General features: G+C 49.5%; 1 long non-coding RNA gene across 4 annotated transcripts; it reads left to right on the top strand.

Annotated features, from left to right (window-relative positions):
- Nucleotides 1-17,286: 17,286 nt before the first annotated feature.
- On the top strand, nucleotides 17,287-30,197 carry LOC147360523 (uncharacterized). 4 transcript variants are annotated; one of them, XR_015138663.1, is made up of 4 exons: nucleotides 17,287-17,563; nucleotides 28,970-29,106; nucleotides 29,632-29,773; nucleotides 29,898-30,197. It is a non-coding gene; the product is annotated as an uncharacterized LOC147360523 (long non-coding RNA). The 4 variants fall into 4 exon arrangements; XR_015138665.1 differs by having other exon boundaries at nucleotides 17,322-17,563; nucleotides 29,977-30,197; XR_015138664.1 differs by lacking the exon at nucleotides 17,287-17,563 and adding an exon at nucleotides 26,608-27,845.
- Nucleotides 30,198-71,598: the final 41,401 nt, after the last annotated feature.

Genomic DNA, 71,598 nt, shown 5'->3' with positions numbered 1-71,598 from the left:
CCTTCTTCCCGCAGGAACAATTCTGTGGTGGACATATTTGGTGATAAGAGCATAGGGTATACATCTCCCCCTAGCCTGGTGTGGCTACTCTCATGGAAGGAGCACTGGACTGGGGGTCCGCAGGTGTGGCTCCAGTTCTGGCTCCCCTGACCCCAGTCCCTGCCAGCAGCATGACCCCAGTCTCACCTTCATCTTGGAAGAGGGGAGCTTGCTCATTCATCATCACCGTTTACAAAGAGGTGTGAACATCCTGACCTGCTGTGGAGGTGAGAGCTCTGTGCAGGTGTAAGGTAGGAGGAGGACCGTAGGAGGAGGACCATAACAACATGTCTGAGGTCTGCCCAGCTCATCCTGCACTCACTTAGCCGGGAGGCAGCGAGCAGTTACGACATGAACAAAGACTCTCTGCTGTCCTGAAATCATTTCTGTTCCACTGAGAGCCCAGAGCATCCGTCTTACCCTGTACCCCATGGATTTGAATGCTCCAAATTCAAAACCAAGTCAGATGTGTCAGTTCCCGAGAAGGGCCCAGAAGATAGAACCTGTGTCTGTGATGACTTAGGTAGTGTCCTAGGGTCTTTAGGACACACATGCGCACACACACATGCCAGAAACATGGGCAACATTTATATTCACTTAATGTTCACGACTGATGCTGAAGCTCCAATACTTTGGCCACCTGATGCGAAGATCTGACTCACTGGAAGAGACCCTGATGCTGGGAAAGATTGAAGGCGGGAGGAGAAGGGGATGGCAGAGGATGAGATGGTTGGATGGCATCACTGACTTGATGGACATGAGTTTGAGCAAGCTCCGGGAGTTGGTGATAGACAGGGAAGCCTGATGTGCTGCAGTCCATTAGATCCTAAAGAGTCAGACATAATTGAGCGACTGAACTGAACTGAAGGCTCATGATAAGCCTACTGTTCTCCCATTTCTCAAATGAGAAAGCTGAGACCATTACAATTATGTAGACAGACAGACAGATTGGATAGACAAAAATGATAAAACAAAGACTTGTGGACTTCTACAGATGTGGATGTGGAAAAACAGATCAGATAGACAGGAAGGGAGGGAGGAAGAAGGAAAAATGGGAAGCAGGAAGAGGGGTAGCTGCGTGGAAGGCAGAAACTATTTCTTCCGTTCAATGAATTGGAGTTTGCTCTTGTGTTTGTTCTCAAGTGTGTGTTTGTTTTTGTTTGTTTGATTATTACTACTGCTCTCCTCCTTGTAGGAAATCACAAAAATAAATATTTTCTGGTGATAAAATAAAGCCAGAACCCAGCCACCTCTCTTTCCTGCTGCTGCAGGCAACTGTGCAGGATGGTGGATCCTGCGTCAGAAAGATGGGGGACGTGTGGCCTCCCACAGTCAATTAATGGCAATAATTACACCCTGTAAACAGTCTCGGATATAATTAAGGCTGGAGGCCCAGGACTGGGTTTGCTCCTGTTGAGCCTGGCATCATCAGACGTGGGGGCTGGAGGCTCGGCTCCCTCCAGGAGACATCAAAGTGTCCGTCTGGACCTTGGTGAGGGGTGTGGGGGGAGGCTGAAGCTTCCTCCCCACCTCCTCCCTATTCCTCCTCCTAGGACAGAGCCCACCTTCCAAGGGGAGCCACCATCCAGCCAGGTGCCTGGCTCAGCAGAAGGGATCTGCTCTGTTCCAGAGCTGATGCCCGGAAACAAAGCACCCAGTGACCCCAGGCCCATGAGGGAGCCTCATCCTGCGGCGGGGAGGTGGCCACTTCTTGGATCCCAGAAACCTACTGGGTCTGAAATTGAGCTCATTTTTCCCCTCATCTTCCTCCCACTGAGCCGCTGTACCGAGAGCTCTAAGACCCACTTCGGGGCTCAAACTCCAAACCTGGGGGTCTACCCTGAAGTCTCCCTCTTGTATTTGACTCCAATCCTTTCATTCATCTGTTCACTTCGTCCATAAATATTCATGGGAGCCTCCTATGATCTCGCTCTTTGTCATCAACAAGAGCCATCAGTTTTACCTCCCAAATGTTCTCCGTTTTCACCCCACCTGCCTGGAGCAAGCCATTCCTCCCAGGTCTCCAGGATGACCTTAGAAAACTCAAGTCTGGCCAAGTCCTTCTCTGCTTAAAACCTTCCAAGAGCCCACCATTGTCCTTGTGACTGGATGAAGTCCTGACCAGGCTGTACCACCAGGCTCCAGACATGTCCAGTTTCTTCTCTTGTACTCTGAGCTCCAGTCAGTCTCCTCTTCTCTCACTCTTCCTGCTGCAGAGGCTGCACAAGCTGTTCCCTCTGCCAGGAATGCCTTCTCCACACCTTCTTGCCTCACCTAGAAAATCCCAATGTCTTTTATGTTCATTTCAAACAGCTTTTCTTCAAAGGAACTTCCTCTAACTTTCTGCTTGGGTCCAAACTCCTCCTTGCCAAGTACAAGGTTTTATGATTCCGTGACTTTGCCTTTTGATAGTTAAATATTTGAAATTACGTGTTTAATGTCTTTCCCTCTTGACAGTTGTTAAGTTTCATGACAGCAGCGCCTCATCTGGCTTGTTTGTTGCTGCATCTCTACCATCTGAAACAGTGCCTTGCACACAGAAAGTGAAGTGAAAGTCGCTCAGTCGTGTCCGACTCTTTGTGACCCCATGACTATACAATCCATGGAATTCTCCAGGCCAGAATACTGGAGTGGGTAGCCATTCCTTTCTCCAGGGGATCTTCCCAACCCAGAGATCGAACCCAAGTCTCCCTCATTGCAGGAGGATTCTTTACCAGCTGAGCTTCAAGGGAAACCCTGCACATATTGAATGAATGAATGAATCAGTAAATGAATATATGAACAAACAACTTTTAGTTTTTCCCTAGGATATATAGAGACAAACTGTTGCACTTTTTACTTTCTGTTTTTGACTTTTACTTTCTGTTTTGACTCACCTTGATCATCCTTTTTTTTTTTTTTGGTTCAATTCTTGTCACTGGTCATTTCTGTTCTTCAAGTTCTCAAGTACTGAGAGGTTCAGGGTTGTGGGGATTAAAATGTTAGTTGCTCAGTCATGCCCGACTCTTTGCAACCCCATGGACTCTAACCTGCTAGGATCCTCTGTCCATAGGATTTTCCAGGCAAGAGTACTGGAGTGGGTAGCCATATCTTTCTCCAGGGGATCTTCCCGACCCAGGGATCAAACCCAGATCTCCCACATTGCAGGCAGATTCTTTACTATCTGAGCCATCAGGGAAGCCCTGTGGGGGTTAAGATGGCTGCAAATCATTTTACATTCCTCCAATCGATATGTAAAAGCCATGTTGTCTCCTCCTGAAACTGGACTGGTGTGTGATGATTTGAACTCTTGGGTATGGTGAAAGAGATCACTATCTACTCCAGGCCTTCCCTTTAAGAGGACTGTCAGCTTCCACATCTTTCCTATTAGAACCCTGAGCCACTGTGTAAGGAGTCTGATTACCCTCAGGCCGCCATACTGTGAGGAAGCCCAAGCTATCTGCATGGAGAGACATGCAGAGAGAGCAAGGGAGAGATGCTTGGCCAACCCCAGCCATTGGAGTCAGCCCAGCTGACACCCCAGAGGTGAGCATCCCTGCTGAGCCTTGTCTGCCCAACCCACAGAACCCTGATATTTAATAATAAACTTCTATTTTAAGCCACAGTGTTTGGGATCACTCATTATGCAGCAAGAGACAGCTAGAACAGGGGTTCCTCAGCTTTGGGAGAGAAGACAGTACTTTCAGATATTTAAATAATTCCACACCTGCCCCTACTCACCACATTTGCAAATCTTCCCATGAGAGAGCTTGCTCATCTAAAGTGCTCCTCTGAGTAAAAGCAAACAGATAAACAGCACATCCATGGGTCTCTGACTTTGGGGGCAGGAACATTCTTTTGGTTTTGTGTTTTGGAGAGCCTCTCCTTGTGGCCTTTTATTTTTGCAAAACAGACTCTCAGCTGGTTTTTATTACCCATGTGACTGCTGGAAAATTCTAATCTCTAATGCAAGACCTATATTTTTAAGAACATCAGTCAAGAAAAGTAGGGAAAATACTATGTTCAAGAGGAATGAAGCATTCTAGAATGTGTGTGTTGGGGTAGGGGATGAGGGGGTCTTCTGGTTTCTTTTCAATGGTCCCAAACAATTGCTGTTTATTTTCAGTGCATGGTCCCAACCTTGAGCTCGCCTTCCCTGGAAGGATGCTGGATGTGAGACCAGAGGGCAATGGATGTAGAATTAGTTTAATGATTGAAAACTTGGTCTTCTCTGGCAAGTGGAGGACCCCTGTTCTGGTGGTCTGTTGCTGTGATATGTCTCTTGGCTGAACAGAAGTGGACCCTCCTCTGAAGCTAAGCTGCGAGGGTCTTGTCTGCAGGTGGAAAAGCCCTTGGGACCCTCAGCTCACACCTTCTTCTGCAGAGATGCACTTGGCATTGAGGGTGTGCCAGCCAGCTGCACGGGGTCTTGGCATCCAATACTCGCTGGCAACTTCCATGGGGCTCCCATTGATACCTTTCTCAGATGAATCCCTGGGAGACTTGTGTTTGGGCTGCTGCACGGATGGGCAGGAGCACATAAGGATCAAGGCAGACATCACCCGGAGGAGGAGAGATTCCATCTCTCTTGTTGTATTTCCTTCAGGGGAGGGGGCCCAGCTCCTGGGTAGGTGAAAATGCTGAAGAGTGGAAGCGGGGGCTGGGAGAGAGACTCAGTGGGAAGCTCTGAGTGACCCTAAAATACTGGGGAAAGGGTTGAACAGAGGGGAAAGCAGAGGATGGAGAGTGTGTTTGGAGCCCTGAACAGAACAGTCTGAACTGGTGTGGGATGAAGAAAGAGCAGAGACCCCTGGTCAGGGTGTCCCAAGGGAGGAGGAACCACTAGTGGGTCAAGCAGGACACTCAGAGATGACTCTGTCAGAGGAGCCGGGGAGGGGCTGGGCTAGTGTTCAAACATTCCAGACCCATCAGTTTTACAAACTGCACTCCACCCAGCACCCCAGCATCTTCTCTGAACCTAATGAAGCCACGTCTTGCTCACTCTGCTTCCAACGTGCCATGGCTTCCCCGTGTCTCAGGAAAGAAACTGCCTTCTCTTTCCCACTTCTCACTTGCCATAAACCAGCCTGTCTGTCCCAGCCCAGAGTGGGCTCTGGCTTGTCCCAGTCAGAGGTGCTTTCTCTGACCTCCTCTCTCACTCCAAATGCAAAGAGCAATGCTAAAAGTGTTTGTGAATCTAAATGTAAAACAATAAGTCTTCAAGAGGGGCTTCCCAGGTGGCGCTGGTGGGAAACAACCTGCCTGCCCATGCAGGAGATGCAAGAGATGCAGGTTCAATCCCTGGCTTGGGAAGATCCCCTGGAGTTCAGTTCAGTTCAGTTGCTCAGTCGTGTCCGACTCTTTGCGACCTCATGAATCGCAGCACTCCAGGCTTCCCTGTCCATCACCAACTCCTGGAGTTCACTCAGACTCACGTCCATCGAGTCAGTGATGCCATCCAGCCATCTCATCCTCTGTCGTCCCCTTCTCCTCCTGCCCCCAATCCCTCCTAGCATCAGAGTCTTTTCCAATGAGTCAACTCTTCACATGAGGTGGCCAAAGTACTGGAGTTTCAGCTTCAGCATCATTCCCTCCAAAGAAATACCAGGGCTGATCTTCAGAATGGACTGGTTGGATCTCCTTGCAGTCCAAGGGACTTGCAAGAGTCTTCTCCAACAACACAGTTCAAAAGTATCAATTCTTCGGTGCTCAGCCTTCTTCACAGTCCAACTCTCACATCCATACATGACCACAGGAAAAACCATAGCCTTGACTAGACGGACCTTGGTTGGCAAAGTAATGTCTCTGCTTTTTAATATGCTGTCTAGGTTGGTCATAACTTTCCTTCCAAGGAGTAAGCATCTTTTAATTTCATGGCTGCAGTCACCATCTGCAGTGATTTTGGAGCCCCCAAAAATAAAGTCTGACACTGTTTCCACTGTTTCCCCATCTATTTGCCAATAAGTGATGGGACCAGATGCCATGATCTTTGTTTTCTGAATGTTGAGCTTTAAGCCAACTTTTTTACTCTCCTCTTTCACCTTCATCAAGAGGCTTTTGAGTTCCTCTTCACTTTCTGCCATAAGGGTGGTGTCATCTGCATATCTGAGGTTACTGATATTTCTACCAGCAATCTTGATTCCAGTTTGTGCTTCTTCCAGTCCAGCGTTTCTCAAGATGTACTCTGCATATAAGTTAAATAAGCAGGGTGACAATATACAGCCTTGACGTACTCCTTTTCCTATTTGGAACCAGTCTGTTGTTCCATGTCCAGTTCTAACTGTTGCTTCCTCACCTGCATACAGATTTCTCAAGAGGCAGGTCATGTGGTCTGGGATTCCCATCTCTTTCAGAATTTCCCACAGTTTATTGTGATCCGCACAGTCAAAGGCTTTGGCGTAGTCAATAAAGCAGAAATAGATGTTTTTCTGGAACTCTCTTGCTTTTTCCATGATCCAGTGGATGTTGGCAATTTGATCTCTGGTTTCTCTGCCTTTTCTAAAACCAGCTTGAATATCAGGAAGTTCACGGTTCATGTATTACTGAAGCCTGACTTGGAGAATTTTGAGTATTACTTTACTAGCATGTGAGATGAGTGCAATTGTGCGGTAGTTTGAGCATTCTTTGGCATTGCCTTTCTTTGGGATTGGAATGAAAACTGACCTTTTCCAGTCCTGTGGCCACTGCTGAGCTTTCCCAAATTTGCTGGCATATTGAGTGCAGCACTTTCACAGCATCATCTTTCAGGATTTGAAATAGCTCAACTGGAATTCCATCACTTCCACTAGCTTTGTTCGTAGTGATGCTTTCTAAGGCCCACTTGACTTCACATTCCAGGATGTCTGGCTCTAGGTGAGTGATCACACCATTGTGATTATCTTGGTCATGAAGATCTTTTTTGTATAGTTCCCCTGGAGTAGGAAGTGGCAATTCCCTCCAGTATTCTTGCCTGGAAAATTCCATGGAGAGAGAAGCCTGGTGGACTAAAGTTCATGGGGTTGCAAAGAGTCAGACATGACTGAGAGACTGAGCAGGAGGCTGCAAGAGGAACATGTAAGAAAAGATCTTTATGCCTTGGGATAGGCAAAGAACTCTGAAGCAGAACATGAAAAGCATTGACCAAAAGGGAAAAAATTGCAAAACTGGACTACATTATAAGAAGTAGCCATCAAAGAAACCATTAAGAGAATAATAGGCAGGCACAGAGTGGGACAAAATATTCACATTATAGATATTCAACAAAATATTTGTATGTAGAGAATAAGTAAAAGAGCTCCTACAAATGAGTAAGAAAAAAATAGCCAATCTGCCAGAAAGAGGGAAAGACTTGCAGGGCCAGAGACAACATTCCAGCAGACAATCAACACATCGGAGGGGATTCACCTGTTCAGTCACCAGGAAATGCAACTTACAGCCAGAATAAGATGCTGCACACACCCGCTGGAATTACTCAGACTTAAACTGAGGAAGCACCAAGTGTGGGTTAAAATGTGGAGTGACTGCATGTTGGTGTGAGCCTAAAGGGGTTTGACTCTGGGAAATAGTCTGGCAGCATTTAGTTAAGTAGTACTCATAGCACAAGTCACTCACTTGTGTCAACTTTTTGCAACCCTATGGGCTGTAGCCCACTGGGCTCCTCTGCCCATGGAAGTCTCATAGCAAGAATACTGGAGTGGGTTACCATTCCCTCCTCCAGGGGATCTTCCTGACCCAGGGATCGAACCTGGATCATCTGTGTTGCAGACGGATTCTTTACAATTGAGCCACCAAGGAAGCCCAGCATTTAGTAAACCTACTACTATTTCTACCTTGGGACCTATCAGTTTCGTTCCTGGGTGTAGACCCAACAGACATAGGTATAGATGACCACAACATGTGTCCTAGGAGTGCCTAGGGGCACTATTCCAATAGTTCTCAGCTGGAGACCACCCAAATGTCCACCCCTCAAAAAAGGGAACATTATGGAGCACAGACAGACCTCTTTTTGTTGCCTTTCACTTTATTGAGCTTTGCAGATGCTTCATTTTGTGTGTGTGTATGTGTGTGTGTGTGTTTTACAAATTACAGGTTGGTTGCAACCCTACATTAAGTAAATCTAGCAGAACTGTTTTTCCAATGGCATTTGCTCACATCACATCTCTGCCTCCCTTTTGGTAATCCTCACAATATTTCAAACTTGATCATTATTTTTATATCTGTCATGGTGACATGTGATCAGTGATCATTAATGTTACTGTTGTTACTACAACTCATTAAGAGCTCCCATGATGATCAGCATTTTTTTTAGCAATGAAGTATGTTGGAGAAGACTCTTGAGAGTCTCTTAGACTGCAAGGAGATCCAACCAGTCCATTCTGAAGGAGATCAGCCCTGGGATTTCTTTGGAAGGAATGATGCTAAAGCTGAAACTCCAGTACTTTGGCCACCTCATGCCAAGAGTTGATTCATTGGAAAAGACTCTGATGCTGGGAGGGATTGGGGGCAGGAGGAGAAGGGGATGACAGAGGATGAGATGGCTGGATGGCATCACCAACTCGATGGACTTGAGTTTGAGTGAACTCCGGGAGATGGTGATGGACAGGGAGGCCTGGAGTGCTGCGATTCATGGGGTTGCAAAGAGTCAGACACAACTGAGCAACTGAACTGAACTGAACTGATTTTAAAATTAAGGTACGTGCCTTGTTTTATTAGACACTTAGTAGACTACGGTGCAGTGTAAACAGATCTTTGATGTGCACAGGGAAACCAAAATATCAGTGTGACTTGCTCTATTGCCGTCTTTGCTGTAGTGTGGTGGTCTGGGACTGAACCCAGAATATCTCAGAGGCCTGCCTGTACTTCATGCAACAGCTTGGGGTTGTGGACAGATCAGGAATAAACCACTGCTGACACCCTGCACTGTGGACAAACCTCATAGCCTTACGTTTGAGAGAAGCCAGGTGCAGCAGAGTGTGTGTACAAAGTGGTTCCATCTACACACAGTTCAAGAAGAGATAAAGCTAATCCGTGGGGACAGATAACAGCAGGGGCTGGGATGGGGCCCAGGGGTCTGCCTGGTTCTTTTCCTTCACGTGGAGGGTGATGACATGGTTCGGTTGCTTCGTGAAGACACACTAGATTGAATGCTTATGGTTTCTGCACTTTTCTGAATGTGAGTTATATTTCTGTTGTATGTGCTTAGTCGCTCAGTCGTATTCTACTCTTTGCGACCCCATGGACTATACAGTTCATGGAATTCTCTAGGCCAGGATACCGGAGTGGGTAGCCTTTCCCTTTTCCAGAGGATCTTTCCAACCCAGGGATTGAACCCAGGTCTCCTGCAATGCAGGTGAATTCTTTACCAGCTGAGCCACAAGGGAAGCCCAAGAATACCAGAGTGGGTAGCCCATCCCTTTTCCAGCGGATCTTCCTGACCCAGGAATCGAACCAGGGTCTCCTGCATTGCAGGCAGATTCTTTACCAACTGAGCTATCAGGTAAAGTTTATCTAAAAAATACACAAAAAGAAATAAAGCAGGCTGGTACCCCCAGATACTCATTCTCCAAAGAAACATTTTATTTTCCTTGCAGTGCCTATGAGAGGGAATCACCAAGGTACTCTACGGCCTCATATTGAGAGTGCCGCTGACATGCTGTGTGACTTCAGGTGAGTTACTGAACGTACCTGTGCCTCAGTTTCTCCATCTGTGAAATAGGAGTGACTGTAGTGGTGGATGGTACTTGCTGCACAGGACTTCTGCCATCATCACAGCTCTTCCTACTCTCTGAGATCATCTTTCAAATGGGATGTCCATCTCCCCACTGAAAAGCCAGCTTTGACGGAACAGAGGTTCTGCCAGGAACGCTGCTCAGCCACCGCAAGCATTCAATAAACATTCTATTAAAGTTTATCTAAAAAGTACATAAGTACATAAATCCAGTGACTGAGCAGAGAGTGGGGGACCTCTGAGTCAGAGTTGCCTGAGAATAAGATTTGAGAGAAGGAAATGGCAACCCACTCCAGTATTCTTGGCTGGAAAATCCCATGGACAGAGGAGCCTGGCAGGCTACAATCCATGGGGTCACAAAGCGTCGGACATGACTGAGAGACTTCACTTTCCTTTTCCTTTCCTGGTGCAAGAGAGGAGCTGGCAGGTCAGTGGGGCCGCCTCCATCCCTCCTACTTGTCCAGCACCTGGAAGTGGCTGCAACTCAGACTCACACCTTTCAGCCAACAGCAGTCTCGGGAAGAAAGAGAGACGAAAGAGGAAAGTGGAACAATCCAGCGTTTCTCTAGCCAAGCTGGAATGTGTTTCAAGTTATGCCAGGACCACCAAAGCCCAGGGGCAGTGTTCCCTGGAGCCGCTGGACCGGACGCTAAGTCTCCTGACACCTGCCTCGGCCCTGCCAAAAAAGCCTAGCTGGAGTTGCCCAGGACACGGTGGGGACAGGGCCACTGGGCTCCCGCCTCTTCCAGTGAGCTCTGTTTGACAGGACGTAATAAAAAGTCTTTTAATCTTTGTCACTGAGGGTAGGCAGAGAGGCCAAAAGTCTCCATGTTTTAAAGGGAAATTTTAATTAGTATGTAAATTCGACTGGCGGCATTAAAATGTCATTTGCTAAGTAAATGTTGCTACGCTCGGAGTTCAGGTATTTATTTGATCCTGTCCTGCCAAGGTGCCTTTGTGGGCTTCCTGAGTGTGTAATAACAGCATTTCAAAAACAAAATGAAATTCTCCCTCTGTTACAATGCACCCGGGTTATGGCTTCGCCGCCGGCGATGTGACTGGAATATTTTAAGGTAGTGGCCGCCGGCTCTGGCAGCCACGCACGTGTCCCCTCCTTCCTGTCTGTCTGAGACAGCCTCTGGGGGCTGCCAAAGAGACCCTCGCATCCTTGAATCAGGACCCCCAGCATTCAGCTGGCAGTGTCTGGAGTGACTGCCAGCTAACTGCCAAGGGTTGGGGGAAACGTGATGAATGTCCAGTCTCTCAGATGAGGGGCGGGCAGCTGAGAGGTCAGGTCACATCTCAGCCTTCAGAAAACCCACGAGGAGCCACCCGCAGAGGGAAGGGTAGAAGGAAGCCACCAGGGGCCACGTTCTCCTTAATTCCAAGGTAAATGATGGCTTAATGCTGGGAACCCAAAGAACAGGAGATGACCGCCGAGTCTTTGGATTCCTGTGCCCAGACTGCACAGGAATTCCCACCTGGAGTGATCAAAGCATCCTCTGAATGCTAATTAAGCATCACTGAACCTTCCCCGTATCATGTGTGTGGATTCATGCATGTGCATGTGTGTGCATTCATGTTCGCAGCTCCAAGCTGCCTGCCTCCTACAGTAGGAGTCCATTCAGCTCCCATCCTGTCTAAATAGCAAGAGTGCCAGCACTGCCAGGCCAAAGCTGGCTCTGTGTGTGCACATGTGTTTGCGTGTGTGTACATGTGCCCGTGTGCAAGTGTGTCGGGGGTAATCCTAAGGACTACTGCATTTACCATATGCACAAACAGCCCAGGGATGTGACCTCACGCCTCCCTCCTCCAGTTGCCCTTACACCCCTTCTTGGAGAAAGATGACTTGGGGGCATTGTCAGGAGCCTGGGAAGGGCTGGGACAGAAGTCCCCACAAGTGCATCAGTTCTCATGCTGGCCCTGCCACTCATCAGCTATGAAGCCTCTGTTCCCTGAATCCTCACCCCCAGTGTTTCTTCCAGATCCCCATCTTCTCCAAGTCAGAAAGTGGCACACAGGGGTCCAGGAGGCTGAGCCCCAAAGGCAGGGCATCCTTTGGGGCTTGCCTCAGGGCACCATCTGTCACGAGGAGCAGAGAGGAGGTGAGAAAGTAGTGGGGCATGGGCCAGGCAGAAATGGGTGGTTTCTGCTCAGTTTACAGGTGTTAGGTCCACACTCAGGAACTGCCCCCTCCCACCTTCTGATAAGTCATACCTGTCCAGCTCACCAGAGCACTAAAAAGTTAGAGCTTCCACACAGCTCTTTTCATCCTCTTATCTCTGCCATCACTAACAACACTGGCTGAGGGCCTACTATCCCATCATCTCAACTGCTCACCCTCTGAACAGAGCAGTGGTTTAAAGGGCAGGCTCTGGTGTCAGGAAAGCCGGGCTGGAATCTTGGTGCAGCCACTTCCTGGCTATGTGAGGTTAATTAACCTCTCTGAGCCTCAGTGGCCTTGTGGATTGGTTGGTGACGATTTCAGAGATGCTCTTGTGAGGTACAAGGCACAGCCTGGGGTGCATGTGGAGCCTGCAGGCAGGTTTGATTACTGCTAGGGCTTCCCAGCGGAGAGGGCAATGGCACCCCACTCCAGTACTCTTGCCTGGAAAATCCATGGACAGAGGAGCCTGGTAGGCTGCAGTCCATGGGGTCGCTAAGAGTTGGACACGACTGAACGACTTCACTTTCACTTTTTACTTTCATGCATTGGAGAAGGAAATGGCAACCCACTCCAGTGTTCTTGCCTGGAGTATCCCAGGGATGGGGGAGCCTGGTGGGCTGCCGTCTATGGGGTCGCACAGAGTCGGACACGACTGAAGCGACTTAGCAGCAGCAGCAGCAGCAGCAGGGCTTCCCAGGTGGCATTAGTGGTAAAGAACCACCTGCCAATGCAGGAGACATAAGAGATGCAGGTTCGATCCCTGGGTTGGGAAGGAGGGTATGGCAACACACTCCAGTATTCTTGCCTGGATCCTATGGACAGAGGAGCCAGGCAGGCTATGGTTCATAGGGTTGCAAAGAGTTGGACGCTAGTAAAGCGACTTAGCACAGCATGGCACCCCCAGGGGAGCTTCCAGCCCATTCTGACCATCCCTGACACAAGACATGCCACTGAAGAGGAAGGGCTGGGCAGAGTGGGTACTGTGTGTCCTCTGTGACTTTATAGACAGAGCCGCCTCCTGGGCTCAGAGTTTTTCCCAACCTCCCCCTGCCCACGTTCCAGAGTTAATACTCTTAGAAACCTGAAAAACCATAAATATGCGAAGATGCTTAGGTGGGCTTGGAGGGGTCCGCAATTAGGGAGGAGTTGACATAAGGCTTTGTCTCCTGAAATGTGAAATGCAGCTTTTCTTCTCCTGGGTCCCCTTGAAGGGCTTTTCAGCAAAGCTGGTGGACTAGTGAGTGGGATTTTGGGAGGAATGCACCCAGGAAGCAGCCATCCACAGCAACACTCTCTAGCAATGAAAGTCTCCTGGCTGGTCCTCAGCCCCAGCTCACATGGGAGGGAGTCATCTGGGGAGCCTTGAAACTGCCAGTGCCTGGGGCCCACCTGGTAGCCAGGCTGATTTAATAGGCAGGATGGAAGTCTGAGGATCAATGGGTCTTAAAACTTCCCCAGTGATTCCCTTGTGTGGCCAGGCCTGAGAACCACTGGTTCCAGGCTGTGGTAGGCGGAAGGGCAAAGGAGGGATGAGTGAGAGGCAGAAGCTTCTGCAAGAGACAAGGAGTCAGAATTTCTTGGGAGAAAATTTCCTCGACCCTAGTTACAAGATGTGCTTGGATAAAGTCAGATTTGGACACGTAGCCGGGGGAAAAAAACCAAGACACTTGCCCTCAAGGAGAGTATAGCCTAAAAGGGGAAACAAACAGGGTGGGTATCACATATAAAAGCAAGAAAGCTTCCAATAACGGCAAGGGCTGCAGAGATATACAGCTTTCTACTGGAAAATGAGGATTCTAATAAAACCCCTCAAGGTCAATGTAAAGATTAAATAAAATCATGAACATATACATGGCGTGGTAACGGGTGCACAGAAGGTGTTCCAAACTTACCAACAGAATTGGGGGAGAAGAGAATCAGCCCAGCACAGGGAGGAAGTAACGTCTCTGTATCCTGGATGTAACAGTCAATTATAGAAACACCACAAAGGGTAGAGATACAGGGCCTACTTGGTCCAACAGGAGACCCTGGAATCAGTGCATTTCCTTAAATACCAATCCTCTCCTGTTCCCATAATGGGCTTCCCAGGTAACTCAGCGGTAAAGGATCTGCCTGCTAATGCAGGAGATGAAAGGTGCAGTTTCGATCCCTGGATCGGGGAGATCCGCTGGAGGAGGAAATAGCAACCCACTCCAGTATTCTTGCTTGGAGAATCCCCATAGGTGGATGAGCTTGGCAGGCTACAGTCCATGGGGTTGCAAAGAGTTGGGCACGACTGATCACACACGCAGGCCTGTCCTTATACAGTTTAGGAAACTTAGGTGGGTCTCATTAGCCAGGCCACCCAGGGGCAAGCCCTCTAATTCCATCCCATTGTAAATAAAAGGGGTAATTCCAGTCGGAGAGGAAAATCTGCATTAAACAGAAACTGATGGGTAGGGGCTGGGAGGAACAGAGGAGAGGACTCAGCCCAGAAGGGGCCTCAGACCCTGGCTGTCTATAGGTTGTGGTGACCTGCCCAAGGGGACTCTCCAATCCCAAAAGATAAAAGTCTGGGAAAGGGTCACATAGAGGTCTGTGGATATCGTCATTTCCTGCAGTGTCCCCAGCCCTTGGACCAGCGCCCGCCCTGAACGCTGGGCTTACAAGTGTCTGTTTCATGAGTGTTAATAGCTCTGGTTGTTGAGCATTTATGATGTGTGGGATAGTCCATGTAATTCTGAGTATTAATTGTCTCATTGACTTTTTACAGCAACCGCAAGGGACAATTTTTTGTGCAGATTTTATTGACAAGGAAACTGGGACAGAGCAGTGAACTTAGCCAGGCCATAGCCTGGAAGCCCTGGTTTGGGAATCAAGTCCAGGCCGATGGACTGAAGAATCTGTTCCGTCCTGTTATCTCCCAGCTGTCCTGTCACTACGTGGAACGAATGGGTGAACCAATGAATGGATGGCTGAGGTGAGGAGTACCCGGCTCAGGTGTGTGGGCTGTGCCCCAGCGGGCACTGGCTTGCTGGCTGAGCTGGGACACGCCCACCCTCTGCAGGCTTCCGTTTCTCTTGTAGAACTTCAAGCTCTTCCTGCCTTTGATCAAATTCTCTCCTTTCCGACATCCTTTCCTCGGTGGCCCTTCCCACTCCACGTTAGCCCAGGTCACTGGGGAGGGCTATTCTGTATCGAGTCACCCAGAGCAGAGACCTCAACCAAGCAGGTCCCACTCATTCCAGGCATTTTCTTACTTCCAATTGCTGTGACTCTTGGGGACAGAGAGTGTAAGGGACCAGCCCAGCACAGAAAGTGGGCCTGGGGGGTCTGAGCTCCTCCCCCAAGGCTGTTTGAATCCTCAGTTCAATTTTTCTATCCAGTTCCAGGCATGACTGGTTTGCTAGGCAGCCCGGAGAGAGACATAAAGTATTCATGGTTATCAATTCATCAGCTGACAGAAATAAATTGTCCCTCTGGAATGCATTTCAAATCTCCATCCTGTGAGCCCAGGGCCAGGTAATTCCTGCTTACAGACTGGGGCTACTGCCCCTCCTAGGGTATTTGGATGGGCCTGTGGGATGCACTGCTGCGGCCTTGGGGACACTGTGAATGCAGAATCCTCATCAGAGCACCTACTGTGTGCCTGGCTTGTTCCACACTTGACCTCATCTCTGAGTGGTGTGAGAGCCTGCAAAGTCAGAGCCTTCTGAATGGGGGGCGGGTCTGGTGGTTGGGGTTAGAGAGGTAAGTCCAAGTCTGCCCGACCCCACAGCTCTTACGCCATTAGGTCCTGTCCAAGGCACCATTGCAATTTTTTCTGGGCCCTTCAAGCCTTGGTTTTTTCCTTTACCTTAAAGAGAATAAATAGCTCACTTGAGTTTTATTCTAATGGTATGCATTTTCTCAATATCAAAAGTGGGTACAGAAAGTCTAAAAAATTTGTGTGTGATATGTGAGACTGCTTTATAAGAAGTTTTGCCAAGGATTCTAAATGGACTTATCTTTCATGAATTGTATTTACTGAAAGAATCAAAGCTCATGAGACTAAGGCCACACCAGGGCTTCTCCACCACTTCACCAGCCTGAAGATGTTTTAACCATTGACCAAGAGAAGAGAGTCACACCCAGACTGCCAATTCCAGAGGGATGGACCCTAATATTCATTTCAACAAAATTCCAGTACAACAAAATACCCAGACTGTTGAACAGCAATCTTTTCCCTAAGACTTGGGCTTGACTGGGTTGAAATGGATCTGGACTACTCTGCTAACTAAGTAGAGTATACTATTTTTATCATCTTTGACTTAAAAAAAAAAGAATAACTCATGCTGAATCCAAAGGACCCCCATAGCACATCAGTAGAAATGTTCATGGTATTCTGTTCTACGGTAGGGAGAAAACCTTCTAAATAAAATTTATAATGACAAAAATCCAACTCTTTTTTTAGCTGCTTTATGGATGCTACATACCTGGTGAGTTCTTGTTGGAAGCAGAGAAATGCTCACCCTGCAGACACGTTGAAGTTGTGTTGTCTTGTTTGATGTGGCTTTTGACAGGGGTTGTTTTTCTGCCTTTGTGAGCAGGTTTTTTTTTCTCATCACTGGAGGGGCCCACAGTGATCTGAAGAGGATGCTGGGGTGGGATTGTCATTCCCCAGAACTGGGGATGGAGGCTAGGAGTTCCTGGGAGAGCTTTTAAACCTCCCAGCAGCCAGAATGCATCTCAGAACAACTATGTGGGAATCTCTGGGTTTGTGTCCCAGCATTTAATGAAGTATAGTTGATTTACAATGTTGTGTTAATTTCTCCTGTACAGCAAAACTTCTCAGTTACACAGGGCCTCTTCCTGCTGTTCCGTGCTTCCCAGGCCCCAGGCACAGTGGCGCTAAGAGCTTCCCAACTCACCTCATCCTCACAGCAACCCTTCTATACCCGTTTCCCAGATGAGCTAACTGGGCTCAGGGAGGATGACTAATTTGCCTCAGGACACACAGCCTCAAAACAAGGCCACCTGATCCCAGTGAGGCAGCCCTTCACCCACAATGCACCCCCTTTCTCCCATTCAATAATTCCCAGCTCACAGTGGTAAAATTGGGGAAGAATTTTGAAATCAATAAATAATGTGGGTATTTAGCATTTGCAGAAGAATTTAAACAGAAACCCTGGAAGGAACGCTGGTATTTTCACCCCAAAGGGATTCTGTGAATGCTGGTGACATGGCCTTGGGGGAAGTAAGCTCAAGGGAACAGGAGGTTAAGGAGAAATAAACAGGTAATTTATCATTTCTCTCCCCCGCCTGCCCATCCTTCTGGCCACCACTGAACATAGGGTCTTGTCTAACACCGTGATTAATTCATGTACAAATATCAACAGAGTGTCTCCAATAGGACGCGATGATTGCTGTTCTCTGCGCTCTAATAATTTCCTCATGTTGCATAACGGCCTCACTGCTTTGGATCCAGAGCCACCACCCCGGGAGGCCTGTGGTCCTTGAGTGCTGGGTGAGCGAACACCAGGCTGGCTGGAGACTCAGCATTGCCTGGGGCTTTCGGGAACTTCCTTCAGATAATCACCCTGCCAGACAGTGGAGGACTGCCAGACGAATTAGGAAGACCTGCCTGACAGGGCCTTTAAAGATGCCTTTGAGAAGAGGAAATGCTCTCCTTTCTGAGAAGGATACCTGTCCAGGTACGGCTAAACTGCCTCCTTATTCTCGGGGCTTCCTGCAAAACCTCAGTGCTCTGGGGAGCCAGGACTGCCAGCTCTTGGCAGGAGAGACAAGGCCGCCTTCAAGCCAATTTGACCTTGAGGGGCGGGATGCTCAGAGCCCGGCCTCCTGGCTGGGACTTAAGAGCAGATTATTTCCAGAGAGAAATGAGGCATCTCTTTCAGCTTCAGGCCAGAGCTGACATTTTTTGTTCTCCCTTGGACTTGCAGGCGGGTGAAATAAAATCAGGTCTTTATTTATCAGGACTCGTTCCTATCAGAGCTGCATGCCTTGCTTGTCCTGAAGACACAAGGGAAAAAGTCAGCGGGGAGGCAACTGTCATAGGTGGAGGGAGTGGGGCCCAGAGAGTGCAAGTCACATACCCTGGGTCGTACAGGCAAGTGGTCTCCATGTGGGAGGAGTCAGTCCATGCTTCCAGAACATTTCAGCACGTTCATGTTTCTGCTACAGTGGGGTTTCCCATCCTTGACACTATTGGCGTTTGATTCTTTGTTGTGAGGGTCTGCCGTATGGGTTACTGGGTGTTTAGCAGACTCCCTGGCCTCTGCCAACACTGGTATCCCCACCCCAACCCCAGTGATGACAACCGTGTGGCTAGAGCTCTCCCGCCACGGGTCGTGTTTTGAGGAATGTGGCCTGGACTGTGAGTTCTCTCAGCAGCAGCGGGAATGGGCCTTGAGGATCCTGAACCCTGTGGAGCAGGCAGGAGGACACGCCCAGGTGTGGGGTGTCCAGAAGGGCCAGAGGGCGTGGCAGCCGGGTCTGACCACGTCCTTCAGCTCACTCCTTGCTCCCAGTGCCCCGAGGGATGCCTGTCTCACAGAAAGGGCCACAGCTACCCTCTGGCCTCAGCTGGTGATGAGTCCCAGGAAAGGCACAGGTACTCAGGACCAGCCCAGCAGACCTCCAGGGAGGCCCTCGGGATCTTTTCCAGCACATCTTTTTTCTCTTTCTTTTAATTATTCATGAAACAAACTCTTCCTGGGGGCCTCAGGATGGCTCCTGGCTTTTGAGGGGCCCAAGGAAGGAAGCAGAGCAGAGGCTCACCATCTTTGTGGGAAGTGACCAAGGTGTCGGGGGCTGGGCTGTTACTCTGCGGGAGGCAGACAGTAGGGTTGCAGCCACCCCTTCCTCTCTGTCCACATTCTCCTGTGACATCCTTCCCCCACATTCTTTTTCATCCTCCCTCCAACTGCCCTCTCCCTGGGGCCCCCTTTGCTGGAGTAGCCCAGCGCTGCCTGTCCTTACATGAACCACGGTGCCCACGGTGGTGGCCTCAACTCACTGCCTTCCCATACGCATCTCAGCCCTCCTCCCCACTGATGCTTTCGGAGTGGATGCCCCCGGAAACTCTCTCCCAGACCCATGAGGGTCTGCTGTTAGGGTAGCCCAGAGTAAGTGCCAGCCACCTGCACCCACAGGTGTCTGTCACATGTGCCAGCCACATCTATAACCGCAGCGGCTGGCAAGTGCTTGCCGGCTTCACTGCCTCTGGCAGAATCATATCCAGGTTCTCCCAAACTTCCCTCTTGGGTCCTGGGCCCGTATCTCACCCTCACCTCTCACACACCACCTCTGCTCTCCTCTGACCATCTGCCCTGGGCCTCCTTCCGATCCATGAACACAGCAGGAAGGCTGTCTGTACCCCCAGGACCTTTGCACATGCTGGCCGCACTGCCTGGAATCCCCCTCCCAGGTCTGCATGGGGCCAGCTCCTTCATGTCTTTCTTTCTGAGCCCAGGCTCACCCTGCACCTCCCCAGCCTGGCAGCCATGCTCTGCCCCATAGCCCCGCTTTCCGGCCTCAGCACTCAGAGCTGTCTGAAATCACCTTCTCTGAACCCGTATCTATTCATTTGCTGCCTCTCTTGTAGCAGCAGGTGAGCTCCACAAGGGCAGGAAGCCCACCAGCTTGTTCACTGCAGGATCTCCGTCCAGAACAGCATGGGGATGGTATGTTCAATGGATGCTTGTAGGAGGGACAAATGGATGGATGAATGAGGGCAAAGCCAGACGATGGAGGAGCGGGGGAGGGGCCAGCTTTGAAAGGATGCCCTGAATTTCCCCATGTTCCCAAGATGCTGGCCAGTCGGCATCCAACATCCACAGGAGCCTGTCTTGGGCAGCTGGTCTTCATGCCACAGGAGACACTGGTGAGGACTTGGAGTGGCTCCCTCTCTGTCCCCCATTGAGAAGGAGGCCCCCAGTGATGAGCAGGACACCAGCACTTGGCTGTGTTCCAAGAGAGCAGAGGGAGAGAGAAATCCAGCATCCCTGGACAGCTGAGGAGCTATACAGTGCTTTGAAAATAGCTCTTCTAGCAGCTGCCAGCGGATTACTCTTTCTGTGCAGACTGGATGGCTTTAATAAAAAATGAGAACTTCTCCATCTGCTCTTTAAAGATAAGCCCCCGGTTCTCCAAATCGGAGAGTGACAGAGGCCCTAGGGGGCTCAAGGAGGCTGGAAAGAGCCAGTCAGGCCAGTGACAGAGCCAATTAGCTGGGACCCAGTGGCTCGCGGCTGATCGGGCCTCCTTTCTGAGGGATGGAGGCGGAGGCTGAAGGAGGTAGAGGCGAGAGAGATGGAGGCCAAGGGAGGCAGAGGCCAAGAGATGAAGCCTGTGGTGGCCATCTGACCCTCCCCAGGGTCATATGCCAGCCTTCTCTCCTTCCTGCTGTCAGGACAAGGACAGATCTCCAGGAGCCTGGTAACCTCAGGATCATGACTGGGTCCCCAAGAGCGACAAGGAATCAGCCTGGCTGATGGAGACCAACGGTTAAAGCAGATCCCATTTCCCTCGAGCAGCATTAACTGCCAAGATGGGTGTGTGTGTGCACCCAAAAGACACTGCAAGGGGGTCCCCTATTCCTCAATGTCAGAGCAGCTCTCCTAGCTCTACTATTGAAGAAGGATCAGGTTCTGTGGGGCCTGGTGCTGGTGCAACTGGGGGGCTTATATGAGTAAATGAATACCGGATAGTGGACAGAAAGCTGTTAGAGCCTTTCCCAGGGCCTTGGAAGGGCCGCCAAAGGGAGAAGCCTTGGGATTCAGGCTGTATGGGCTTCACTATAAATGTGTGTGTCAGTGAGAGAGAGAGAGAGTGTGTGTGTGTATTGTGTGTGTGTACAGAGCTGGCCTCTTCCCACCTGAGCCTTCTTTGGTTTGAAGTCCCAGGTGCAATGTGAGATAAGTAACCTTTATTAGGTGGCCTAGTGGTAAAGAACCCGCTTGCCAGTGCAGGAGATGCAAGAGATGCAGATTCGATCCCCGGGTCTGGAAGATCCCCTGGAAGAGGAAATGGCAATCCACTCCAGTATTCTTGTCCGGGAAATCCCATGGACAGAGGAGCCCAGCTGGCTACAGTCCATGGGATCGCAAACAGCTGGACACAACTGAGCACAGCACAGCCCCCCTCCTGCTCCAGCTCCTGCTTCCAGCCCCCCATCAAGAACTACTCTCTGCCAACCACCTCCCAGAATTTTGTGATACAGAATCAGAAGGCCAGGGCTAAAAGGCAGGAGGGGAGAGGGGAAGACCTGCCCAGAGAAGCCGAGTTTGTCCACGTGAAAATGACATAGATTCATTGGAAGGAAGGGAGATGAAAACTCAACAGGCAGCAAGTCTGAAAGAGCCCAGAGCTTGTAGAAGGTGAGGCTCCTCGGGCGGTTATGGTCTTGACCTGTCACGTTGCTGGTGGTAAACTGGATCCTCTAATGTTCTCAGAGAGACAGAGGTAACTGGCCAAATGCCTTTTTATTGACTGTTGGTTGTAGCAACCACGTGTGACTAGGGTATCAGTCAGGTAACACAGGGCCCAGATTTTAATAGGCTTATGCTTGAGTCCGGGCTTCCCAGGTGGTCTAGTGGTGAAGAACCCGCCTGCCAATGCAGGAGACAAAAGAGACACGGGTAGATCCCTGGGTCAAGAAGATCCCCTGGAGGAGGGCATGGCAACCCACTCCAGTATTCTTGCCTGGAGAATCCCATGGACAGAGGAGCCTGAAAGACTACACAGTCCATGGGGTCACAAAGAGTCGGACACGACTGAAGTAACTTAGCACGCATAACGTACGCTTGAGTCGAGGAAGGGATTCTCCTGCCCAGGTATGTGCATGCATCCGTGTGTGCGTGTGTGTGTACACATGTGTCTGTACGTGTGTGTCTGTGTACACGTGGGAAGTGAGGTGCCAACCTCCTGCTTGATAAGTCACAGAGCGCCACCCGCATATTTTCCCATTTATGGTGTTGAGACATTAGTCAAGCCTGGAAGTAAAAGGAAAATATTCACTGCGTGTTCTTTCAGAATCCTACTAGAACAATACCAAACGTGCCTGGATAAAAATGGTCTGACTTTGTGATGTGTAACTTGTTATTTACTATTGATTACAGTCCAGACTAATGGTAAAGTGAAATGTTAGCTTGTAGAGACTGGTAAGTTACACGGACTGTTTGTCCAGAAGAGATGGAAATGATTAATGGCTAATAGAAAAGATTACCTCAGAGTTCACAATTATTTCCTTTGCCCTGTAGGATACAAAACCTGAACCAGTGTTGGATCTCATTTGTATCCTACTCTCACATCTTTGTAAATCGAGTTTGCCATCCTGCTATTTCCCTCATTAACAAATATTAATATAATAATTGTGACATCAACTCACTGTGTGCCTGCCTGAGAATTATGTTTTTAATTGTTTTGAATATTATACTTTGACATTAGTCCCCTTTCTCTAGTCCCTCCGGCTGTAAACTTATGTTATACCCCACAGATTATTCTAAATGAGAAGCCCAAACTTAAGGCATATGAATATCATTGTGGAAACTTCATTCTGTCTCTTTTTTAATATTTAGGTGTTTTTCAGAATCCAAACTCCAGTTTCAATTGTGATTCAAATAACTCCTATGCTCCACCAGGCTCAGCCTCTACTAGTCAAAGAAACTTGGCTAAATAATCAAGAGGAAACAAAATGCAATTCAAATTCTCACTTGCATTTTCAAAGGATATTGAGGGGATCCAGGTCACAGCCCACAAGACACTTCTGAAAAATGCCTTTTGCCTCCTGCTTGGCTCTCACACGCAGCAAATTACTTCTGAGCCCCTCGTTCAGCACAGCCTCCATGTTCATTCCCTGCACTAATTCTCCTGAACAGACTCCTCGATGATACATACTAGGAATGCTTTTGATTGCAAGTAATAGAAAATCCAATAGACCTTATGGTTTAAATCATAAGTATAGTGTATGCTCACTTAATCGGATGCCCAGAAATACCTGGTCACAGGGCAGGTTCAGACATTCAATAGTATCGTCATCCGGGTTTTGTCTATCCTTACACCCAATGAAATTTTGCCCTCATGCTTGTTGCCTCATGGTCGCAAGATAGCTACCACAACTCCAAACATCATACCCTCATACGCAAAATGTTCAGCAGGAAGAATAAAGTAGGAACTAAAGACTTTGGACCCAAATGACTCTTTTTATTCAGGAAGAAAATTCTTTCCAAGCATAATCCAGAAGACTTTTTCCTTTCTTCTCATTGTCTGAAACAGTCACATGGCCACTCCTAGTTATCAGGGAGATTTGGAGAAACGCATTTGGCAAAGTAGAAAGGAATCATCATGACTGGCTTAGATCAATCACAACTCATTCCCTGGGGTTGGAAACATCACAAGCCCATGCAGGTGGGGTTCTGTTAGCCTTGGAGGCAGGAGGGGAAGCAGGATGCTATTGGCTGTTGGAGAAGTGACTCACACTGTTGGTCACACTCTTTATTTTGAAATTGGGGAAGCAACCCTAAGACAAGTGACGAACTTACATACACCAAGCAACCACAGCATCTCACAGGGTACATCATTCTGGAAGAACTGCCATCCTTGGCACTCAGCTTTCTTACCTGCTGAACCACTGGTGCCTTGCAGCAGCCCAGCTCAGGTTTGCAGCCCCAGAAAGTCCTCAGCAATTTGAACATCAGACGTGGGACTCTTCCGGATGCGTCACCTCCAGCCACCCAGGTGCAACCAGGCAGGAACTAGGACAGGTCTCTACTGGACCAAGCAGCCACCACACCTGGAGCCCTCAGTCTGTACCCAGCCTCAGTTCAAGCACCACAAATTGATCTACTTCTAAAAATGCACCGAGTAGACACCATTGTTTTCTGTCTTATGCATGAAGGGTGAAAAAGATCAAAGTTATGTGACATGGTCAAGGGCAGCTAGTAAGTAGGTATTGAGTTGAGATTTGGCCCAGCTCTATGACTTCAAATCTGGTTGGTTTTTTTAAAAAAATCCTTAATACCCTCTTCATTCTCTTAGCAGAGGAGGAGGTGGAGAGAAAGCAGACTGCTGGACCACTGGGGCTGCTGGGGCTGGGCCAGGCTTTGATGTTCAGACCCTTCTGGAACCTTGCCCCATGGCATCTGGGGCCCATGTCTCACACCTCTATCTCCTGGAGACACTGTGGAGGCCCCAGCTCCACAACTCCCTTTGTCACAGGCTGTCACTCACACCTCCTGTTTTTTGAAAGTTCTGGAATCCATTCCATCGCCACCTAATTCAGAGGGCTCCAAGGCATGTGGCCAGTTGGGCCATCAGAGCCGGAATGATCTCAGAAGTAGCCCTTGTCTTCCAGGGCTGGCAGTGATGGAAGAGCAGGATGAACCACCAATGGGATTTCAACATTAGGAAGGGAAGGAAAATGTCAAGGTCACTCTGACATTGGCCATTGAGGGACTATATTTAGAGGCAGCCCTGTCACTGTCAGGGCAGGCAAAATGCACTAGGGACCTGGCTGGCCTCTGGCTCTGCCTGGAGCAGAGAGGCTGCCCTGGCCAAGCTGCATTTCCCTCAGCTCCAGCAGTCTAGGAAACAGGGCTGTGGGCCAATGAAGATGCTAGCTCTGGAGATCTGGGTTTGAAGCCCTGTACCCCCCACCCTCCTACTTTACTGACTAGGCGACCTTGCACAACTCATCCCGGCACTCCAAGCTCATTTTCAGGCGATGGCAGTAGCATGTCTCAGTGGGAAGCTGCACACTGGAAAGCATTAATATACAAGAAAAGCCCCTGTCCTACTGCGCATGCAATTAAAACACTGGCCTCCATGACAACTGTGCCTAAATACTTCTTGTGGCTAATCTTAGGTTCAGTAAGCCATGCAGTCAATGATCCAAAACTTTTCCCCACACTGTCCGACTTTCCTTTTAGTGCCCTGAATCCTTTAGGTACTAATGTGTAGGCTGGTGTTTGTCTCCCATGGGAGATGTTCTGGGCATGATGGGTGGATCAAACTCATATTCTGGAATCCTGCAGAATTCTCCAGCATTTTCCAAAACCCCTAGGATTATCAAGGATGTTCAAGGACCTTCAGGGATTTTCCAGAACCCTCAAGAAGCTTCCAGAAATCCCTAGGTGCTTCCAGAATCCCCGAGGCTCTTCTGGAACCACCAAGAATCTGCTAGGATTTTCCAGAACTTCTGAAAACACACGAGTACATTCCAGAACTCCCAAGAACCTTTGAGAAGCCCCTGAAATCTTCCAGGAATGTCCAGAATCCCCAAGAATTGTTCAGAATTTTTTAGACTCTTCTAGAATATTCTATGATTTTCTAGGGTGTTCCGGGACCTTATAGAATCCTCTAGGATCTTCCAGAACCCCTGACATTTGCTCTGCACCCTCTAGTCCTGACTTATCCTATCCCTCATCTGTGGCTGAGCACATAACTTGCTGACCAGTGACTTGGGGGTTTTGTACAAGATGTTAATACAGGTGTTAGCATGCTGGAGAGAAATTCTCAGAAGCAGGAATAGTCACTGCTAGTCTGGCGATGAGGTGTCCTGTGTGACAGCAAATACATGGGCCTACTGAAGTTTAAATAATGTTTAAAATTCTGTTCTTTAGTCACATCAGCTGTGTTTCCAGTGGTTGGCAGTTACACATGACAAGTGGTGTCAGATGCGGTAGATGTAAAGCGCATTTCCAATATTGTACAAAGTTATAATGGACAGCACTGGCCTTGAGGAGAGCCCTGTGTTTTAATTATTTTTTTCTAGATTTTATTGGTGTTTTTGATAACAAATGTAACAATTGTTTGTCGTAACCATGTGGAAAATACAGAAAACAGCAGAGCAGAGAGGGACCCAGCTGAGACCCTCAGTTGAAGGTGAAGACCCAGCTGAAGGACTGAAACCTCAAGGGACATCAGTGTCCTCATGATGTGCCTAGATTCTGTCCCTCAGCCAGAGTGTCACCGAGGGGCAGAGGAATCAAGGGAGAGAAGAGCACAGTTGAAACCTTCCCCATGACTAGATGGTCTGTGCCAGGGGCTTGGTCCTGGTGGGAAGGACCATTAGCTGGTCAAGATCCCAGACTGTAAAATGGAGCCCAGATGTTGCTCAAAAGAAGAATGGGGGTGCCAGGAACCTCTCACAAAAGTGTTGGAAAAGCTGAAAAGCCAAACACAAGGGCATGAGCGCAACACAAAGATGAGCATCTGCAGGATATCTTCAGTGCCCAACTCCACCCCCTGGCTAGAGGGCCTCCGGTGGAGAGGCTGTGCCCCGTTCTGGAAGAAGCCCAGCAGAAACTTCCCAGGATAGCGGGACCCACAGAGGAGCCTCCTCTACTGCCTGAGATGCCTTCTGAGAGGGGAAGCCCTCCTGAGGGCCTCTTCCTCCCCCATCCCATCTCCAGGCCTCCTACTGGCCCCATGAAGAGGGCAGCCAGTGGGCAGGGCAGCCTGGGAAATGTGGTCTCAGGGGAAAGGCAAGGGTGGACACGGCAGCTGTTACTGATGCCCTAGGCCAGGGACTGAAGTGAGCCCCCCCAAATCCCTCTATTGAAGCCCTAACACCAATGTAACTGAATCTGGAAGTAATTAAGAGCTTCCCAGGTATCTCAGTGGTGAAGAATCTGCCTGCCAGTGCAAGAGATGCAAGACATATGGGTTCGATCCCGGGGTCAGGAAGATCCCCTGGAGGAGGAAATGGAAACCCACTTCAGTGTTCTTGCCTGGAGAAGCCCATGGACAGAGGAGCCTGGTGGGCTGTAGTCCATGGGGTTGCAAAGAGTCGGACCTGACACACACACACACAAGGTTAAATGAGGGTACAGGAGTGGCCTTTTAAGAGGGGGGCAGGGAGAGAGAAGAGGGCAGGTGGAAAGAGACAGAAACATCTTCCATCTCTCCCACTTGTAAGGCAGGAGGGCATTCTCAGTGGAGCCCACCATGTGGGCACTCATATTGACCTCAAATTCCCAACCTCCAGAACTGCAGGGAAATATATTTCACTGTTTAGGGCCACCAGTCCATGGGATTTTGTTTCAGCAGCCTGAGCTGAGACATCCTGCAATTTGGAAATCCATCTCCACAAACTAAGTGCTAGGGCAGATCATGTCCTTCCCCCAAAATGTCCACCCCAAGCCCCTAGAACCTGACGTGGCAAAAGGGGCTTTGCAGATGTGATGGACTTTAATCTCTTGAGATGGGAGATGACCCTGGACTCAGGAGTGGGACCTGATATAATCACGAGGGTCCTTTCATAAGAGAGAAAGGGAGGTGGCAGTGAGTGTCAGGTGGTGGGGGAGAGGTGATGATGGAGGCAGAGGCTGGAGGGACGCAGCTGACAGTTTTGAAGATGGAGGAAGGGGCCACCACCCAAGGAAGATAGCAGTTTCTAGAAGCTGGAAGGGCCAGGAAACAGTCCCCTTTCAGACTTCTGACCTTCAGAACAACACGAGAATAAACTTGTGCTGTTGCAAGCTACTACCTTTGTGGTGATATACTACAACAAGAGGGAACTCGGAGTCTGGCACAAAGTCTGTGAACCACGGAGGCGGGCAGGAAGTGGCCAAGATGACAGACTTGAAGATCCTGCATCCTGGATTTCAAGTCCTGGCTCCCCCACTTACTAGCTGTGTGTCCTTGAGAAAGCCACCCACCCTCTCTGAGGCTCAGCTTTTTCTGTTAGGAACATGGAGGAGAATGATCACACCTTCCTTGCCTGCTGCTGAAGGTCAGTCTTTCTCTCCTTGATTGTCAGTCACTGCCAAGCAGAGTTCCAGGCACCAGGGAGCTTGGCATTTTGGAAACCAAGATCCTGAACGCTGAGCCCAAACTCTGGCGACTTTAGTAATTGGATGTCATTTCAGCACAGTACCAGATATACAAGAGGTGCTCAAGCAGTGCAGCCCAAAATGTCCACAATGAAGAAATCATAGAGGAGTCACCATCTTGCAAAGTCAAAGTGAGCAGGTACAGGCTGGAACTAGACTCCAGGTTTCCGACCCCAGACTCCAAGGGAACGGAGTTGGAGAACGGGCTTCTCTCACAGTCTGAAGCTGTCAAAACTTCAGGCTCTGGGGTTTGGAGTTTATCTCACTGAAGGCTTGGGAGACCAAGTGAGATGAACAGTTTCCTTTCAAGGCACTTGAAGGACTTTATGTGGGCTTCTCTGGGGGCTCAGTGGTAAAGAATCTGCCTGCCAATGCAGGAGACACAGGTTTGATCCCTGGTCTGAGAAGATCCCACATACTGGGGAGCAGCTAAGTCCATGTGCCACTATTGAGCCTGTGCTCTAGAGCCCGGGAACCAGAAGTACTGAGCCCAAGTGCCCTGGAGCCTGTGCTCCACAGCAAGAGAAGCCACCGTAATGAGAAGCCCATGCACTGCAACTAGAGAGTAGGCCCTGCTTGCTCTAACTAGAAAAAAAAAACAAAAAAAAACAACTCTTGCAACAATGAAGACCCAGTGCAGCCAAAAATAAATAAGTAAAAAAAATTTTTTTTTTTTTTTTAAAAAGGACTTTGCATGAAACCTCCCTAAAGTGCTAGCCCTGCCTGGGGGCTATGTGGTGGCAAGTCCCAGGGGCCCGGCTGAGAGCCTTGTTCCCTGACAAGTCCTGAAGTTCCCAGGAGATGGCCTTCCTGCCTTGTCCTCCCCCACCACACAGGGGTCACAGGGTCTCAGAGCTCTTGGGAAATTCCTGGAAAGTCCCCAAGAACAGGAGCAGAATTGCTTATCCAAGGCTCCCATGGGCATGGCTCCTGGAGACAAGGAGGCAGGAAGCCGGGAGCCTGGGGTCCTCTCAGGATCGGGGCATGGGACCTGTGGGGGGGCGGGCATGGGCCACCAGCCAAATTTGCTCTGTCCAGTCCACTTTTTAAAATCAGAATAAGTTTACACTCACCCCCAGGCTTTAGCTTCTTTTGAAATCAGAGTGGGGTTGATACGGGATCTGGCAACACCGGGCCTTTGACCCTAAGGGTCCCCAGTTTACTACAGCCCCGGGCACCCTGGGCCTCCTCTGCCCCGTGTGTGACCTCTGGCCCTTGCTCTCAGGCTGCGGTTCTCAGTCACCGGGGTTTTGCCCTCAGCAGGTGTTTGGCAACATCTACAGACGTTCGGGGGTCACGGAAGGGGCAGAGGCTGCTCCTGGCATCAAGCGGGGCTGCCCCCACAGCACAGAGCGACCCACCCTGTGTCGAGGAGGCTACAGTGAACCTGCGGGAAGGAGGTGGGTCTTGGTTTGCTTTTCCCAAAGCAGAGCTGGAGGCAAGACTTTGGTGCAGGCAGTTTTTGAAGGTGATTGCATGAGGCAGGCATGGAAAGGGGATCCTGAGGCAAGAGACGGGAAAAGACAGTAAACAGGGACCTCCCGAGCTAGGGATCTCTGGGGCACCTCATGGATGTCCTCAGAGCCAAGCATGGATGCGGGGACAGAGAGGATGGGACGCTGACCTCTGATTCCTGCCCCTCAGTGAGGGTGGGCTCCTTGGACTGCTTGTGCCAGGACATCTGCTTAACTTGAACTGGGAGTCTGGCCGTGGGTGGACTTGACCCCTGATCCCCCTCCCCAGCCACATGGCTTTGCCCCCCAGGGAGCTCTCCCCACTCTGACGCACAGATCTTCTGCTTAGATGGGCCCGAGTCAGAGACGGGCAGGTTCAACTTCAGCTCTGCTCTCTGTGAACCAGCAGCTCACCTGGCCTCTGCCCTGACAAATTCTAATTCAAAAGTCAATGTTTCTTTAATTTTCCAGCCAAGAAAATGTGGTGCAAAAAAACCCATCCCAGCACCAGCCTCCAGGATTGGCGGAATAGAGAGGCACATGGCCCGGGGAACTTGCCCAGATCCTAACTTACTGGCAAAATATGGCCTATGCTGGAGTTGAATCTCAGCAGGTAAAGAGCACGCAGCTTCATCAAGTGTCTCTTAGACACAAATGAAGGAAACTCTGGTCAGACTCTGGCTGACTGGTGACATTCTCTCATCTTTCCCAAGTCTCCTCAGCCCCTCTCTTTGCAGGAAGGAGGTTGGAGACCTTACTTCTCAACTCAAAAGGGGCCTCATCCCCCTAATGTTGGTGATGCTTTTTCTTGCCAAGGGACCAGAAACTCATTTCTGTGCCCCACCCTTGGGCAGTGCTCCAGTATCCACTCCAGGGAAATAGAAGGAGGAGGCCCTGCAGCCTGCCAAGGCCGGACTGTTCTTCACTTGGAAATATCATCCCAGCCCTGCTCCCACAGCCCCCTCCTTCCACAGCCCCCTCCTTCCTCCACCCCACAAGGCTATTCGTGAAAGAATTAAAAATGAGCCCAGCACTAAGGCGATCTGAGTAATAAATGTGTTGGGACAACCAGACAGCCATTTGGAAAGAAGATAAAATTAATCCATTTCTCATCCCAAACACAAGAATAACTCCACATGGATCAGTGATCTACATATAAAAACGAAACTACATGGGCACTGGAAGGAAATGTGAGTGAATTCCTCTAAGCTGGGTGAAAGGGAAGACCTTCTAACTATCATGAAAAAAATCAGCACTGATACATAATTTGATACATACAAGTTAAAAATGATTGCATAGTTTAAAACACCATATGCAAAGTCAAAGGACAAATGGTAATTTGGGGGAAAATATCTAACATCTGAGACAAAATGTGAATACTGTTTAAAAGGCACAGAGCATTTAAAAATTGAAGAAAACAAACCAAAAAATACTATCGGAAGATGACCAAAGGTCATAAACAGACAATTCACAAAAAGATATAAAATGGCCCTTAAACATGTGAAACATGCCAAATAAAGAAAATGCAAATGGAAACTCTACCCGGGTACCATTTCTCACCCATCAGAATGGCAAAGGTCAGAACATGACCCCAGTCTCTGTCAGAAAGACTGGGAAACAGCCACGCTCCTACATTTCTGGTGGAGATGAAACATGGTAGAATCTCTAAGGGAGAAAACTGGGCAATAACACACAAAATAATACATGCACTTACCCTTTGAATACAAGATCTCATGGCTAGCAATTCACCCTAAAGGTGCATCTCCAATTATATGAAAACACACGTGCACATTGTTTGCAATTGCAGAATATTAAAAACAAAAAACAAAAAAAAAACCCTGAATGCCCATATGCAGGAGCAAGATTGAGTAAAGGGTGGCATTCCCATGAGATGGAGTACTACACAGCTGTTAAAAAGAACGCTGAGGAAGACCTCTGTAAAGGATTAGGGAGTGATTTCCAGGAGATGTTGCTGGCTGTAAATAGCAAAGTGCAGAAGAGCACAGGTAGTATAATACATATGCTACCTTCTGTGTAAAAAAAAAGGGGGGGTGGGGAGGAATAAAACATGTGCAGGTAAAGCATGAAAAGGATAAAAGAGGAAACAGTGAGCCTGGTCCTTAAGAGGGATGGAGTGAGGGGAGGATGGAAGAGACACAGAAGGGAGTGGTTCTCGGGGTGCCTTTAGTCCAGTTTTGCCGTTTGAAAGCACAGTAAGTTTTACATATTCAAAAACATAAATCTGAAAGGATGTGTGGGGGGGCCTGGGGTGGGGGCTAAGGAAGCTAAATGAATTCAGTGTATTTCGAATGAACACCATAGTCACACTGAAAGGAAAGGAGAAAAAGACTAAAGAAAACAAGAACCAGTCCCACCGATTCACAAGCGTGGTCTTGGGTGGCTCTGGGACAGAGGTTGGGAGAGAGCTTCAGGCGCTCCAAGCTCTTCGAATGGATGTTTCTGTGATGCTCTCAGCAGCACAAGTGGGGAATTATTTCAGATATTAAATCTGAGCATATGAATACCTGTGATGTTATTTTCAAGATCCAGGATCTCACTGGGAGAGAAGGAGCAACAAATTGAAACTGGGAAGGCACGAAAGACCCCCAGGGTGTGGGCTGGGATTGGAGGTATGTGGGTGGAGGTGGAGGTAGACGTGGGAGTGCCCTGGGTGTGAAGGCAAGCAGAGGGTTCATGATTCGGCTGGGGGTGCTGTCAGATTATATGCAGATATAACGAAGTCTGCCAGCCTGACAGAGTTCCAGAGCAAGGACTGTCCATGGAGGGGTCCCAGACTGGCAACAAGCAGATCCTTATAACACTGCCTGTCCACTCACTGGCTGGAGGCCTTCCCCAGAGGAGCACACCTTCAGCTCGAAAGCTGAGGGGGACCTTGAGCAAGCTGACAGCTGGGGGCTGCACTCTGAACAGCTGGGGATCTGAGAGTTGACCTTCCATGTCTGCACGGAGGTGTCAGGTGAAGGCATGATTTCCAAGATAAATTTGTGTGTATGTGTGTGAGTGTGCTTGCGTATGTGTATGTGTATATATGCAACTGTATCTATATATATCAGTTATTTCTTAGCTCTGTTAGAAAGCCTCGTCTGTTCAATGGACATTAATTTGAACAAACTCTGGGAGATAATGAAGGACAGAGGAGCCGGGTATACTGCAGTCCATGGGGTCACAAAGAGTCTGGTAAAACTTAGTGACTGAACAAGAACAATAACTAAAAAGACCTAGAAACAAAAACACCCCAGTATCAACAAGCACCCCTAGTGCCAGATCTGAGTTTCTCAAGCCATCCACTCTGAGAGGAACAGGATCCTCAGAGAAGTGGTCAGTTCCAAGACTGGGATATAGAAGGTTCTGGATGAGCCTCAAATAGCTTATTATTCCCCAGAGTAAGGAGGCATTAAGACAAAAATGAAGATGTCTTAAGAACACAGCTTGAAAAGGATCTCCAAGGGTCAAATATGGGACAATTTGAGCACCAAAACGATTACAAACAATAATGAATTATAAACCGTTGGGGGGAACATGGGCATTTCTGAGTCCATACCAATACTAGATAGATGAGTGAATGAGTGAATGAATGAATGAGTGAATGAATGAATGAGTGAATGAATGAATGAATGGGAGAGGAAGAGCTCTTACTTACAGAAGAACTGCCAAGTGCTGAAGGGGGACTGAGGGCTGCTGAGAGTGCTGGAGTTAGAAACATCACTTTGCAACCCTGGTTGTAAAGATGGTCAGGGCAGGGGTCACCAATGGGTAACAGGGAATTCATTGAGGAGCTGGATATTTATATGCTTTTAAGGAAAAAGCAGTGGAGAAATCAGGCAATATTCTGACCAGGAGATAAAACTAACATCGCAGCGTGGGGCCCAAGGGCCCCTGATGAGCACACATATCATCATGCAGTCGACTGGCAGAATCCCTAGTGTAAAAGTGTAGGTTGCTCAGTCGTGTCTGACTCTTTGCGGCCGTATGGACTGTAGCCTGCCAGGTTTCCTCTGTCCGTGGGATTCTCCAGGCTAGAATACTGGAGTGAATAGCCGTTCCCTTCTCCAGGGGATCTTCCCGACCCAGGGATGGAACCCAGGTGTCCTGCACTGGCAGGTGGACTCTTTACTGTGTGAGCCACCAGGGAAAATGCAGAATCCCTAACGCATCCCTAACCACGTGGCAAACAACAGATCCATCCAAAAAGAGGAACATACTGTTTGTTTGGTTTTTTTAGCAGGATGGGGGGAGGACTGTATTTTTAAATATGTCAGTGTCGCAAAGACAAAGAAAGACTGCAGAAATGTTCCACCTTGAAGAATGCTAAAGAGACATGACAACTCAATATAAACCCCAGTTTCTGGACAGACCCTGACCAGTAGGAGAAAATGCTAGCAAGGATGGCATTGGGCCAAACTGGAATAGGAATGGAAAATCAGACAAAAGAATTGGACTCATGTCAACTTCCTGTATGTGGTTGTATACAAGAATATTCCTTTTCTTAGGAAATGTAGACTATAGTATTGAGAGGGAAAGTCCTCTTACAAGGCTCAGAAAAATCTATACAAATCAGGAGGTGGATAAAAGAGGGCAGATTGAGATCAAGAGACAAGGAGGGACAGAGAGAGAGAGCTCACAAATGATGAAACAAAGGGATAAAATGTTAGCCGTCAATTTTGGCCAAAGGTTATATGGAGGTTCTTTGTACAATCCTATTCTTTCAACTCTTGAGTAAAATTTGAAAGTATTTTCAAATTTTAAAAAGTCTTTAAACATGAGCTCCTTCTCTCCCTTGGACAGTATTTCACAGAGATTTACCAGTGCCCCATCACAGGTCAGCCTGTGACCCTGGATGCCTCCTGAGTGAACAAGATGTCCCTGGGGCACCCCCAGTTGTCTGGCCTTGGGGCTAAGGACAGGTGGAAGGAAGGACTCAGTGTCCTGTGAAACCAGAGGGAAGGTAGGGGTCCTTTGGCCTTGTGACCCACATATGGTCACATGACCCCCCTTCCTCTCTTCCATCCCTGGGTTGGGAGGATGGGCCACATGTGGGCAAGCCAGCCCCCCATTTTCCTGTTCCCAAAGCTGACCCTTCCCCCTACTTTGCTCTTTGGAATCCACTTGCACCACCCTCCCAAGCCCCTGCGCACACAAATTGCACACAACCCCTCCTCTTGCTTCACACAGTCTGGTCCCTGGACCAGCAGCATCACACTCTCTGGTAGCTACTCAGACAAGCAGAACCCTGGGTCCCATCTCATCCTGCTGAACCCAAAACTGCATTCTAACAAGACCTCCGAGGGTTTGTGTGAATGCATCAAGATCTAAGAAGCCCTGAGCTGACTTTGCAAAAAAAAAAAAAAAAAAAAGGTCACATCTAGAAACAGGGGACTATGGAAGCAGTTTCCATCACTGTGAGCATTACAGGGGCCGGGACTTCTCTGGGTTTGCTGGCTCTTTGGCCTGGCTGAGGGCACCCCCGGGTCTCTCCTGCCAGGTGGCCAGGCTACAGACTCCAGCACCCACCGTGTCACATCTGAACCTGGCAGCCCAAGCCTCTGTGGCCTGGGCTTCGGGAGACTCAGGACTGGGGCTGGAGAGGGATCTCATTCTGGAAAAATGAATCCAAGAGCTAAAAGGCACTAGTTTACCGCCAACAAAACAACCATCTGGAATTAGCAAAAAGCATCTGGAACCAAAGGGGCCTCCAGGCAATTCAAGTTGTTAATCTTGATTGACTGTCCTTTGTGATCAAGAGAAGGTCTTATGGAAACTGGCCGTGTGGTCCTGTGCGGGGCTGAGAGGAGGGATGCCAGGGGGCATAGGGTCTACACCAGCTCTCAGCTCTAAGAAGCAGCCTGGTGTAGTGGGGAGGGCAGAAAACCCAATCCTGGCTCTGCCGCTCACTGATCATGGTCCGTGAGCAAGTTACCCATGTCGGGGCCTCAGTTTACCCCTTGAAGGATGGGGTAATGACAACTCCTGTGTCTGTGAGGGCTAAGAGGATACAGAGCACTCAGCGCAGACAGAGGTGTTTGTGTGTGTGTGCGCGCACTTATTTTTGCATTCTGCTTGTGGGGGGTGGGGTGGAGGAGCCAGCCCTGCATTTGTCAGGAAGGAATGACTACCACTCCAGTATTCTTGCTTGGAAAATTCCATGGACAGAGGATCCTGGCGGACTATGGTCCATGGGGTCACAAAGAGTCGGACACGACCAAGCAACTAACACACACACCCACTCCAGCCCGGGGCCTCGATCTGGTCGCTGGATGCCCTTGCAGTGCGATTCCCCTTTGTAAGGCGAAGTCACAGTGTCGACGCCTCCCAATGGGAAAACCCGCTTCTGTCCTCGTGGAGGTCAGCACCATCACTGTTCCCATTGCACAGGTGAGAACGTGCCTGCACAGAGGGGCTGAGATGTCTCCAGAAGTTAGACCCCACCTTCCTGCCCTGGGACATTGGGTCCAGCACAGATCCTCAGGAGGCAGGTGACCTCTGCGATTCGGGAAGATGGAGGTTGAGAGGCGGGCGGGGGTGGAAGCCAGAGACCTGCAACCTGCTCATGCTAAGTCACTCCAGTTGCGACCTTTGTGACCCCAGGCTCCTCTGTCCATGGGATTCTTCAGGCAAGAATACTGGAGTGGGTTGCCATGCCCTCCTTCAGGGGATCTTCCCGAGCCAGGGATCAAACCTGCCTCTCTTATGTCTCCTGCAATGGCAGGCAGGTTCTTTACCACTAGCGCCACAAACCTGCTCAGTCTCCACATACCACCCAACAACGCCCGATATGGATGTATGCAGGGACCCCGGTGTCTCTTCCACCACTTTTCAGAAGTGGGGGACCCCGGGGCTTCCAGTTTCAGGGAGAAAAAATGATTTCAGAGAGGGGCTCTAGAAGTACCCGCAGTGCAGGGCTGAGGAAGGGGGTGTCACAGGCCCCAGAATGGTGGTCCTGGGTTGGCCACTCTGACTCTCTGTGACCATCCTTCCATTTCCTGATGGGGATGAGGGTCAAGCCGTGAAGAGGAAACCACCCACAAGCTTGTCTCAGCTGGAAGGATGAGATGGAAGAGCTGCCCCTCAAAGCCCAGAGAGGATGTGAGAAATGCCCCCCACACACAATGTGTCACCCCAGAGCCTTTCCTGGCCCAACTCCAGCTGTTCTTAAGGCCAGAGTCTGACCTCAACGTGTCTTCTCCATAGGTTGGCCAATAACCTGTGACTTAGGCAAATGCCTGGAAGAAGAGACAGATGGGCCGTGGGGGGGATTTGAGCTTGGAACTTTCTGAGAGGACATGTACAGTGAGTGGAGGTTGAGGGGCCACGTGATGGGATGTGGGGGCACAGATGCCCAGAGGCGGCAAGAGTGGGAAGGGAGTATGCTGGGGAGGTGGAGGAAGGGAGGTGTAGGGAGGGCTGGGGAGGGGGGGGGAGGGGGAGAGTCCCAGGAGGCCGAAGAGGGCCGAGCCCTAAGATCTTGCCCTTTAGCTGCCCTGCCCAGGGCCCTGGGTCCCTAGGAAGTCCCAGCGCAGCCTGCATCCTTTCTCCCTGAGCTTCTCCTGACATCTCCCATCCCGAGTCTGCCCAGGGACCTTGAGGGCAGCTAGAACACTCACCTCCATCCCAAGGAGCACATCCCCCTCCTCTGCCATCCCGCAGGCCTTGGCCTGACTGCTGACCACCTGCTTCTCAGACCTGGCTCAGAGTTGCCTCATCTGTGCTCCTGAATGGGTGTTGTCCCAAACAGAGCTCCCCTCTTCTAAAAGCCCACCCTGTACCCCTGCACATCCCCGATCCCAGGGATGCTGAAGGCTGGGAAGTGTGTCTCCCCGGCTTCACTTGGCACACAGTAGGAGCTGAAGAAACACAGAGGGAATGGATGACAGAGTGAAGGAACCCAGGATGGGAATCCTGGCTCTTGTCCTGGGAGTGGGCAGCTCACGCTGCCAACATGACTGCAGAAATTCAGGAAACATAAGTGGTAATTGAATGTTGTTTGTTCCTTTGGGGTGTGGATCTCCCCAGTGTCTCTAACTCCCAGGAAAATCTTCCATGCATGCACATGTTTTGTGAGAGTGACAGCTTTTGGTGGAAATATAGGAAAGGCTGAGTCCCTCACATGAATCAGCACGATAAAGCATGGAGAACAAGTTACCATCACCCCAACTCATTCTGGGGACAAACCAGCGGTGACCGTGATAGATCGATGCCCCTTTCCCAAATTTACAGACACCGAGCGAAGAGTTTGGACTTCCGCTATGTGTTGGGGGTTGGGGTGGGGGGCAGTTAAAAACCATCTTTCCTTAGGTGGCAGGGAGATCACAGCTGATATTTGAACTCTAGTTCTACACCCACCCAGAAGCTGATGGCAAAACAAATGATTGTTTTATCTGTTGACAAAACAAAAGAATAAACAAATAGCCTGGGGGTGGCTCAGTTAGTCAGGTGACTGTTCTTTTCCTTTTTACCTTTTTTTTTCATATTTATGGGGGTAAAAGTTGTGGGGGGAGAGGCAAACCAGGATGCTGACAACCCCCTTTATACTTCCAAAGCCAGGTGTACCACTACAAGACAGACAGGCTGGCTTTCAGAAAGACAAAGTTTTTGAAAGGCAAAGTCCAGCTCCCCTCTGTGAGCAGAGAGTCCCACCCCCAAAAAGAGTTGAGCAGAAGGATCTGATGGGCTGAGAGCAGGAAGTGCTTGCTAAAAAGCCTGTGTCAAGGCTGAATCCCAGAGCTTGTTTGCTTGACCTGGGACCATCGGCTTCATGGAGAAGTGGCACTCGAAGGTCACCTTGTACTGCTCTGGACCAAGGAGGCAACCTTGGCCCAGCTGGGACCTAGGGTCTGCAACATCTCTCTGTCGGACTCCATTCTCTGGCAGTGCTCCATTTGCCCTTGGAAAAAATTAAAAGCAAGAGACCAGGAATGAAGGGGATGGAATGAATTATCCAGAGGACCAGACACTTCGGTTTAAGCCCAGGACCTCGCAGAGTCTTGCATGAAATCTTACGAGCAGTATAAACAGAGCGGCCGCCAACCTCGCCACCAGAAATATTCAATAATAAAACACAGCTGTCAGCGCTGGCTTTTCCCAAGCAGAGTTTGTCATTCTTGCCGTCAGAAATGCTGACAAAGACAAAAACTGTAAAATGAAAGCCAGTTTTCTTTTCCCCACCAAAGAGGGAGGTTTTTGTGAACTGCAGTCTAAATATTCACTTAAAAAACTAGAACGATCCATAAAAATAATTCAAGACAGAACTTCTCCTTGAAAACTCATTTTGGCCGAGGGTTCGTGAGAGACCTTGGTTGATCCTGGCTAGGATAATCGCTTTGATTTGAGAGCTGTGTCTTGATTATTAAAATACCCTCCAGCCCTTCTTCTTGGCTCGCCCCGGGGGTAATTAAGCGGGAGTCTTCTTAGCCGACTCTGGGTGATGGAGTTGACGTGGAGCTGGCAGCAGTGGCTGGCTCCTCTTGTTGGGACTTTATGACGGTAAAATCTTATAACTGTTCTGTGCAAAGAGAAAGACCCAGATGTGGGCGACAAGAAACGTCTGGAGCCACAACTCAATCCTCTGGCCTCAAAGTTTCCCACTTCCTGGGGTCCCAAAGATGCCAGAAGGAATTTTAGTAATAAAAACAGAGCTTTTGTGGGGAGCAGGATGCAGGGAGATAAGGATGCCAAAAGCACATGTGTTCCATGTAATCCTGTGTTCTCCGGGTTTTTTCTCATCAGGAAGATACATACTATCAAAGATACACATCCAAACCAGGGTGTGGGTTGTAAGGGGAGGCAGGAGACGGGGAACTGGGGTAGGGGCGAGCAAGAGAGTAAGTGAGGTGAGGTGGAGGCTTTCCAGGGACTGGGGAAGATGGAGAGTTTTTTAAAAAACTTTTAATTTTATATTGGAGTATAGCCAATTAACAATGTTGTGATAGTTTCAGGTGGACAGCAAGGGACTCAGTCACACATATACATATACCCATTCTCCCCATAACGCCCCTCCCATCCAGGCTGCCACATAAAATTGAGCAGAGTCCCCTGTGCTGTACAGTAGGTCCTTACAGGTTATCCATTTAAAACATAGCAGTATGTACATGTCCAGCCCAAATTCCCTAACTGTCCCTTCCCTCCATCCTTCCCCCTGGCAACCGTAAGTTCATTCTCTAAGTCTGTGAGTCTTTTTCTGTTTTGTGAATAAATCCATGTGTATCATTTCTTTTTAGATTCCATATATAAGGGATGTCATATGATACTTCTTCTCTGTCTGACATTTCACTCAGTATGACAATCTCGAGGTCCATCCACGTTGCTGCAAATGGCATTATTTCATTCTTTCTAATGGCTGATAATGGGAAAAGATGCAGAGTTTTGAGCTTAGGAGTTAGATACATTCAAATCTCTGCACCCAAGACCCAAAACACACACAAAAAAAAAAAAAAAAAGAAGAAGAAGAAGAAGAGCATTAGGAGCAGGGAAAAGTGATCCTGAATAGCACATATTGGTGGTTCAATGCAGCGTGTCATAGATTTCAGCCCGGAACAACAATTGCCCAGGTCTCAAAGTGGCTTCTGCCTTTGGTGGCTCTTTCTGCCTGTGGTTTCTGTTTAAGAACTGATTACATTTAGCCAAGTGCTCAGAGAGGCCAGACAAAAAGATGGCCCTGCCCTTGGACGCCTCTCTGAGCATGAAGCACAATGGCAGGGCAGCAAAGGGGAGAACACTGTGACTTTAAAAGAGCAATTTTTACCCTAGCAGCAGGAGAGGACTGTTATCACTTAAAAAAATTCCATATTTATTCCTGCCTCTCCTTAACTCAGAGGCGCTGGATGCAATTGTAACGAGTTCACCCCAGAGCTGCAGGCTTTGGTCAGACTCCAGGCAGGGATGCTGTAATCAAATGCACAGGTCTTATCTCCTTCGAATAAAGCTATCTCCAGCTGAGAAGAGGGCAGGGCAGCGACTGGCAGGAACGTGCTGCCTGGGGTTCCAGGGTTGTCAGCAGAGTCACCCAGGCTGGTGACTTGACCTCTCCCATTTTCTTGCATCTCCTTTCACTTTGATTGTAGCATCACAGACATTTGGAAAGTGCAGACACCCTCAATCTTGCCAACCAGGAGGACTGTCTAGAGGACCAACTAGGCGACCCACACCCAGATGAGGTAGTGTGGATGCAATCTGCAGCTGCCACCCCATCTGCTAGAGCCCCTCAGTGTGGCTGCCTCTCGGCCACACTTGAAAGTGAAAGTGATAGTCACTTAGTCGTGTCCGACTCTTTGTGACCCCATGGACTGTAGCCTGCCAGGCTCCTCTGTCCATGGCATTCTCCAAGCAAGACTACTGGAGTGGGTTGCCATTTCCTCCTCCAGGGAATCTTCCCAACCCTGGAATTGAACCTGGGTCTCTCGCATTGCAGGGAGTTTCTTTACCATCTGAGCCACCAGGGAAGCCACACTTTGAAAGGGTTAATCACATCAGACAGGCCGCCCCCACCCTATTTCTGCTCATCAGCTCAGAGAGCTAGGGAGGGGATCCACTGACTAGACAGCTTCAGTTAAATCAATAAAATAATGTTTAAAAAATGAAGTTAAGTGCACGATCTCTTCATTCCATGGGTTGGGCTTGCCCCGGGACACTGCTGGTATTGCAGGTTCCCCAAGGTAAGCAGTGCCCAGGTTTCTTGCTATGTTGAATGAATTCAGTCTACTGAAACACAGCATCCCGGGTAGGGACTGGGAGCAAGCGACAGCTTTTCTTTTTAAGCCTTCAAAGTACATTTTTGTCACACTGAAGGAGAATTCTGCAGTCCAGGATGGACTCTCCACCTCTCCTCGAGTATCCACAGCTGGCCTGGCACCAGTGTTGTCTCCATCCCACAGCCCTTCATGAATTCCTGCGGGTCTCCCATGGAACCTACCCCATTCAAGACTCTCGAGTGTCTTTGAAGATAGCTTCACCTGTGAAGCAGGAGGACCAGTGACTTCTAACTCAGTTTAGGTTCTCAAATGGGCTTCCCTGGTGGCTCTGATGGTAAAGGATTCATCTGCAATGTGGGAGACCTGGGTTCAATCCCTGTGTTGGGAAGATCCCCTGGAGGAGGGCATGGCATCCCATGCCAGTATTCTTGCCTAGAGAATCCCCATGGACAGGGGAGCCTGGCAGGCTACAGTCCATGGGGTCACAGAGTTGGACATGACTGAGTGGCTCAGCATACGGACAGGTCCTCAGACATTCACCAAGCACCTACCACATGCCAAGCAATCAAAACCAACAACACTGACCGTGTGCCAGTCACCATTCTAAAGACCCTCCCAGGCATCAGCTCCTCGAGTCTTTACAACGCCCTAGGGTGATAGCCAGGGAGGGTTCTCTGAGCAGGGGGGAAACCGAGGCACAGGAAGTAGAGTAAGTTGCCCAAAGTCACAGTGGCCATAAATCGAGGAGGTAAGATTCCAATCCCATCAGTCTAGCCTCAGGGCCACGGCCCTGACCCTCGTGCTCCAGAGACATGGACAAAAGCCTCAGTCCCGGTGGGAGGGAGGTCCCAATTCAGGCAGATGGAGACCTGCCAACACTTCAGACCACTGAACCTGCAGCTCTGCCTCCATCAGAGGCCTTGAAAGGAGTGGACATTCCACTCACTGCCCGGGGCTGCCACGCTACCGAAGGCCCTCTTCGAGTGAGCACAGCCCTAGCGCAGGAATTTTGTTCTTCCATAAAAGGAAGCTGTATTTGCAGAAGGAGCCACATTTGGCTGGTGAAATTCATCCAATCAAAAGTTGTACCCGAGTTGTTATAATTCAAACTCAGATGTCGATTTCAACTCCTATCTCACAACTATTTTGGGCCCAGGAAAGCCCACAAGTGTGTCTATTCTGAGACGACACAAAAAGATCCAGTTAGAAAAATGTTCAGAGAAACTTGGGAATTATAATTACTCCTACACCCGAGAGCATTCAGCTACTCTCATTTCATAAAGTGGCTTTGCAGAAACTGCATCTTAATGTTCTGCCCCAAAGATGGTGGGAAGGGGGTGGGTGATGATACTTTTAATTGATAGAAGTCTCCCCCATTGGGAGGTTTGGAAGGGGAACGAGGCCCAGGAACTCGTGAGCAAGCAGGTGTCCCTGGGAAGGCGTGGAAGGGGCTCCGTGGCAGCTCAAACAGGAGAGGGCCCATCACAGGGAAGAGAAGAGGAGGGATCACATGAGGAAGAGCCAGAGGCTGGACAAGATAAAATATCAGCCTCATTCTAGAAAAAACAATCTTGGCCTCCATTTAATGGCAGTTTTATGTTTCTGGCCAAGACTCTACTAAACCCCAGACAAGTATGAACTCATTTATTTATCAAAAACAGTTCCCTAAAATAGATTCATTGGGATCTCAGCAGCATTTGGGATTTCACAGCTGAAAAGTTAGAGCAGAGAGGGTTGAGTCTGGAAAGTCACACAGCAGAGTAATGAATCCAGGGTTTGAATGCAAGCCCCTGACTCCTGGGTCTGCCCTCCATCTCGTATAATTCTCAGACCAGTTGGAGTGGGTCAAAGGGTGGCTCCCTGAAAGAGATGTCCACATCCTGTTCCCTGGAACCTGTGAATGTGGCCTTATTTGGAAAAGAGGTATTTGTAGATGGACTTATAGATCTCGAGATGAGAGCGTACTGGATTATCCAGCTGGAACTTAAATCCAATGATAAGAGACACACAGAGGAGAGGAGCCAGGTGAAGATGAAAGCAGAGACTGGAGAGGTGAGGCCACAAGCCAAGGAAGCCAAAAACCATCAGAAGCTGAAAGAGGCTCAGACATAATCTCCATTGTGTCTGAGCCTCTTTCAGCTTCTGGTTTGATTCCTGGGTTGGGAAGATTCCTTGGAGAAGGGATAGGCTACCCACTCCAGTGTTCTTGGACTTCCCTGGTGGCTCAGCCAGTAAAGAATCTGCCTGTTACGCAGAAGACCCGGGATCGATCCCTAGGTCAGGAAGATGCCCTGGAGAAAAGAACTGCTATCCACTGCAGTATTCCGGCCTAGAGAATTCCATGGACAGAAGAACCTGGCAGGCTACAGTCCATGGGGTTGTAAAGAGTAGGACACGACTAAGCAACTTTCACACACTCACTCAGAGGCTTCAGAAGAGACACCCCTGCTGACACCTTGATGGTGGACAAGGAAGAGATAGCTGACCAAGAAGATGGCAGGCTAGCGCCTCAAAATAACCATCTTGTCTGGTCCAGGACGCCAGGTTCTGTTATGGATCACAGATGGGGGGAGGTGAGGATACAAAGAAAAAGACCAATTTAATTCTTGCAAAAGCCTCAAGCAGGAGAATGTGTGAGTTTCACTTCCTTACAGCCCTTCACAGATGGACAGGGTCAGGCTATCTCCCTGTAAGCCAAAGGCACCCCAGCCCAAGGGTCAGGCAGAGGGGGCCAGGCAGGGCTCCCTGAGGCAGGCCATTATGTATGCCTATAATAACAAAAGTGGCAAAAGAAGAGTTAGTCATAGAAGCAGATCGTGTATGGATTCAAAATTAACCCTTATGGTTACATTCTGGCCCCCAGAACTGTGAGCAAATACCTCTGTGTTGTTTCAAGCTATTTAGTTGGTAGTAACTTGCTACGGTGTCCATAGGACACAGATACACCAGCTCTATAAGGTTAGTACTCAATTAGAATGAGGACACCCAGGCTCGAGGGGTTAAGTGACCGTAAGCGCACATGGCAGGTGGCTAAACAAAGACTCAGACCCCGTCTGTCTTCATACAGCTCTCCTCATCAGCCCGTGGAGCATTCCTGGGAAGCATTTCAAGGGGGATCTTGGGATCAAGGAAGAGAGAAATGTCCCGACACAACATAGGGATCTGTGCCGGGGGGAGACTCGGTCAGCCAGGGTTCTGGAGCGCGTGCTGTGGATCATGGGTTAGACAGCGGGTTCTGGGCCACCATGATTTGATCTGCTTGAGCACTCCCAGTCCTGGGAACCTGAGCCAGGTCCTCCACCTTTAATACTCTCTGTTTGGAAATGCTTCCTTTGTGTTGGGCTCAAACCGCCTCCTGAGGATCTTCGCCACTCCCTGGGAGTTCCTCTGACAATGTCAGAGTCCGCTGAGCATGTCAGAGTGACAGGACTTGTGTGGTCATGGAGATCTGCTGCCCCACAATATCTGGGCAAAGATTTTGCCCTCCAACCTCTTGTGGTTAGCCAGGGAATTGATTTGAAGCTATCTGATGTCAAGGTGGGATTGGCAGAGGAAATCTGTTCAAGATTCCAGAAGACAAGGCTCCTCTTCTCATCTCTTGAGTCATCTTGCCCAGCACAGGGTAGCCCAGAGGACGTGGAGGAATAAACAGGATGATGTTAATAAACACAGCGATGGCTCCTGCCGTCCACTGCTGCCAATGGCCAGGTACCGCTCTGAAGCCTTTTGTTTCATCCCTATCTGACTCCCACCTTAGGTGCCACCACTATTCCCAAATTACAGAGAAGAGGAGGTGAGACTCAGCCTAGCTGGGTCCCTTTTCTCGTGTTATGTGGTCAGCAAATTTCCAAGCAAAGATGGGAACCTATACCATTTAAGTCCAGAGCTACACTCCTGGTCTCTTTTTTCCCAAAACTGCCCACTTATGGATGAAGCACTTTGCACCACTGCTGTCTGCTAGACGCTGGACCATTTTCCTGGCTGTGGCAACCCTCCCAGCGTCTCCTCAGGCCTGCGCCATGAGTACCTTCAATGAATATGGGAATGGGATGGAAAGACGGTGGGCACCAGTAGGCTAACTTGGCCTGATTGGATCCACATTGACTTGAATGGACTTAATCGGAGTTGACTTGGCTTTAGACAACTTCACATGAGTTAATGAGCCGAATAAACAATCTTTTAGGACTATTTCTGGGAAACTGAAGAAATCGCACTTTACCCCTTCGGACTGAGACTCATCCAAGTCTCTTCCCTGGGACTGTGTTGGAGTCGGGAATAGGGCAAGGTTGGGGGGAGGGTGGATAGGGGGAAGAGGCTGCGGGGAAAGGGTCTCAGCAGTGACAGCTCTGGGAGCCTGGGCAGAGCCAGCCAGCACAACAGATGTCAGTGCAGGGCAAAGGCAGCCGCGTCTGTGCCAGGAGCTGGGTTTTCGATCCTGAGCCAAGCCTTGAACAGACGCCAGTTTGGGCACAGACAGAGAGGAGATCAGAGGTCAGGTAAATAGTGAACTGCACGCAGCCCCAGCCGTGTCCATGAGCCACAGGACACTGCCCACTCAGTGTGCACGTGTGAGGAAGAAACCGAGACCCATGGCCTTGAACCCCCAAGGGTTTCCACTGGGGTCAGCGTGTTCCAGGGTCCATGAGGGCATTTGCCATCCAGTGTTTCATCTCTGACTTTGATTCTGGGAGTTCCTTTCCCTCCTGGAGGCAGTGCAGAGTCTTGGGAAGAGTGAGAGCTTTTGATGTCAGACAGGCCTGAGTGAGTGACTCTGGAGGACTTGCTGTGGGCAGGTGGCTTTAGCTCTGGGCGCCTCCAGTTTCTCATCCATAAAATGGGAATGATATTATGCAGACTAGAAACTGCTCCATGGAGAGCACTGATATGACATGCAGCAGGTGCACAATTAATGTTCCACAAGTGAGGCCTGGGGAGGTAGGGGGCAGGGGAGGCATGAAGCCTGAGTTGAGACCATCCTCATCCTCCTGTGGCAACCCAGCTGCCCACATGTCGATTTCTCCCTCTGCCTCGCTTGGTGATCTGACAACTCTCTCTGACTGTATGCACTTCACGTGCGTGATCCTGTTAAGTCCTCGCAACAACCCTATTACCATCCCCACTCTGCTCATGGGGAAGCCAAGTTTCCGTGACCCACTGTCTTGATTTGGCCAGGACTGAAATGTCACGTAGGATGTGGGACTTTTGGTGCTACAGCTGAAAACCAGGCAAGCTGATCAGCCTAGACGAGCAATCTGCCTGTCTTCATGACCAGCCCTCCACAGGGCACAGGCAGCTGAGCTGGCTGGATCCCAGGGTGTGCAGACCCAGAGCAGCATCTCCCCAGGAGCCATCCTTGATGGAGGCATGTCAGGCAGACATGGACCATTGCCTTCCTCCACCCTCCGAAAACCCCGAGAGAAGTTACAGGTGAGTTTGTCCAAAGAGCCATCCTCAGGCTTCCCTGGTGGTCCATTGAAATCTGCCTTACAGTGCAAGGGCCACCGGTTCAATCCATGGTCCGGGAAGATCCCACATGCCGTGGAACAACAAAGCCAGTGTGCCACAACCACTGAGTCTGTGTGCTAGAACCCAGGAGCCACAAGCATCGAGCCCACGTGCTGGACCTACTGAGGCCTGCGTGCCCTAGAGCCCATGCTCTGCAACAAGAGAGAAGCCACCGCTATGAGAAGCCTGCGTACTGCAATGAAGAGTAGCCCTGGCTCACTGCAACTGGAGAAAGCCCACACGCAGCAATGAAGACCCACCACAACCAAAAAATAAAAAAAAAAAAAACCATAATAAATCTTTAAAACACAAAACTAAAAGGGTCAGCCTTAGTGTGAGTCCATCATGTTTCCCAGCATCCCCCAGAGAAGGTCTCCCCCAGCCCCATTTCACAGCATATGTTAACTGAGGTCTCCTGAGGTCAAAGAAGTTCCCTTGGGGCCTAGAAACACACAGGTCTGCACCCACAGGCCCCTGGAGGTCTGGAATTGACTTTGGAAATAATCAGAAGTATTTGTGGGAAAGAGGAACTGTCACTCAGGTTTCATCTGCGGCATAAACAGTCATTTTGTAACATTCCTAAACCCAACCCAAGGCAAAGCAAACAGGGAAGTAAACATCAGTCTGCGTCAGGGGGCCTGGCTCAGGGAGGGTCACCCACCTCCAACTCCAGCCTGAGCCCAGGACGGGAGGCAAGTGGGGGCCAGAGAGGGGTGGGCAGGCGGGCTGCGGGAACACATAAGAAGGGGCAGCTTCTCAGCAGAGCTGCACCCTGCAGGGTTCACAGACCCAGAGCCACGGCCTTGAGAATGAAAGTCACCACATCTTACCACTGGCATGTTCTGGACGGATGCAACACTGCCAGCTTTCCCTGGGGGTGGATGGATCCCCCAGCCCACCGGGCCCCTGCCCGCTGCCCTCAGACACAGGACCTTGTTTGGCTGCGCCTGAAACTAAGAATTAGAACTCTGGATGGGTCAGGAGCAGGCAGTGGGGTGACTGTGAGCGGTCGTCTGGGGCAGGGTCTGGGTTCTGGGCCCCAGAAAGTGCCTATTCTGTGCGGCAAAGAGGAAACCACTGTATCGGCAAGGGAGCTCTGAGGGGCTCAGGTCCCTCTGCAGGCGTGGGGGGTCCTGGGACAGGCAGGACCTGAGGAACAAAGTCACCATGGGGAACAAAGTGGGAAGATTCGTCTACGTCGTCGTCATCGCCATTTATTTAAACTGACAGCTTAGAGCGCTAGTGCTTTTCAGACATTTTCAGCTTTATTCCTACGGTGGCTGCGGGGACAGGGCAGTTTCCAGCCAATGTCCCCAGCTTGGGGGAGACTGGGCCCCCCGTCCTGAGGTCTCATTCATTCCTAACCTGTCCATATGCTTACCTGAAAGGTGGGGGTCTGTGTCAGGTGGGACAGTCCTGGGCCAGTGAGGAGGCTGCCCTGGGGGGCCCTCAAGCCCCCTCACTGCCCTGAGCACCTTGTCCTCATTTGGGCCCCCAGCCCCTCAGCTGAGGGTTTGGTTGGTGTGGACTTATTTCAGCCTTGGACTCTCAAGGAGCCCAGGGGCTGCCCCAGGGAGGGATCTGAGAATGGACCCCCAAGGCCATCCTAGTCGGAATTTCAGCAGGCAGTCCCTGCTACTCATTCTCCCAAGATGCTGAACCACACGGGTAGGGCAAGGCTGCATAATCACAAGTCCCACAGACCCTGGGATTTCTGGACTTTCCCCTCATTGTAGCATGGGGGCCACTCGAATGGGGATTCTCCAGGGCCTGCCTCCCTTCTGCAAGCAGTTCCTGCCATGGGTTTCCAGCACTGTTGTGTTTAAAGGAAGAGCCGAGGGTTGCCCCTACTTGGGAATGGAACTTACATGGGCAATAGCATAGTTAAACAATGGAGAGAGAGAGAGATTAAATGTGTCATTGTCAGATCCCCTGGATCTAGCCATTCCTGAAGCTGGTTCATCTCTGAACATTTTTTTGCTCAAGCTAGTTTGAGTTGAGCTTTTGTTACTTGAAATGGGAAGAGTCCTGTGATAAACACACTCAGTTTGAGATACTGATCCTTTGCTGCTGCTGCTGCTAAGTCACTTCAGTCGTGTCTGACTCTGTGAGACCCCACAGACAGCAGCCCACCAGGCTCCCCCATCCCTGGGATTCTCCAGGCAAGAACACTGGAGTGGGTTGCCATTTCCTTCTCCAATGCATGAAAGTGAAAAGTGAAAGTGAAGTCACTTAGTCGTGTCCAACCCTCAGCGACCCTGTGGACTGCAGCCCACCAGGCTCCTCCATCCATGGGATTTTCCAGGCAAGAGTACTGGAGTGGGGTGCCATTGCCTTCCCCAGATCCTTTGCTACTTATATTATTAGACAAACAATAAGGACATTTGAACCTGGTTCAGTGACCCCCAAAGAATAATAGAGTTGGGGCCTGGGCTGCTTACAAGTGGGGAGCACAGCTTGGTGATGAGGAGTTTCCTTCACCTATGAGGCCTAAACTTTTTCTAGACACCCTCCAGCAGCCTGATGGCTAGAACAGCATTTGAATCCACTCCCAATGGGGCTGTATGAATATCAGCACTGGCCCTGGATGGAGGAGGAATATCAGCCCTGGATGGAGGGCATGTGTTTTCTGTAGGGTGGGGGTAACTTTCTTTTCTGGCTCATTATAGGACTGGCTCTGAACAAAGGAAAGCCAGGAGCCAGGATTAACGTGACGCCCAATGCTTCACAGCTTCCACACCAGGGTGTCAGCATAGCCTGGAATCCTCCAGGGGGAGAGATGCACTGGAGGAGAGGAACCCTTAGATTTAGATGGAAGATTCTCTGGGTGCAAGCAAGCTGACCCTCCCTCCAGCTGTGACAGGTCTCAGCAGCATTTTTAGGGACAAGCCAATGCTGAGTGCATGGTGAGGTCTGCACGCTTACAGCTGATGGAGAGACCCAGCACAGGAGAGAATGGGGATGTCTCAGAAGGCAGTGGAGTGGTGGCAAGTGGCAGGAGAGCCTCAAGGTGAGCAAATGTGGTTGAAGAGCAGGAAATGCAAGTGTGAAGAGAGAGAGAGAGAGAGACAGGAACAGACAGGCAGGCAGGACAGAGGCGGAGAGTGAGATGGGAACCAACGTAGGCTCCTGTTCAACTTAAGAAAGGAGGAGTTGGGGGAAATTTTCTACTTTCTTCCCCTGAAATCTCCCTTACCAGACAGGCTCCTTCACTGCTCAGAAGATAGGATTTTTTTTTTTTCTTTCATCAGCAAACTGTCAAATTACAGATGCTCAGCATGAAGGGGAAGTCAGACTCTTCAATCCCTTTGGATTTTTTCAGATGAAATTTCTTGGCTCTGTCTCTCTGTCACATGATTGGGGAGAAGTGTATTTTCTTTGGGGTAACCGTGTCAACTCGGATTAACTTTCAATAAGACAGCCTCGGTAGTGAGTGGCCACGATGGGAAATTAGAAAACATCATTTGGGGTCTTTTGCGGGGTTCGATGAGTCAGTCACTGCTTTTCTATCTCCTAAAGGGAAGGCAGTTTTAGAGGATGTGGAGGTGATTTTGTTTTTATGAATCAGAAGGCAATGAAGGGAAATGGGCTGTTAAACTTTTTACTGGACTGGAACATGCCCACTGACGCACAAGCCCATCAGGAGCATCTGGGCATCAACTCACTCCATGTTCACGGCAGGTCCTCTGGGCTCTACCCGTTTCACAGATGACCATCTGAGGCTCAGCAGCATCAGTGACCCAAGGTCACATGGCTTCATGGGGTGGAACCAAGGTCCAGCCCCCAGCCGGCAGTCCAGAGCGCACACCCTTCCTCACTGACCAACACCTGCTCTAATCAGTGTTGGCCACAGAGTGGGCATCACATGTCCTGCAGTTGACGGCCCCAAGCCTTGGCTGAGAAGCTGACCCAGCGATTCCTAACAGGTGCACAGGATGTGTTACTGAATGAATCCTCATCTCATACACACATACTGGACAGATGTCCTGGGAAACCACAGAGGGGGGCTTTTCCAGAGATGAAACTCCCCATTGACAAATGCTTCATTTGAATCCCCCCAAAAGCAGACCCTGAGACTGAGCGGGGATTCAGCCCCTGAGATAGGGCGACGACTCCAGGAGGCAGGGACTGGGAAGGAAGGATGATAAAGCTGCAGTTTCCCATTTGACGCTAGTGGTAAAGAATCCACTTGCCAACATAGGAGATGCTAGAGACATGGGTTCAATCTCTGGGTTGGGAATATCCCCTGAAGGAGGAAATGGCAACCCGTTCCAGTATTCTTACCAGGAGAATCCCATGGAGTCACAAAGAGTCAGACATGACTGAGCATCTAAGCACACACACATGAGCAGTTTCCCTCTGAGGAATTTTGGAAAACATCCTGGAATTGTTCTGTACCAGGTACCAGGGTTTCACCCACTGATTCCCACCCTCCTGGCTGAGGGCTGCCACAGGCATTTACTGCCCACCCTTCACATGGGGTGGGAAAGCTCTGGGGTGCAAGAAAGAGTCGGCCGGCAGCCAAGCTGATAACAGAAGACAGAGGATGCAGAGGTGAACTGGCAGGGCTGTAGGAGAACTTGGAATGGTTGAGGGAACCCAGTAGAACAGCAGCATCTGCAACAGGAGTCAAGAGAGGACAGTGAAAGAAGTGACATTTCTGAGGGCTTACTATTTGCCAGCATCTTAGTCTGTTTGGACTGCTATAACAGAATACTACAGACTTGGTGGCTTATATGTACGGACGTGCTAATTTGCATCACTTGTGTCTGACTCTTTGTGACCCCATGGACTGTAGCCTGCCAGGATCCTCTGTTCATGGGATTCTCCAGGCAAGAATACTGGAGTGAGTTGTTATTTCCTCCTCCAGGGAATCTTCCTGACTCAGGGATTAAACCCACATCTTTTATGTCTCCTGCATTAGCAGGTGGGTTCTTTACCACTAGCACCACCTGGGGAGCCCAGGTGGCTTATAAACAATAGAAATTTATTTCTTGCAGCTCTGCAGACAGGAAGTCTAACATCAGTGTGCTGGCAGGTTTGGTATCTGGTCTGGGTTTCCTGGTTCATGGATGGCTCTCTTCTCACTCAGTTCTCTCATGATGGAAGGAGAGTCGCTCCCTGGAGTCTGCTTTGCAAGGACACTAACCTCATTCCTGAAGGTGGAGCCTCATGACCTGATCACTTCCCAAAGGTCCCATCTCTGGTACTGTCACACTGGGAGTTAGGAGTCTTTTAATAACATATGGATTCTACTATAGACGTTCAGTCTACTCTCCCCACTCCCAGTCTATAAACACTTATATCTCCATGCTGCAAGTGAGGAAACTGAGGCACAGAGAGGTTATTATCTCACCCAATGTCACTGATGGCTCAGTATTAAACAATGCGCTTCCCAGTCCAGGAGACATGGGTTCGATCCCTGGGCCAGGAAGATCCCCTGGAAAAGAAAATGGCTACCCACTCCAGTATTCTTGCCTGGAGAATCCCATGGACAGAGGAGCCTGGCAAGCTGCAGTCCATGGGATTGCAAAGAGTCAGACACAACTGAGCAACCAAACAGTAACAACAACAGGTCACTCAGCCAGTAGGCAGCAGACAAAGGTGAGGCTGGGCAGTCTGGACTCAGAGCTCATGCTCTTAAGCAGAGCTGGGACTCAAGCAATTGAGCAAGGCATTCAGGTTTAAAATTTAAGGAGACACCCTCTTGGGGTTGGCCCTGTGCAGAGCTGGTGCCTAAGAATCAGGCCTCCTTACATTTTGCACCCTGGTCTGGGCCCTACTCACAGCTCACACCCTGCCTGTGAGATGAGCCTCCTTGCTCCCCAAACTGTGGCACATCCTTTACGACCCGAGCTGTTCTGAGTCTGACCGAAGGTCATATGCCCCGACATGCAGAAGGGGTAATTGAGACAATTATGCAGATTGCTTACGCAAGAAATAATTTGTCCCTTTGATCTGAATTTTTCAAGAGGCTTTAAGTAACTGAGCATAAAATACATCACAACTTGATTTTTAAATGTATTCAGAGGACTTCTAGATTCTGGTCCAAGATGTAGAGTTGAGAACTCTTGGTTCTCATCCTCACAAGAAAAATGTGGAACAAACTGAAAATCAGCATTTCTTCTTAGATCTTTCAGAGAACTGAAGTCCCAGGGCAGACTGCTGCCCCAGAAACTTAGGAGACAGGCGGGCAGATACAGAGTTCCAGCTTATGGGGACAAGAAGCTGCTGGAGCCATTAACGGGCTGAAACACGTAAGCAGACATTGACTAATGGCTAGAGGCTGAATGTGGACTAGTTTGAGATGAAAAACTCTGGGATGTCCCATTTCAAGAAGGGTCCCAGTCTTTGAGTTTTCCCTTCAGAAGCCCCACTTGTGTTTCTAGCAGGAAGAAAGGGGAGCAACTGTTTTGAAATATGCCCCCAAACTTCTGTTTTCCTTAGCAAAGGTCTGCACTCAAGGGGAAATAATTTACCAGAGCCTTAACACCTAGGGCAAGCTCAGCTGGATACCTGGAGCCCCAGCTGGCCTTTCATCTCACTTTAAGGGAGAGGAGAAAAGACTAACCAACCCATCTGAAGGTTACAGCCCAGGGGCTCTGGCCCACTGGTGATAAGATGACTGTGATGTCACTATACTAGCTCCAGTGTAAAAACAGGTTACAACTGAGAAATGAAAGATACAGATTCAGTTTAAGAAGGAATTCCCAAAGAAACCTAGAGGTAATAGGAGAGACTGAAACTTACACATGAGAGGAATTCAAAGCCTTTTTTAAAAAAAAAGTAATTTATTTGTTTTAATTGGAGGCCAATTACTTTACAATATTGCAGTGGTTTTTGCCATACATTGACATGAATCAGCCATGGATGTACATGTGTCCCCCATCCTGAACCCAACTCCTATCTCCCTCCCTTTCCCATCCCTCTGGGTTGTCCCAGTGTACCAGTTTTGAGTACCCTGTTTCATGCATCGAACTTAGACTGGTGATCCATTTCATATAAGGTAATATACATTTTTCAATGCTATTCTCTCAAGTCATCCCACCCTCGCCTTCTCCCACAGGGTCCGAGTACAAAAGCCTGTTCTTTATTATCTGTGTCTCTTTTGCTGTTTTGCATATAGGGTCATCATTACCATCTTTCTAAATTCCATATATATGCATTAATATACTGTACTGGTGTTTTTCTTTCTGTTTTTACCTATGGTTACAACAAACATGAAACGCAGTCCAGCTCTGAGCCAGACTGACCTAGCTCCTTACACTAAATCCTGTTTGCCTCAGTTCCTGTTACTCAATGCAACATGTCCAGATTTCCAAAAAAAGTCACAAGGCATACTACAAGGCAAGAAAAAACACAGTCTGAGAAGACAAAGCAGGCAATCGAAGTAGACTAACAGCAGAGATTTCAGAATTATCAGACCAGGAACTTAAAATAACTGTGATTAATATGCTTAATGGCTTCCCCGGTGGCTCATCGGGTAAAATGCAGGAGACACAGGAGACTAGGTTCAATCCATGGGTCAGGAAAATGCCCTGGAGAAAGAAATGGCAACCCACTCCAGTATTCTTGCCTGGAAAATTCCATGGACAGAGGAGCCTGGCAGGCTACAGTCCACAGGGTCGCAAAAAATCAGACATGACTGAGTGGCTAAGCATGCACACACAGCAGGCTAAGCGCCCTAATGGGAGAAGTGGGCAGCATGCGAGAACGGACAGATCCAAGATGACCGTGTTCAAAGTAACACCTCTCATACAGGGTCAACGAGCTCCAGAACATCCTCTCGGACACATGCAGCCAAAGACAGCAGTGCTGATTTACAGCAAAAACCACCCGAGGCAACTTAGTCTTGGGGCCCTATTGCCGTCGACTTCATATTGTTTCCATATTACAATGAAGCATCCTCAACATTTGTGCCAAGAGCCAATGGAACTCGTGTTAGCCCCAAACGTCCTGTGAGCTCATGCTGGAGAATTTCTTTTACTGTTTCTGAAACAGAGATGGAGTTGGGGCATAGAGAGGAGGCCCTGGAGATCCCAGCGATAAGGACACCCTAACTTGGTTGATGAGATGAACACTGAGAGCCTACGTGAGGAAACAAAGCATGACTGGGGTCCGTCTCCCAGTAAAACCCAGAGCCAATACATAATTTCATTGGTTTGGGGACTGAAAATGGAAAAGTTCAGTGATTGCTTTCGGAGAAAACAAATGGCTAGGGGTGAGGGGATGAGCTGATGTTTTCTTGCCTGAAGTTCAGTGAAATGCACTTTGTTTTCTCATATTTCTGCTCCACTGAGCCCTCCACCCTCTCCTGCCCAGGGCTGACCATGCCTTCCTGTCCTCGGGCAGCTCTGGTCCCCCGGGCCCAGGGAAGAGGCATTTGAGGATGACTGGGCTGGGGCAGGTGGTCTGACCCACCCCTGCCTCCAGCATGGGTAGGTAGCCATTCAGAGGAGTGTTTCAGGGAGGGGACAGCTTCGATGGGAGACTGACCTGGAGGCAAGGTGCAGACGCCGGGGTCGTAGGGATGGTTGGGTGGTGGGCAGTTGCTTGAGGGCCGGAAGCTGATGGAATCATCTGAATAGGGTCGGCGGGCCCCGCAGCAGCTGTGCTGATCCAGTAAGTCTCCCAAAGGTCAGCACCGAGTTTGCAGCACAGAGTCCTTAACACAGAGCAGTGCGGCCTTTCTCTCTGCCTTTTCCCAGAAGCACAGAACTCAGACTGCTCCCGGAACCAGGGACTGGGGCCTTGGGAGGCGTCTGGGGACAGACCTTCAGCCTGGCACCCTTGTTCCCAGATGCCGTGAGTGAGACCAACTCGTGGCTCTCCAGGAGGTGGAGGGACCAGTATGGTCAGATTCTGGAGGCCAGTGGGTGACAGAAGCTGTGCAGGGACGCCCGTTTCTCACGTCTCACCTTTAGACCTTGTGAGCTGTCTGTGATGAGAGTGTTTAAAAAGCTCTATACCGATTTGACACCACCGTGACCAGGCCTGGGCATCAAGGGGCCACCTCCAGGTCTCTAAGAGATTGGAAACGAAACACCCACCCCTTTGCCACACTTAGTGTTGTTGTTGTTCAGTCGCTAACTCATGTCCAACTCTTTGTGACTCCATGAACTGCAGTAGGCCAGGCCTCCCCGTCCCTCACTGTCTCCTAGAGTTTGCTCAAACTCATGTCCATTGAATCAGTGATGCCATCCAACCATCTCATCCTCTGTCACCCTCTTCTCCTCCTTCCTTCAATCTTTCCCAGTATCAGGGTCTTTACAAATGAGTTGGCTCTTTGCATCAGGTGGCCAAAATATTGGAACTTCAGCTTCAGCATCAGTCCTTCCAAGGAATATTCAGAGTTGATTTCCTTTCAGATTGACTGATTTAATCTCTTTGCAGTCCAAGGGACTCTCAAGAGTCTTCTCCAGCACCACAGTTGGAAAGCATCAGTTCTTCAGCGTTCAGCCTTCTTTATGGTCCAACTCTCACATCCATACATGACTACTAGAAAAACCATAGCTTTGACTATAATGGACCCTTGTCAGCAAAGCAATGTCTTTGCTTTTTAATATGCTATCTACTTTTTTTTCCATAGCCTTTCTTCCAAGAAACAAGCATCTTTTAATTTTGTGGCTGGAGTCAGGCAGCCTTCCCTCTTAACCTGCACGAAGCTCCCACTGAGACCACTTAGAAATGGGGGGACTTGTGGCACGAGAGTGGGTGGGGCAGCTTGCCATTCATCAGGCTGGTATTGCCCAGCACTCCCTGCCCCCACTTTGGTTTTCTGAAGCACATGGGACCTTGATTTGGAGGCCCAGGCTACGGTGGGGACCCCAGGCAGGACCCCATGTCCCTAGGAAACTCCAGGAGGCACTGTGGTCTGGTGGTTCTGTGTGTGGGCCCTGGAGCCAGGGGGCTTGGGGTCAGCTTCTCAGCTCTATAACTTCGGTGAGTTTCTGTAGTTCTCTGTGTCTCGGTTTACTGATCTGTGCAGTGAGCCTCAGTGGGGGCAGAGCGGGCAGATAGCACCCACTTGGTGCATGAGACCCTCTGCCATTTTCTCCTTTTCTGTGGGGGGTGGGGATCTTTGCTCTTGATCCAGGTCTCACCACAAAGGCCACCTCCTCAGAGTGGTCTTCAGTGACCCTGCTTCCTCCGCTGGTTGCCTACCCGCTCCCATCACTCTCAGTTCAGTCACTCAGTTGTGTCCAACTCTTTGCGACCCCTGAACTGAACTGACAGTGATGGGAGAGGGTAGGCAACCAGCAGAGGAAGGAGGGGCCCATCACTCTAGGCAGCGAAGTTTAATTTGTTTCTTTGTATGGCTTGTGGCTCTCCCAGTAGAACATGAACTTCAGGAGAAAAGACTCCATCAGTCCTGCCTGTGACTGCTGCCGATAGACTCTGGCACAAAGCAAGTATCAAGAAATATTTGTGAACGGAATATTCACGTGCCCAGCCTGGCTTCCCCCCCGGCACAGGTCAGCACAGGGTCCTGTCACACCTGGGCCAGGTACAGAGGAGTGCCTGCCTGGGAGATGCTGGATGCAGGAATGTGAAGAGAGGCATCCCAGGTTGGGCGCCAGGGCTCAGGGCCTCCTGGGCGCCGTCCCCCATCAGACCAATTGTGAGTGATCTGTATAGACTCCCAAAACAGAGCATGCTTTCAGTTCATTCCTGCGCTGTTTTTCAGGCTCTCCAAAAAAGCCTGCACCCAGAGAGGTGCTATCCAGATCTCCAGGTGCCCTCTCCCTTGAGAAAGAGAGACGCACCCTTGTTCCCAATGCCCGAGCCAGGAAAGGTTGGCAACACCAGTGCCCCCTGCCTCCAGCTTTGCACAAGCAGTCCCAGCAGTCAGGAGGCTGTATGGGCTGGGGCCTCCCAGAGTTTCCAAAACATTCGGCTGGAAATAGGAAAAGTGGAACCACATTGTGATCCAGGCGAAAGATAAGAGCTGGGCGAGCAAGCTCCCCTGGACTTCGTATTTTCATTTTCATCAAAGAGCCTCCTTCAGCCCACAAGCCCCATGAGCAACCAGCCTGGCCAGTAATGGCTTCCAAGGGCCATTGCACCTCTTAGACCCCCAGGCTCCTCTTCTGCTAAATGGGGGTAATGAGACCTCCCGCCTCACCAGCTGCTGTGAAGGTGGACGGAACACTGTATGTGTCACGTGATGAACATGCCATAAACCCAAGTCCTTTTCCTCTCTGCACCCCAGATATTTGGGTTGTGGAGCACATCACTGATAGGTTACTTTCTCTATTTAAGAAGGTCTATCTTGAGGACTTTTCTGGTGGTCCAGCGGTTAAGACCACCTTCCAGTGCAGGGGGTGTCGGTGGAATCCCTGGTCAGGGACCTAAGATCCTATATACCATGTGGCCACAAAAACCAAAACTTGAAACAGAAGCATATCGTAACAAATTCAATAAGGACTTTAAAAATGGTCCACAACAATAACAAAATCTTAAAAAAAAAAAAAGAAAAAACGAAGGTCTAGCTCTTTGAGCTCATCTCCTACCACCCGCCCCCTGATTCACTGACTGTTTGGATTCCCCAGTAAGACAACATTCCTACCTCAGGGCCTTTGCACTTGCTGTTCTCTCTGCCTGGAACTGTCTGATATTTTCCTGGCTATGTCCCAATCATTGTTCAGGTTTTATCCCAATGTCATCTCCCTAGAAAGGCCCTCCCTGGTCCTTTCATTCAAGATCCCCCACCCCCACCCCTGCCCCCAGCCCAGCTTCCTGCTCCATTTTCGAAACTTCCTCCTGGGGAATGGCCACAGTGTCGACCTGCTTCTCCCATGGAAAGAGAGCCCCATAAGAGAAGGTCCTGGAAAGTCACCCCAGCACCTGGTGCCATGCCTGGCACATGATGGGTGCAATAAATTGTTATTAAATATGAGTGCTCTGCTTATGCTCAAAGTGAGACTTGAGAAAGCAAGTTTTCCTCTTGGAAGGAGAGAATCCACCTCAAACGGAATCTTTTTTAAAAGCTTCAGGCCAAACATCAGGCTGGGTGCTCCTGGGCCACCCCAGGAGCCTCTGCAGTTCTTGGGGGTCTGATGGGACAGGTGAGGTGCCCAGGTGGGGGGTGTCACTGTGAATCATGGGCTGGATAGGACCACCCACTGAGGGGCAGGGTGGTCCCTGACCAGGGAGGGTTTCTAAGCACTGTGGCTGAGGCAGGTTTCAGAAGAGACCCATGGTGGCCGCCGTGGAGGCCATCTATTTGCTTTAACTGGTCTGGTGCCCAGGGGACTGTGGGGTCCCAGGGGAGAGAGAAAACTAGAAGTCAGGACACAGGAGCTCTGAGTCCTTCTCAGCCACTCATTTGCTGTGTGCCTTTGAGCAAGTCACTGTGCCATTCTGGGCTCAGCTTTCTCATCCATAAACCAGGCAAAGTAAGGCCGACACCACTTTTGCCTTCACTTTTTTCCTCTTTCCAGCTGTGCTATCCTAAGACAGTCACTCCATGCACCTGGGTGCTTTCCCTGGGATCTAAAATGGGATGCGAATCGTACCCACCTCGCAGGACTCAACTGACACTAATACTGACTGCAACTTTCAGGCACTTAGTAAGTGGTCAGTAAATATCCAGGTCATGATCAGAGACTGGAAATCTGCTCAAACCAGCTTGCAGCAAGAGGAGGATGGATCATTGCAAAGAATGTAAGAGGAGATGCAAAAATATTTTTTGTGATGAAGCAGGAAAAAACAAAAGAGCGAACCCAAAGGAGGAGCACGGGGTGTATCTTCAGCCAGCCTTGGTTGATGGGTGGGAGCTGGTGCTCACTTTGGGCAAGTCTGGCATTTTTAGCACCTAAATGGGGTCTGGGCTCCAAACTGTACATGAGGTAGAGCCATCTGATTCCTCGAAGGGGAACAGATAACCAGCAGAGAAACCAGGATGGCTGGGAGACCCACCCCTGGCATGTTCCTCCCTTCTGGAAGCCTGGAGCGGGGCGGAGAATCTGGGGACCAGGAAGAAAGCCTTGTCTGGGAAGTATTAACTGCACAACCACAGCTGACCAGATGAGCAGGCCCCTGTCCCCCCAAATGACTTCCAGGCGACTCCTGGGCTGGAAAGTGGCTCAGCCAGAAAGCTGATTTCTAAAGACTCAACCACAAGCAAATGTGAGCCTTATTATGCATGTGGCAAACTCCAGGCCAGACAAGCTTAGTTCTGCCCTGAGTCTTGTCAGCAGGAAAACCATCAGAAAGTATGGACGCAAAGCCCTTTCTTGTGGGACTGCAGAAGGCAAAGGGGAGGAGCAGGGGTGAGCAGACCCAGATTCTGGCCTCGGCTATCTCCTAGCAGCAGCGTCACCATGGGCAAGTCTCCTCCACTTTGTAGTGTAAAAAAAGTATAAAACTAAGGACCAGGAGGCTTCTTGAGGTTGTGTCATCACAGGATTATATGATTTGAAGCCTCCATGACATCTGAATTTTTTTGCTCTCCTGGAAAACCTAAAGGAAGTGGAGGGGTAGTTGGCACCAGGGAAACCAAGATACGTTCACATCTCTCAGATTTTCAAAAGCCAAGCCAAATCCTGAGAATCTGTCCGTTGTGACAGATGGAAAGTCCAGCTCAAACCAGCTTAAGTAAAAAGGGGCATTTATTGGTTCCTGGAATATAAAGACGTGTTAGCTTCAGGCATGGTGGTATCCAGGGGCTCAGATAATGTCACCATCTTATTTTTTGTCTCGCCTAGTTATGTAATTCAGACAGATGTTTACCTAGTGATGAATAATCAACCCCCGGCACCTCCAGACAACCTATTGTCCTCGCCAGTCCCAATGGAAGGAGAGAGTTCATTTCCTGTTTGTCTCAATGAAACTCTCAGGGTTTCTTTGGGCTTACCAGCCTTGTTCACTTGTCCATCCCTGGACCAGTCTCAGAGGTCTGGGTTTAAATCCAGCCTCAACATTTACTATAGAAGTGTTAGTTGCTCAGTCATGTCCAACTCTTTGCAACGCCATGGACTGTAACCCACAAGACAACCCATGTCCATGGGGTTCTCCAGGCAAGAATACTGGTGTGGGATGCCAAGCCCTCCTCCAGGGGATCTTCCCAACCCAGGGATCAAACCCAGGTCTCCTGCACTGTAGGCATGGACTCTTTATCATCTGAGCCACCAGAGAAGCCACTGTGAACTTAGATGAAGAACTTAGGGGCAATCAGTTTCCTATGGTTTTGATGACAAATTACCACACACTTAGTAGCTGAAAACAACACAAATTTATTATCCTAGAGTTCTGGAGGCCAGAAGTCCAAATGGACATCACTGGGCTAAAATTAAGGTGTTGGCAGAGTGATTCCTTCTGGGAGTTTCAGAGGATAAACCTTATCTTTGCTGTTTCTGCCTTCCAGAGCTAGCCCCTTGGCTTCACTCTGGTCCCCTCTTCCATCATCAAATCAGCAATGATCAGTCAAATCTTCCTTATGTCACATGACTGATGCTGCCCACCTGTTCCCCCTGTGATTCCATGGAGCCACCCAATAATCCAGGATCATCTCTGCACCTCAAGGTCAGCTGATGAGCAACATTAACTTCACCTGCAATCTAGTGTCCCTTTGCCATGAAATACAACATGCTCATAGGCTCTGGGGATTCAGCTGTGAACACTAGGAGGCCATTATTCTGCCCACCACACTTGCCTCACTCTCGCCATCTGTAAAATGGGACAGTAGCACTGTTCCCTCAAAGGATTCTGCTGAGGCTCAGAGGAGAGTCCTCAGCACAGAGCCTGGTATACAGTAAATACTCAATAAGTGAATGGGGCACCCACCAGCCTCAGCATTTCTGAGGAACTGCATGGTTAAGTTGGGAGAAAGGGAGCACATGGCTTGAGTCACAAGGTATGTAAAATAGAATAAGGACCAGAGGATGCGATGCCCCACATATTCCCCCCACCCCGACAACTCCCCGCTCTGGAGCAACTTCTGTGACTGCTGTTTGGACAAGGTGGAGTGTGTGTGTTTTTCCATCAGACACCACCCCACAGGAGCGCCCAAGGGAGAAGGAAGAAGCACAGAGCCACTTCAGAAGGGTGGTGGCTACTCTGTAACAAGGACCCAGGGGCTACTGACACCTCACCCCACTCCCCTCCTCCATCCACTACTCCTGGGTTAGAAGTGGAGCACAGGGTGGCTGGAGCACGCAGGGCACTGGGCACCTGTGGCGTCTCAATCTCTAGTCTGCATGCTAGTAACAACAGTTCATGAAGAGGTTCAGTGAGGTGGGGTCCCAGCTTCTCTGCCCACCTCTGCCATCCTGTTGACTGTATGGGCCTCTGCTGTGGTCTGGCTGCAGCTGGCCTGGGTCATGGTCAATGCTAAGGATGTGTTCGTCGAATGAAGATGCAGCGGGGAGAGAACTGAAGGCGCAGTCCTCACCTTAGCTCTGCCACTGCCCGGCTCTGAGCCTCAGTTTCCCATCTGCAGGTGGGAGAAGCCCCTGATGCTGACCACACAGCTCACTCTCTTTAAAGGGCCACTGAAGGAAGTGGCCCAGAGCCCCAAAGAATGTTGTCATCCTCAGCTGTCTCCCGGCCTCGCCCCTGCAGATCTCCAGTCTGGATCCTGGAGGGACTAATGGGGTGGAAGAGACCATAAATGAGGAACGTGAGGCACAGAGAGGACAATGAACTGGCTGAAGGTCACACAGCTTAGAGAAGGCCAGGTCAGGTACCCCAGCCCCAGCTTCAGCATCCCACCAGAGTGACCAGCAGGAGCCTGCTCTGCTTACGTGTCCAGGTGGCAAATAACAGAGAAATATGGCAAAGCAAAGTGAAACACCAACCTGACCTATCCCTCACTGCCTGCCCACCACATTGGCCCAATGTTTCTCAAGGCTAATTGCAGGTTTAATGATCCCAATTACACAGCCACTGTCATTCTGACAGTGGTGCGAGCCTCAAGTGGGGGTGAGGCTCTCATCCCAATCAACCTTGTTTTTACTGATTTGTAAGCAGCTCAATTGTCTGAGAAAAGACAGCCCTCCCGCCAGCATCTCTCAGTCCCGCTGCAACGCGGGGACTTGGTACCACGGCCTAGGCCATCCCCAGGCAGCTGGGGCCTCAGTGCTGTTTGTTCACAAATGCACAGTAAATGACACCCCCTCGTCCAGGGGGACAGGTAGGAGTTGCACTGCATTGGCTGGCGTGTTGGAAATAATACTGCGTCTCCACATTTCTTCATGTCTAGACAAGAAGTTCTGCTGCCTGCCTGCCTGAAATATTAAAATTTCATACTCTCCTCCCAGGAGAGGCCCTCTGGTTGTAAACACACGGAGACAATTTGAGTTTTCTTTCTTTCCCTTCAAGTTTCCTCTTTTTGGCCGACTATGTGGCTTACAGGGCCGAAGAGGCGCTGCAAACTTCGGGACGTGCACACTCCCAGCCTTCTCTAGTGTGGCGTGGCTTCATGTCTGGGTACAAGTCCTGCACATGTCACTCGGCCAGCTGATCGGGCCTCAGTTTCCTCATCTGAGAGATGGTTGTGACAATTCTGACCTCGCCGGATAATTGTCAAGCTGGGTGAAGCATTGAACAAGATAACCGCCATGCTGAGTTGAAATGTCCCTCCAAAATCCACATCCACCTGGAATCTCAGGACGTGATCTTGTATGGAGCTAGAGTCCTTTCTCCAGTACTCTTGCCTGGAAAATCCCATGGATGGAGGAGCCTGGTAGGCTGCAGTCCATGGAGTCGCACAGAGTTGGATACGACTGAAGCGACTTAGCAGCAGCAGCAGCAGAGTCCTTTCAGGTATACCAAGTGAAGATGAGACATTTCAGAGTGGGGCAGGCCCCGTACATAAGACTCGTGTCCTCAGAAAGAGAGGCATATCCAGAAAGTGACCATTCATCACCTTTGGGAATCACAGGCACGAAGCATCACTGTGACCTGTTTTACAAGCGTGGTAGCCAAGGGGCTGGGGGCTTGCCCTGCACCACAAAGTGACCTGATGTTGGAGCAGGATCCCCTGGTGGGTCTTACCCCAGCCTCCTTCCTTCCCTTTCCTGTCCACACTGCCTTTTCTGTATTTCCCACAGCAAGGCCATGAGCAGCTTGAGAGCGGGGCTCTACCTCAAACCCCCTCCAGTCACCACTGTCTGTTCCCAGGGACACACAGTCTACAGAGGAGAATAACATGAAATAAATGTGAGACTGCATCACACACACAGCAGACTTATGGGGGGATCAAATATAAGCATTCAGCTTTCCCAGTACCCATTAGAAGGAGCCAAATTCCCCCACTCACAAATGGAAAATGGGGACCAAGCTGCCCATTCCTCAGTTTTTCTGCTCAGAGGTGAGCATCCTGCAGGTGAGGGATGATGCCACAGCTTAAAGATGTCATTTTCCACAAGCTGGGGCCTCGAGGCCTGGGCTTTCTCTGGTGCCCAAGCTCTGCTCCTCTCATCCATCTCACCAAATCCAAGCTCAAGCCGAGCCTTCTCTGTGATCTGCGGCGGACATTCTTGGCTGGCCAGACAACATCCACTCTCCTGTTCTGCTGCCCTCTCAGAGCCTTGAACTTCCCATGTGCACAGGATTGCCAGACAGAATACAGCATCTCCAGTTAAGTTTGATGTTCAGATACACAATGAATAATGTTAATACGGTTAGATATGTATCTATAAGAATGTATACTCTCAATGCATACATGTAAATACATATTATAATATATTGTATTACTCACACAGCTTAATAATTTTTTCTGATCATTCTAAAAATTTCATACTAAAATTTTTTCATCGTTTTCCTGGAATTCAAGTTTACTGGGCTCCTTGCATCTGTATTTGCTGAGTCCATCCACCCTGATGAGCAAGCCACATGCTCTGTTTGGGGACAAGCCTGGCCAGGTGAGCCGAGCAGCCCTGGGTCCCAGTCCAGCCACAGGCACTGCTTCCAAGGTGGGCTCCTGACCCCAGGTCCTTGTTTGTGAAAGTGTTAGTTGGTCAGTCATGTCCAAGTCTTTGCAGCCCCGTGGACTGTAACTTGCCAGGCTCCTGTGTCCATGGGATTCTCCAGGCAAGAATACTGGAGTGGGTTGTCATTCCTTTCTCCAAGGGATCTTCCTGACCCAGGAATCAAACCGGGTCTCCCACATTGTAAGCAGATTCTTTACCAACTAATCCATCAGGGAATTCTATAGAAAGACATCAGTGCATGGTCCTAAAGAGAAGTCTTAGTTCCCTGCCCAGGAATTGAACCTGAGTAGCCTGGGTAAAAACCAGGGATCCTTGCCCCTAGACGACCATGGGCTAGAGGACCTTTGTTTAGGTACTTGCAAAAGTGAACTTTCTCTTTCCTACTATTTTAAACCTGAAAGGAAACAGCGACAAGAGGGGCTGACTGTCATCTTTGGCCAAAGGCAGGCTGGTCTGAGAATGAAATCAGCACAGCAGACACAGAGGCTGGGGAGCTCTAGCCTGGCTGTATTGCTGGAGCTGCTAAAGCCACAGCAGCTTTGACTTTCTAGGTAAAGCAGGTCCCCAAATATTCCCTTTATAAATAGAGTCCGTTTGAGCTGAGCTTTCTGTGGCAGCCAAGCCATGCTGCCTTCCTCATGCATGGTCCGTTGATTCCTAGTCTTCCTGGTGAAGGTGAGTCTCCAGAACTAAGATCACTCAGTCCCTGGGAACCCACAGGTTTTTCTAGCAACAAAGCGTCCACACCAGGAGCCTCTTGGATTTGACTTTTCTTGTTTGGGCTCGCTAACCCCAGAGGTCTGTTCTTGGGAACGTGTATGGCCCGTTTGACCCAGGAGCCCTGCCAAGGCTTAGTCTCCACCATCTCTGCACTGATTTGTCTTCACGAGGAATTCCCCCTGACTGTGGTCCAAAGTGCAGCCTCCCACACAGATAGCATCAGAAACACATTGCCTAGCTTGGTAAAACCCTCAGGAGTGGGAAGCAAGAGGAAACATGCCTTATTGGTTCCTACACACAGAGCCAGGCGGCTGCTGGCCAGGGAAGGCATTCTCATTTCTGGAATTCTTTGGGTGTTGAACAATGGAACAAAAACCAGGAGTGTCTCCATGGACCCGAATGGAAAGCAGAACAGAGACGACCCTTGCCTTTAATGAAACTGCCCATAGATTTCGCTGCAGCTGACATTTGGCTGTGTTCACCTTGTGTCTTTTCCTGGTTCTGATCCCACGTCTTGGCAGGATCCCTGAGCAGACACTAAGGGAGCTAGTGTCAGTGCAGGCAGAGGACCCATCTCCCACCCGGCAGGCTCCACCCGTAGAAGAATCTGCATAGAGAAACAAAATATACTCCTGGGGTTGGAAAAAGCAGCAGCCACAGCAATGGTGCTTGATGCTTCGGCAGCAGGCAGTAGAGAACAGGGCCCTCTCTTTGCCACTCAGTCTTCACAAGGGCCCCAGCTTGGATCAATGCGGGACACCCAGGTTTCCTATTGTTTTACAACTATAAACACATCACACACTTGTTGGAACAAGCCAGGCAACCAAGATACATCAAGAAAAAGCTGACTCATCCCATCCCTCCCCTCCCCCACTACCCATCTCAGACCTTCCCATCCACACTTCTTCTCTGATGCCCGACAAACACTCCTCAAAGACTCCCCAAATTGTCATTGTACAATAAACACCACTCAAAACTCGTTTTCAAAAACCCGTGCTGGTATCCTCAGGATTTACTCAAGTGGCTCTGACTTGTGACTTTCCATGGCAGCAACTGTTCCTCACGTTACCCTGCCAGTGACATTTAGGTTGTTTCTGGTTTTGGTTTTTTTTGAACCACAAACCACTCTGCCATCGGCATGTGTGTGTGCAGGTGTGAAAGCCAAGAGATTTAACAGCTGTAATTGTGCGGGCACCAACCTGTCAGACGGAGGCAGCCTCTGATGTCTGGAGCAGACAGTCAGAGGAGGCTGGCTCTGAGAAGAGGACCTGCAATTGCTAAGTCCTGGGTTTTTATTTCTCTAAGATCCATTTGTACAAACGGGCTTGGTGGGTTGGGCTTTCCAGGTGGCACTAGTGGTAAAGAACCTGCCTGCCAATGCAGGAGACATAAGAGACATGGGTTTGATCCCAGGGTCAGGAAGATCCCCTGGAGGAGGGCATGGCAACCAACTTCAGTATTCTTTGCCGGAGAGTCCCAGAGAGGGAGGAGCCTGGCAAGCTACAGTCCATAGAGTCACAAAGAGTGGGATGCGACTTAGCATGCATGCAGGCTTGGAGGGTTAGGGGTATGCACTTTTCTTTTAATTTGTTGTTGTCATTCAGTCACAGAGTTATGTCTGACTCTCTTGTGACCTCGTGGACTATAGCCCGCCAGGCCCCTCTGCCCATGGGGTTTTCCAGGATAGAATACTGGAATAGGTTGCCATTTCCTTCTCCAGGCACTATTCCTGGATCAGAGATAGAACCTGTGTCTCCTGCATTGGCCGGCGGATTCTTTACCACTGAGCCACCAGAGAAGTCCATGGGTGGTATAGACATATATAAAGTTCACTGAGGTCAAACTAAGATTTACAAACTTCTACATTTTTATGCCTCAATTAAAGAACTTTAGGGGAATTCCCTAGTGGTCCAGTGGTTAGGACAATGTTTTCACTGCTGAGTGTATGGGTTCAATCCCTAGTAGGGGAGCTAAGATCCCACAAGCCTTGTGGCACAGCCAAAAAATAAAAAGAACTTTAAAACACAAAAATAAAACTCTGTGAGTACAGGTGAAAATGGAGAACAGCTCCCTGCGGTGACACTCTGTAGAGAGAGCCAGACTCTGTCACTTACCACCCGCAGGACCTCAGTTAACTCATCTCAACTTACCTGGCCTCAGTTTCTTCATCTGTGATTTGGGAATAATAACAGTGCCTTTCTCAAAGTGCCATTGTGAGGACTAAATAGCTTAAATATAAGATAATAAAATAAAAAGTTGCCAAATATTTTTTATGCAAAGGATACAAAAATCTTACAAGGACTTGGGAGCAAGGGGCCTCGGGGCTGAGTGAGCTGAGGGCCTCGGCACATAATACACACCATGGGTTGTGTCCACAAGCAGGAAGGCACTTTCTTTGCAGAGATAGGCAGTGTGTGAACTGTATAGAGGAGGAGACCAAGAGGCCTGCACAGAGACAGCTGCCACGTCGCCACCTCATGCCACCAGCTTGCGGGGTGCAGTGGCTTCACCAACCCAGCAAGTGTCCCTGGGACGATGTGGAGTTGTCACAACTAATTGCTGTCTGGAGTCTTTCAATCCTTTCAAACACGTGGCTAAAAACTCCTTATGTGTATGCATTCAAAAGAACGTAGTGAATTCCCAAAAGTTGGGAACTGTTATTTTAGGCCGATTCTATATGATTGAAATATAACGCAAAGCACATTTAAAAGTTTCTAGTAAGCCTTTCCTTAAAAAAAAGAAGAAGAGGTAAAAAGAAGCAGGTGACATTAATAAATTTTTTTGGCTGTCCCACATGGTTTATGGAATCTTAGTTCCCTGATGAGGAATCAAATCCAGGCCCCAGCAGTGAAAGTCTCAAGTCTTAACCACTGACTGTTCAGTCCCTAAGTCTTTGCGACCCCATGGACTGCACTATGCCAGGCTTCCCAGTCCTTCACTATCTCCCAGAGTTTGCTCAAACTCACGTCCCTTGAGTCCCATGCCATCCAACCATCTCATCCTCTGCCACCCACTTCTCCTTTTGCCTACAATCTTTCCCAGCATCAAAGTCTTTTCCAATAAGTCATCTCTTCACATCAGTGGCAAAGTATTAGAGCTTCAGCATCACTAGACCACCAAGTTATTCCCAACATAAATTTTAATTAAGATTTGCAAACCTTTCTGAGCCAAACTTTTTCCATCTGTAGAATGATAATCATGGCTCTCCTTCCCCAGGGTTTCTGGGGGCACTGAGACACTGCATGTGAAGCTTGGAGTCAGGAATGGCAGGGGTTGACTGCACGGTGACCACCAGCCTTCAAGTCACCTCTGGCTCCAGGTAACACAACACTTGAGAGCACAAATTCCAGGTCCAAATTGCCCAGTTCCTCCTCATCTGAGCTGGTGACCTCGGACACATTTGATGCCAAAGCTTTATCTGGATTAAGGAGGCACTGCTGTGAGGATGAAAGAAAGGCACACCATGGGGATCGTAGTGGGTGATGGAGAGTGCCATGGGAATGGTCACTGAAGTCCCTCAGCACACTTCTCTCTGCTCCGCTGGTTGTTGTTGTTCAGTCACTAAGTTGCATCTGACTCTTTGAGACCCCATGGACTGCAGCACGCCAGGCCTCCCTGTCCCTCACCATCTCCTGGAGTTTGCCCAAGTTCATGTCCATTGAATTGGTGATGTTACCCAACCAACTCATCCTCTGCCATCCCCTTCTCCTTTTGCCTTCAATCCTTTCTAGCATGAGTCCTTTCCAATGAGTCAGCTCGTAGCACCAGGTGACCAAAGTATTGGAGCTTTGGCTTTAGCATCAGACCTTCCAATGAATATTCAGGGTTGGTTTCCTTTAGGACTGACTGGTTTGATCTCATTGCTGTCCAAGGGGCTCTCAAGCACCACAATTCAAAAGCATCAATTCTCTGGCACTCTGTCTTCTTTATGGCCCAACTTTCCTGCTCCACTGGAATTCCCTGGAAAATGGAGGCAGAGCTCGACCCTAAGGCTTAATTGAGGGCTGCAGTCTCAGGAAGCAAGAGTGAAGAGAGGGAGGAGGTGGGCATCACCAAGCTGGTCACTGCAGCCTGCTGGCTCAGGCAGGATGTCCCCAGAGAGGCAGTGAGATCCCTGACTACAGGACCGATCCACCCGTGGACGGAAGCAAGACTGTCCCATTCCCAGCTCCTCCCCCTCTCCTGTCCTGTCTTGGGTCTATGTTCTGCCCTGCTGGGTGTTGACTGCTCCCCCATAGTTTTAGGGTGTGACTTGGGGCAGTCATAGGAGAAACCAAAGCATCTAAGGGTCCTCATTGTGTGAATCTGGGCCCTGGAGCAGCTGTGGCTCCAACTCTGAGGGCAAAATGGGGGCTGTGCTGAAGCTAGACCCTCCCCAGGGGCGGGGAGGTCGGGCGTGGGGTGCAGAGGAGCAGGGATGTGACAACAAGGGAGGTGATAGCGGTTTTCAACCTTGGGGACAGAACACTGCTTTGCTAAGGAAAGCGGCCGAGGTCCAGGGAGCAGGTAAGGCCATGTGGAGCCTGGGGTGACACATGAACGGGGCTGGGTGCCTACACCCCACACCGCCTCCATGGTTACCCACCCACTGTCTTCACAACAGATCTGGGGATCTTTCCACATCAAGGTGCTGCAGAAAACAAATAAATGACTATTTCTAAAGCACCAAGAACAGTTCCCTGCATACATGAAGCACCACCTTAGAGTTTGTAACTAAGTGAATAAACCAAGGTAGTTTTCATGAAATGGGCACGCACGGCTTCTGATATATTTGGTGCACTCAGTTTTCCTTTGGCCATATTCCTCCATTTGGGGTGCAGAGTGTGGAGCACCGGTTGGCCCAGCTGGTCCTGCCAGTCCTGCCCTAGGGCTGGCCTCATGCTTCTCTATCCAGCGCCCCAGCCTGCAGCTCCCAGGGACTCCCCCATTATTCCAGAGTCAGAACTGGTGCTGAAGCTGTCATTTAAAAACAAGATAAGATGCGGGAACTCATTTATGCTGAGACTACAGTATTTTCCCAAGCTGCCTACAGGACAGAACAATAAAAAATTTATCCTCAATAGCATTTTGCTGAATTTCGCCACAGGAGATCTTTTTCTCCCCACCAGAGTTTGGAAGGATTCTTGTCTGCGTTACATCCCCTTCCTCGGCCAGCCTCCCACCTCCCCTCCTCAACGTGGAGGCTCTGCAGCCAGCCTGCCTTCTCCTCTTCCTGCCTGCACCCCAGAGACACATCTGGACTCCGGTCACCACACCCCAGGCAACTCTGGGAAGGAAAGAGAAAAAACAGACAGCCCCATAATCAACTTCCCTTCCCTTTCTCCCTCCTCCGTCTATAGATGTGTGAGAAGACAGAAAAACAAGGGAAAAGAAAACCCAAGAAGCCAGTAGATTTCATAAAAATAAATGTAATAAAAGATGTTAAAAATTAAAAATGGGAGTGCACGGAGAGGTGGTGGTGCAAGGTCCAGAACACTCGATGATACAGTGATAACAACAGTTATGCATTTAATTTAAAAATCAATATATACTTATGAATGTATATTATGCAATTGTAGAAAGAAAATTCTGGAAGGATTCCTGACAAAATTTCTTTAAAAAAAAAAAAAAGCTCCTCTTTTAATTTTTTTTTACATGTTTAAACTTATTTATTTGGCTACTCCAGGTCTTAGTTTAGCATGCAGGATCTAGTTCTCTGACCAGGGATCAAACCTGGGCCCCCTGCTTTGGGCGCATGGAGTCTTCACCACTGGACCACCAGGGAAGTCCCCCGACAAACTTTTAACAGTGGCTCCTCTGAAATGGGGCATGAAATGAGAAATAAGGAAAGCAAAGAGCGGACTTCTGATTTCTGCTCCATACATACTTCTTCACTGTTACATTTTCTATAAGTAATTCTTTTATAATTTTAAAAAATTAAAAGAGATCTCCCATGAGGTTAAAAATAAATTTAAACTGTATTAGATCACTTGTTGGCAAATGTGTGGGAAATCAACACACACCAGAGGTTGGAGTGTATACAGATGATCACTCTGGGAGACGAGTTTTCCATATTTGTGAAAAATGTAAATATGCGAGCTGGCACCTAGCATCTCCATTATTCTGAGGTGTGTCCACTAAAGAGACAGACAAGAACGTCCACTGTGGGATTGTTCACAAAACAAAGACTGACGTCCTAAACGTCCCTCTGTAGATGGCTGGCAAAATAAACTATGGGGTGTCCGAACCATGAAATTCACTGCAGCCTTTAAAGGCACAAAGGAGAGTTACACATGCTGATAAGAGAAGATCTTAGTACATACATGTGTGTGCAAACACAGAAGGAGGTCTCCAGAGAAATGCGCCAAACAGATCCCTGTGGATGAGGGCCACCATGTTGTTCTCCGAATATTTCTCTCCCACTCAACTTCTTGACCACTTGGAGGTTGGGTGGGAGGACCACGTGGCCATGTCTGGCCCTTGAGTTGTAAGCAGCAGTGTCCCAAGATCATTTAATGGACGCTGTGCCATCCCCTCTACCCCGAGCTCTTTGGCTCTGGCACGAGAACCAGCCATGTTTAAGATTATTATTT

The sequence above is a fragment of the Bos grunniens genome, chromosome 13 (genome assembly GCF_055505025.1).
Source record: "Bos grunniens cultivar Pamir isolate PY7600 chromosome 13, Bosgru_T2T1.0, whole genome shotgun sequence".
NCBI classification, from domain to species: Eukaryota; Metazoa; Chordata; class Mammalia; order Artiodactyla; family Bovidae; genus Bos; species Bos grunniens.
The sequence above is the reverse complement of the archived record's forward strand: the minus strand, read 5'-3'. Positions and strand labels throughout refer to the sequence as shown.